Below are 72,089 nucleotides of genomic sequence, written 5' to 3'. Positions count from 1 at the left end.
TGATCTAAACAAGAAGAAACAAATGCAGAACATTTCCCAGTAGTCAGGCATCAGCACTCTTTGTGACAGGTCTTCATCCTTCGTGGCATCCTATCCTGTATTATGTCTTATTGACATCTGCTACAATTACTGGTTCGTTTGCCTTGCCACACCTTTCTCTTTCTCTGTATCGTCTTTCCTCTTCTGCATTTTTGTGCCATCCTTCCAAGTAAAATTCTACTGCCTGTTTCTTTGAATTAACTAACCCAGGGGGAGATGCCTTCATGTTGTTTTAATTACTGCAGTGCATTGTATGTGGGGCTGCTTTTGAAGATGCCCCAGAAACTTTAGGGTGGCTAGATAGGGACAAGGTTATTTTGCCAGTCCTTTCCGGATCCAGTACAAAGTGCTGGTCATGATCTTTCAAGCCTTACACAAATGGCTGCTGTTATGTGCTATTAGTTTTCTTCCAATTTATGGTGACCATAATATGCTTCCGCCCCCAAGTGCCTTTTGAGTGTTGTTCTCAGTATGAACTGAAATCATTTTCTAAATCCAGTTTTTAATCCAGTTTCTAAATTGTAAACTTTCCAGTTGTAAACTTTCCAATTGACTGGAGTTTTAATCTTTTCTGGTTTCTTTTAGCAATGCTGTATTTTTTTCGCAGTGCAAGATTTATTCTCTGCAGCGGAAATGTTTAAGCTCTTTCTTTCCACCTCTTTTTTTAAAGTAATGGGAATCTGCATGCTGTCTTTGCTGTTTATTATTCTATTGTCATGTGTCTCTTGTTGTAAGCCATCCAGAAAACATTGTCACCGGCTGTCATGTAAAGATTGTAAATAATATAAAGTAAAAATAAGCAGCACATCACCTGATTCCAAAAGCACAGTACACCTTTAAGGATACATTCATATTGTGATCTACTTACTATCCAAACATTGCAAGACACATTGTGAAAAAAAATGCTGTGTCTTTAATGAGATAATCATAAGGATATTTGTAAGGATTGCTCTAGCTACTGTAGTTTCTCACCACTGAGAGCCATGTCTTATGGGAAACAGATGAGACAGACACACCTTGAGCAGAAGCATATTCTATGAGAAGAAACAAGAAAGAGAAGCAAGTTGTAAATTACATGCTATATTAGTCCTTTACAAGCTCTCATCTTCTGCTTGCAATTAATTCATTAGCTGTAAAAGAACAGCAGTGCAACATATTAAGGCCCATATTGTAAAAACTCACAGTAAAAACAAAGATGCCAACCTATTTTTAGCATTTTAATGGCTGCAGATAAATGGTGTTCAAAGGTCTCATGTGCCCATTAGAATGGCATCTGCATTGACAGCTTGAATGATAATTTACACAATTAAAAAGAGGAAAAAAAGTTCATCAAGATTCAGAAATTTGTGCTTCAAACTGGAGGGAAAGAGCAGTAATGAGGAGCCAGAAAAATATCCCGACATAGAGATCTTTGGACACAAATGAGCAGAAACCTCACTGAAACCATGAGTGGAGTTATTCACAAAAAATAAGCACAGGTCCCAGATTTGCTGGCACCCCAAATACACCACAGTGTGGGCATGAGAAAAGGAGGGCAGTCCTTGTACAACTGGCAGTCCAGGATCCTGCATCGCAATGGCCCTAGCTGGGAATAACCCAGAACAATTCAGCGGGGCTGATTGGCTCCTGGAGGGTGGGCTTCCATGGAAGAGCCATGGAAGTTCACTCTCTGGTTCACTCCTGGAGCCCCACGCATGGCTTCCACCTTGGGATGCTGGTTATGACATTTGGCTTAAGGACATTCAGAGTTATCTTTGTGGTTGACTAGACTGCAGCTGCATTAGATTTGGTGGCAAGTCAGACATTCTTCACAACCCAAGCCTTGTGAAGCTGGGGGCTCTGGGCTGGATCTGTGGAAGAAGATTTCCCATAAGGATCTTGAGGGAAGGCTGCAAGGTTCCACCCTAACTGGAGGGTTGGCATATCACCTGTGCCCAGGTGGAGGGAAAGGCTAGGTAGCTTGTGCATGGCAGATGGATTTGGATATTACTGCAACTGTTAACCACCACCAGCAGTTGGAGTGAAAAACTAGGCAGCAATTGGGGTGCCCAGCCACTGGACATGAACCACACCACTATGCCAAATCAAAGCTGTTTCAACTTTTGGTGAGAAATGTGACCATCTCTGCACATTGAGTTCACTTTGTTTCTCCAAATCCTGCCCATTTTTACTTCTTGTTCATCAGAGTCTCACAACCTTTCTAATAAGGTTGTGAGGCTCTGTTTTTTCTTGCCATGCTGAAACTTTATATTTTAATGCATTTTTTTCTTGTGTATCCATTTATTTTCATCTTTCATCTAACCAGAATGTATGTGTTGATATTTCTGCATTCCATTTATTTGTAACCTCTGCATTCCACAGTTTCTCTCTGGGGATGATGTTTTTTTTCAATTGTGAGTACTTTAGACCCTCTGTATTTTAAATGTGTGCATTGTTTTATGTGTACCTCATTTCTTCAAAGTGCTCTCTGTAAGCCTTGTAAATATGCAAAATCCTGACGTGAGGCTTATTGCTTCTCCCAAGGAACCTCAAGAGGTGCAAGAGGTTACTCCATCAGGACTGTCAAGTCCACTGAAATCCTTCTCCATTCTTACCTATGGCCAGTTGTACTTGAGGAACTGTGTGAGCAATTTGAAATCGAATTATTTCTTTCTTTTCAATTTTCTTTCTTCTTCCTTTTTAGTGTGGAGAAAAAGTGTGGAAAGAGCTGCCCAGTCACAACCCTTACCGTGGAAAAAAACAAAAATGATCAGTCTGAATACTTTTTGGTTAAAAGGTACTTTTTAAAAATCCTTTAACTTACAGTTCAAGACATTGTCGTTTTTATGTACACAGCGTGGAGGTACCACCTGAAACAATAGTCTTCAAAGACCAGAAAGTGGAAGGGAGAGGAAAGGTGGCCAAAAAAAAATGAGGGAGGTGCTGACAGAAAGGGAGTTTCAAACTTTCTGAGGTATGGGTGTGTGTGAAATCTACTGTTGGTAGCAGATACAGAGCATGCTCTCCAGACACCCAGAGTGAAAGCAGAAGCACACAGGACTGTATTTTTCCAGCACTAATGGCCTCAGCCTTACACCCCAGTAAGCATACAGCTACGTTTAGAAAGTTACTTGGAGGAATAATGGATATATCCATGTGCCAAAGCCATTCAGTGCTCTACAGCTTCATCCTACTATTGTTCAATTAAGGAGGACCTCAGCATATCAATTATATTCATTCTTCTTAAAACAATCTCCTTGAGATCTGTATTGGGCAAACAATTAGTTGTAGTGCAACTTTATGAAAGGGGGTGAGGTCCTACTTTAAAAATACAATGCAATGCAATGCAGGACTGGAGGACAGTTTGTTTCAGCATATCATTTGAATTTACCAACAGTTAACATATTTTTACATATTTGAGCTGGAAAAAGCAAAAGATTGTTTTAAAATGAACATGAGAGACACTAGAATAGATAAAGCCATTCATCTGCACTTGGACTTTGATGGCTTAACAACTAAAACTCTTGGCTTGAATTCTTGTGTGTTCATCCAGGTTCCACCTCACTCCTACTCTTTTCTGAGAAACAGCTCTTCTTTAACACTTGTATGGTAATTGGAGGCAACATGGATATCTCCTTATTGGGAATAATGGTACTTATTGAATTGGTTCAGGATAACTAGAGGAGAATCTTGCTTCAGTTTGTGGGGATATTTAAATTTAGAAAATTTCTCAACATTGTGCATTCAGGACAGGATTGCGATTTTTGAGTGTGGGAGAAATCAAAAATTCAAAACTTTTCCACACCTTTTTGCTCTTTTCGTGCCACAATATCCAATCATCATCATCATCATCATCATCATCATCATCATCATCATCATCATCATCATCATCATCATCATCATCATCATCATCATTTTAGAAATGTAGAGCTAATTTTCAGACCTAGCAGGTTTGGCATGTCCAGCGGAGGCAATTGTAAGAAAAATATGAAAGGTGTGCCTTACAATCAAATAGTAAACATTTCAAAACCAGTGGGAAGCGAAGCCAGTCCCAAAACTCTGACCAGTTTTTAGCAGAATAAAATTCACAACATTATTCATGCTACAAAAAACCTCCAGACTGACAGCCAATCTTAAGTGTCTGCATGAAAAATAATTTGCCTGGGGGGTGTCTGTGCAACATCTTCACAATACCACTATCCTAGCTTGTTACTTGCCAAAGCACAGCAGTGAGGGTCCCTCAGCCTAAGCACTTCTCTGCTAGCACAGCAAGTCTCAGAATAGAATTGGAAATTATTCTGAGCACACAAGCTCTATCGATATTCTGCACTTACCAAGTTGTGGACATACCAGTCACTGAGAGTGTAGGTGAAAAATGAAAACAGGACTATGAGGAAGGCTATTTCAATGCCAACAGCTTCACATAAGTCAAGCTCCTTTATATGTTTTTGTTTAGGGGGGAAATGTTCTCTTTTAAAAAAGAAATGGTATAATGAACGTGAGAAGATGCCTAATGCATCCTTTTAATGTAAGAGTAAAGTCAGTGAAGAACTCTGTTCTTCTAGATTGTATGAAATGCTGACATAGGAGAATATTAATTATATTTGTATATGTTACTGATACCATGCTAAATGTAGGGATTTACACCAGGTTGCCAGGTGGTTACCCTTCTGAACAGCATATGTGTCCAGAGATAATTAGCTTATGCACTTGAGCTTTATTGTGTACTTCAGATGATACTAAGAAGTAATAAACCAAAAGAGGGTCTGCTGGGTACACTGTGAGAGCTGATCCCACAGGTTTTTCCACCTGTGACAGACCACCAAATGGCACTGCTCCCCTAACCTACAACAATGCATTTAGTTCATAGTTCAGCCACTCAATTTATTTTGGAACGTGAGGTAAGAAATGCCACGAGTACCTGTATCTAGTGGTAAAAGTACTCTAATTTATTATCATAGGCAGTAATAAAAAGAGGTCAATAAAGAGGGCATTTGTCTCTGTGAAAACAAAGGAAGAAACAATAATAACTGCACAGCAATAAATAGTAACAAAATTTATGGAGTATTATAAAAAATTGTATAAGATAGAATTAGTACCAGATAATATTTAGAAATTTCTAAATACATTACCAATTAGTTAAATTATAGGAAATCATGAAGAGCTACTTAATTATCCAGTAACAATAATGGATTTTACCAAACTCTGTAACCTGGCAGTGGAAGACAGGAGGGCCTAGCGTGCTCTGGTCCATGACTCAACGACTAAACAACAACAACAAAGCAATAACAGAAATAAAATCAGTTATTTAAAAAATGTAAATGGGTAAATCACCATATTGTGATGGGTTTACAGCAGAATTTCATAAAATTTGGGAGGATGGCATCATAGGGCATTTGTTAAAATTGTTTAATTCGATACTGGAAGGTGAAGAAATACCAAAATCATGGGGAACAGCTAGTATAATAACTGTATTAAAACCGGAAAAGGACTGAGTACTCCCCTCATCATTTAGACCAATAACATTACAAAAACAAGACCAAAAGATTTTTTTCTTCAATATTGGAACAGAGAATTAATAGTTTTATCATTAATAACATTCAAACAGATCAATATGGGTTTATGCCAGGAAGGCAGATGGCAAGATGCTATCCGCAGAGTTCTGAATGTCCTAAATATAGCAAATAAAGAAAAACAGAAATTAGCAATATTCTCACTAGACACGCTTAAGGTCTTTGACAGTGTAGGATGGTGTTATATGTTTGAAGTATATTATATTATATTATATTATATTATATTATATTATATTATATTTATTTATTTATTTATTTATTTATTTATTTATTTATTTATTTATTTATTTATTTATTTATTTGATTTATATTTATTGGTTTGATTTATCTGGCCTATAAGACCACTCTATTAGAAAAAATGAATATGGGCAAAAAAAATTATTAATGTCTTTAAAAAATCTATATATAGGGGTGGAGGCTACACCATGGAGGCTTACACCATGGAACCAATTAGAAAGAAGGAGCAAGTACAAAATCGCTATACTTGTGAGACATTGAAAATATGCCGTAAATACATGAGATTATTTGCTCCGCCTATATCCCCTCTATGCCCCATGCTGGATTATCTGAAATGTAAATCAAAAGAGTATGTACAATTCAAAAATTGGAAAAGAAATTGAATTTATAGAATAAGAGACCTATTTGACACAGGGAAACCAGTAACAATTAGACAGAGGACAAAACAAAGGAAATAACCACTAATTGGCTACAATTAATACAGGTAAGAAATCTGGCAACTCATTTATACACAATTCTGGAACTATGAGAACACTTGCAGAACTAGAACAATATAGTATAGAAAAAGATCAAAATAAAAGGAAGGGAATAACTTCGGTAATATATAAACTTTTGGTTGAAAAAGCATTTCCCAGGGGTGTGGGATCTAAAATAACATGGCAAACAAATTTGAATATCAATATAACAGAGAAAGAATGGATGGAGGATATGGCCTACATATCTATATAAATCAATATCAGTTAAAACAAAATAAATGGTTTTGAAGGTAGTCCATAGATGGTATTGGCACCCCACAAAATTACACAAAATTAATGGAGAAATCTCGGATAGATGCTGGAGAAACTGTGGAAGCAAAGGCGCACTAGAACACATGTGAATCTCTTGCCCCAAAGTATGTTAGAATATGAACTAGTAGATGTCTAAAGAAAGATAATGTGCTGATAGATTGTGTAAGTAATGTGATAGTATTGTACTACAATTCTAACTTGCATTGTCATACTATGGATGTTAATAAAATAATAACATTTTTTAAAAACACACTGTTAAGTAATCCACACCAGGTTCACTTACAATGGCTGGTCTCTAAACCCCATGTAATGTACCTGAGAAAATAGAATTTTCCCCCAGACAGCAGTTATTACTGTAGTCACCCGGCATTTAGAATGTATTTGAATTCCACGAACACATTCTCGATCAAACATGATGTTGATGCTAATTATCACAACATCCCTTCTTGCTACATTTCATTTGGAAATTAACCACTGTCTTTTACACATGAAGTAGAAAAAGCCATACCTCTGTAGCATAACCAAGCATTTGTAAGGTGATCTGCTAAAGCATCCTTGTTTCCTACAAACAACTATTCAGTGGCCACTGTTAAGGCCATCACTGGGATGGCACCTTTTGCATTTCCATTCTCTCACATTAGCAAATTTCTAAATATATTGAGGTTGTATTCTGCCCTTGTATTGAAGGAATGACACAAACTGCGACACACAACCAACATGGTACTTCTAACTGAAATCTGGCTAATTACATCACCCTGGTCCAGCAGAATCCTGCCAGGCACCTAGGATGTCACACACAGCACATCTTGGGAAAAATACGGAGTAGCCATTAATGTTTTACCACATTTTACCCCTAAAATCAATGTGCCCTACTCTACGCAGATGATGTGGTTACCATGTCACTATCAGAAACTCTACATGAATTTATGAGTTACTGCAGGAACAACATATTAACAATTAATTTCAAGAAAACCAAAATAATGGTTTTCTCTAGGCATACAGTGTGTTTAGTCGTTTAGTCGTGTCCGACTCTTCGTGACCCCATGGACCAGAGCACGCCAGGCCCTCCTGTCTTCTACTGCCTCCCGGAGTTGTGTCAGGTTCATGTTGGTTGCTTCGCAGACACTGTCCAGCCATCTCATCCTCGGTCGTCCCCTTCTCCTCTTGCCGTCACACCTTCCTAACATCAGGGTTTTTTCCAAGGACTCTTTTCTTCTCATGAGATGGCCAAAGTACTGGAGCCTCAGCTTCAGGATCTGTCCTTCCAGTGAGCCGTCAGGGTTGATTTCCTTTAGAACTGATAGGTTTGTTCTCCTTGCAGTCCAGGGGATTCTCAAGAGCCTCCTCCAGCACCACAATTCAAAGGCATCAATTCTTCGGCGGTCTGCTTTCTTTATGGTCCAGCTCTCACTTCCATACATCACGACAGGAAACACCATAGCTTTGACTATTCGGACTTTTGTTGGCAATGTGATGTCTCTGCTTTTTAAGATGCTGTCAAGATTTGTCATCGCTTTCCTCCCAAGAAGAAGGCGTCTTTTAATTTCAGGGCTGCTGTCTCCATCTGCAGTGATCATGGAGCCCAGGAAGATAAAATTTGACACTGCCTCCATATCTTCCCCTTCTATTTGCCAGGAGGTGATGGGACCAGTGGCCATGATCTTAGTTTTTTTGATGTTGAGTTTCAGACCGTTTTTTGCACTCTCCTCTTTCACTCTCATTACAAGGTTCTTTAATTCCTCCTCACTTTCTGCCATCAGAGTGGTATCATCTGCATATCGGAGGTTGTTGATATTTCTTCCGGCAATCTTAATTCCGGCTTGGGTTTCTTCCAGTCCAGCCTTCCGCATGATGTATTCTGCATATAAGTTAAATAAGCTGGGGGACAGTATACAGCCTTGCCGTACTCCTTTCCCAATTTTGAACCACTCAGTTGTTCCATGACCAGTTCTGACTGTTGCTTCCTGTCCCACATATAGGTTTCTTAGGAGATGGATAAGGTGGTGAGGCATAGTTTGCTGTGGTCCACACAGTCAAAGGCTTTGGCATAGTCAATGAAGCAGAAGTAGATATTTTTCTGGAACTCTCTGGCTTTCTCCATAATCCAGCGTAAGTTAGCAATTTGGTCTCGAGTTCCTCTGCCTCTTCGGAATCCAGCTTGTACTTCTGGGAGTTCTCGTTCCACATACTGCTGAAGCCTACCTTGGAGGATTTTGAGCATAACCTTGCTAGCGTGTGAAATGAGTGCAATTGTACGGTAGTTGGAGCATTCTTTGGCACTGCCTTTCTTTGGGATTGGGATGTAGACTGATCTTTTCCAATCCTCTGGCCACTGTTGAGTTTTCCAAACTTGCTGGCATATTGAATGTAGCACCTTAACAGCATCATCTTTCAAGATTTTAAGTAGTTCAACTGGAATGCCATCACCTCCACTAGCCTTGTTGTTAGCCAGGCTTTCTAAGGCCCACTTGACTTCGCTCTCCAGGATGTCTGGCTCAAGGTCAGCAACTACATTGTCTGGGTTGTCCGGGATATCCAAATCTTTCTGATATAATTCCTCTGTGTATTCTTGCCACCTCTTCTTGACGTCTTCTGCTTCTGCTAGGTCCCTCCCATTTTTGTCTTTTATCATGTTCATTTTTGCGCAAAATGTTCCTCTAGTATCTCCAATTTTCCTGAACAGATCTCTGGTCTTTCCTTTTCTGTTATCTTCCTCTATTTCTTTGCATTGTTCATTTAAGAAGGCCCTCTTGTCTCTCCTTGCTATTCTTTGGAAGTCTGCATTCAATTTTCTGTAACTTTCCCTATCTCCCTTGCATTTTGCTTCCCTTCTCCTCTCTGCTATTTCTAAGGCCTCGTTGGACAGCCACTTTGCTTTCTTGCATTTCCTTTTCTTTGGGATGATTTTCGTTGCTGCCTCCTGGACAATGTTACGAGCCTCTATCCAAAGTTCTTCAGGCACTCTGTCCACCAAATCTAGTTCCTTAAATTTGTTCTTTACTTCCACTGTGTACTCATAGGGGATTTGGTTTAGATTATACCTGAGTGGCCCAGTGGTTTTTCCTACTCTCTTCAGTCTAAGCTTTAATTTTGCTATGAGAAGCTGATGATCAGAACCGCAGTCAGCTCCAGGTCTTGTTTTTGCTGACTGTATAGAGCTTCTCCATCTTTGGCTGCAGAGAATATAATCAATCTGATTTCGATATTGCCCATCTGGTGATTTCCATGTATAGAGTCGCCTCTTGTGTTGTTGGAAAAGAGTGTTTGTGATGACCAGCTTATTCTCTTGACAAAACTCTATTAGCCTTTGTCCTGCTTCGTTCTGAACTCCAAGGCCAAACTTCCCTGTTGTTCCTTTTATCTCTTGGCTCCCTACTTTAGCATTCCAGTCCCCTAGAATGAGAAGAACATCTTTCTTTGGTGTCAGTTCTAGAAGGTGTTGTAAATCTTCATAGAATTGTTCAATTTCAGTCTCCTCAGCAATGCTGGTTGGTGCATAAACTTGGATTATTGTGATGTTGAATGGTCTGCCTTGGATTCGTATTGACATCATTCTATCATTTTTGAGATTGTATCCCATTACAGCTTTCCCCACTCTTTTGTTGACTATGAGGGCTACTCCATTCCTTCTACGGGATTCTTGCCCACAGTAGTAGATATGATAATCATCTGAGCTGAATTCGCCCATTCCTGTCCATTTTAGTTCACTGATGCCCAGGATGTCGATGTTTATTCTTGCCATCTCCTGTTTGACCACCTCCAGCTTCCCAAGGTTCATAGATCTTACATTCCAGGTTGCTATGCAGTATTTTTCTTTACAGCATTGGACTTTCCTTTCACTTCCAGGCACATCCACAGCTGAGCGTCCTTTCGGCTTTGGCCCAACCACTTCATTAGCTCTGGAGCTACTTGTACTTGTCCTCCACTCTTCCCCAGTAGCATGTTGGACGCCTTCCGACCTGAGGGGCCCATCTTCCAGCGTCATATCTTTTAGCCTTTTGTTTCTGATCATGGGGCGTTCTTGGCAAAGATACTGGAGTGGCTTGCCATTTCCTACTCCAGGTGGATTGCGTTTAGTCGGAACTCTCCACTATGTCCTGTCCGTCTTGGGTATCCCTGCACGGCATAGCCCATAGCTTCTCTGAGTTACTCAAGCCCCTTCGCCACGACAAGGCAGCAATCCATGAAGGAGAGGCATACAGTAGTAAAGTTAAAGAATGGGTTATTGAGGGCCAGTGTTTAGAGCAATTCAAAACATTTAAATACTTGGGAATTGTCTTCTCACGTACCCTCTCCTGGTCTCACCATAGACAAGCAGCAGTGCAGGTGGCTAAGAATACCAGCAAAGTTCTTATATGATACCTCTATGTCCAGGGTGGGCAGTTCATACCTGCTGCTCTGCAGATAGTTAAGTATAAAATTCTTGCACAGCTCCTGTATGGTATTGCAATTTGGATAAATGGTTTCAATCCCTCAGTTGAAAATGTTGTATCAAATTCGCTGCGACTCCTATTCGCTATGCCAAGATGTGTCTCTTCAGCTGCCTTGCATTTAGAGGCTGGCCTCCAATCAGTGAAATGTCAGGCTTGGCTGTTATGTATTCTGATTGAAGGTGGTATATGCTCCCACAACCAGTGGGTACTTAGACTATCTACAAAAAGATGTTTTTACCTGCTCATAGCATAAAGGATTTACAGACAAATTACATCTTTTAGGCTTGTCTATGGACTTCTTTCTGAGTCAGTCCTATGACAGTACCCAGTCAATACTTGTAAAGGTAAAGGTAAAGCTTCCCTTTGACAATTTTTGTCCAGTCGTGTTCGACTCTAAGGGGCGGTGCTCATCCCCGTTTCCAAGCCATAGAGCCAGCATTTTTATCCGAAGACAATCTTCCGTGGTCACATGGCCAGTGCGACTTAGACACAGAATGCTGTTACCTTCCCACCGAAGTGGTCCCTATTTATCTACTTGCATTTGCATGCTTTCGAACTGCTAGGTTGGCGGGAGCTGGGACAAGTGACGGGCGCTCACTCCGTCACGTGGATTCGATCTTACAACTGCTTGGTCTTCTGACCCTGCAGCACAGGCTTCTGCGGTTTAGCCCACAGCGCCACCACGTCCCTTGTACAACGCATTAAAGATACAGACCTCCAGTATTCACTAGCATGTGCATAGGACCTGCTCACCAATGTACTTTGGTTTACATTTTAACTTTCCCAAGTTAGTAAATTACCTATATCAAATAACAGCACCAAGGTATCGTTTTGTCTTCTCAAGGGCTAGGTTTAATTGTTTTCCCTCAGCCTTGTTAAAAGGGCACTTTAATATCTTTCCCTATGGAGAAAGGATATGCCCCTGTGAGGAAGAAACAGTTGAGTCCCTGGCACACACCATTCTAGAATGCAGCTTATATAGGTTTGAACATATCCGCTATCTCTACCCAATAATGTTTAAATGTAAGAGTATATCTCCCACAGACTACCTGAAGTTTCGGCTGTCGGGAGAGAACCAATTAATACAGTAACACAATCGGTGGCTAAGTTTTTATTCTCAGTTTTAAGAATTCATAAAATTTATATTAAGACAACCACCTGACACAAGTTTTATATGTACTAACATCTTACTTTGTATATCTTATATTATGTTTTTTATCTTTGAATTTTCAGATCTATGACCATATAATAAAACTTAACTTAACCAGCTGTTTTATCACATCAGAAAAGAAGTAGCATAACCGATTCTTCTTATGACACATGTGTTCTTTGTGTTCAGCAACAACTCAGTCCAGAATTGGGGTACTTAAAATGCTTGGGAGCTGCAACCAGTTGCTACTGCTTGGTGCATTTTACTTACCGGTAATTATAATAAATACAATGTTGTTTCTATTATAGTGAGGTTTTGGTTTTCAAATATAATATTATGTTTTCCTTAGCACGGGGTGAAACAGATTATAAACACCTATATGGTGTTTGGCATTGGATTGGAACTCAGGAAACCTGGTTTTAATCCGTCTTGGTCACGAAACTCACCTTGGCCCAACCACTCTGTCTGGAAGCCTGATCTACTTCATAAGGTTGATATAAGAATCAGGGTGGGGGGGGGGAGATCTGTTTACACCACCTTGAACTCACTGGAGGTAAGGTTTGATATGTGACAAACAACAGTAATAGAGATATGCCAGCATTCCTGCATACTAACACAAAGAGAGAGAAGCAAGCAGCCAGGAGCAGTCATTCGGTTTTTACTTCACAATGGTTTGGTGACTTCCTTGTCCATCTCTAATGTTAAAGACTGAGATCTGGCAGTGGAAGAAGAAGCAGGCAATCACCCTGGAAGCTCACAGAAAGCTGTTATTTATTTATTTTATTTATTTTTATTTATTAGAGAGGTCCCCCCAGATGCCTGTAGTAACTGAACAACAACCGGCAGATTCTACAGTCGCCTACGGAATTCTGGTTGTGTGGTGGTTCACCACTGGCACTTGTGGGAACTGGCGTCATGAAAAGGCCAGCATTAAGCAAAATGTCAAGATGAAAAACTATATTACTATACAATCAAATTAATAGTAATGTTTGCAACCTGGTGTTTCAGTTATTTTTGTTTCTCTTTTGATTTCATTTTTCTCCCCACTGTGCTTGCCTAATAAAACTTCCATTATGAACAAACAGCAATTGTAACATTCCTTGCTACATCAGTTATTATGACTTCATTGTAACTTATTGGAATTCAGTGAATCCCAGAAGACTCTGCTGATGCCTTGGAAGCAATTAATTTTTGATTGATCTAATTCACTCTAGTACTGCATGTAAAATATTTGAAGACATTTGAATAATTCTATTATGTGTAGGAGAACAGTGGAGACAAATCATTTGAAAATTAATTGTATAGGTTTTCCCCCTAGTAAATACACTTTATTCCTATTTTTGGTAACATAATGTAGTTGCTTTATGGAGCAAACCAATAAAATAAATGATCTTTAACTGGCTAGGAAAGAAAGAGATGGAAAGGCAGGGACAAGCAGAGTTAACTTTCAGCTCTGTGTGTTCATCCAGCAATAGTGGTAAACACCATGAAACATAAAAGCACCAAAGGAATGTGTAGCGCTTGTTTCAAATGGTTCACAAGACACAAAACTATCTCCTTTGTTAAGAAGCTCAAGGAAACACCCAGAACATTAATCCACTCACAAAATGGCCACAGGGAGAGCAATTTTGGCTAGAAGAATATGTAATAAGAGTGAGGAGAGAGACATATGGTGTAAATGAGCCAGAAAACCATACAGATGCATACAGAGAAGTAAATGTGGTGAAATACCTATCTATTCACACAATTATCTCACATATGCTGCTTTTAGCCCACTTGGAACCTCTTATGTTCACAAACAAATAAAATATATCGTAAAATAAGTTAGACTGTGACAGGCCCGTAGTCAGCAAGGGAAATGCATTGATGAGCTTGATGAATTATTTGAACTCAGGTCTTTCTGGTCCTAGTTTAGTATTTTAAGCACTCTACTACACTACTACTACCTTGGTGGGAAGGTAAACGGCATTCCGTGTCTAGTCATGCTGGCCACGTGACCATGGAGGATTGTCTGCGGACAAAACGCTAGCTCTATGGATTGGAAACGGAGATGAGCACCGCCTCCTAGAGTCGGACACAACTGGGCAAATTGTCAAGGGGAACCTTTACCTTATACCTTTACTACACCACTAACTATCTGGATACTGGCATGAGTTTTGTCTGCTGCAGGGCTGATACAGGAACGGAGGCGACAGCCAAACTCAAGGCAGGTGCCTTCTGAGGCAAAGCATCTGAAAATTCTGAGGGAAGCCAGTCATATTCTGATGAAAGTGGTTATATTTCCGAGTAGGGTTCACGTGGCCCTTGTATTTCTTCTGAAACCATGAGCTCAAAAGGTAGCAATAATTTGGAATTGTGATTCCATAGATGACCCTGCTGTGCTGGAGTACACCCTTGTGTGGCCATCCTTCACTATTATGCTACGTCGTCTTCTTCATAAAATGAGAAACCAAAACTTTCCAGTGTGGGTCATAGAAATGTGTAGAAGACGTATGACACCACATGCAGCTTAATGGTAGCAGACTTTGGATCCTCTGGGTTATATCTTGCCCCTGAAGAAAATTGAGGATGATCAAGTCCATAGGGGCGAGACAGTAACACTCTTTTCTTCCAACACCCCTAAAAGCTAGAGGCACTCCTGGATATACAATAACTGTTTGTAATCACTTACAAAAGTTCCTATAAAAATGTACTTCTTCTATCACAGGAGCACCTCACGTGACCTCAATAAACAATCCATCATCATCCGACATATTTGTTACAGTTTCCAGCTAATGTTATTCAGAGGTTATTGACTCTGAAGAGAAAGCCATGACTTGAATCAATACATATTTACACTGCTGCCAAAAACAGAATTGGAGGCAGAGAAGAGCCGTTCATCTTATAAGGGTGAACAGAAGTGTGAAGAATATGGAAGAAATTAGAAGAGATATATTTACTATTGGAAAAAAATAGAACATCCCAATACCTTAAAATAGTATGCATTATTCTACCAGGAGTTGAGCTAAGCCAATATTTAACAGCCTGAAAACACACACAAAAGAGATATAAAGAGAAGCAACAAAAATAAATTTGTTCTAAAAAGTGCTCTCAAAGTTCTCCACTGCATGATTTCCTGCAAATGGCTATTCACATATATATTTTAAATATTCTGTGAATATTTCAATATTTGATTTCAGATATATATATATTTGGTCTCATTATTTAATCCTTGTTGAATGTATTTGATAGTAACAGCAAAAAGATCTGTGTGCACTGTTAGTTCTCACAGAGGTTCCTCTGTGTAAATGAGTGGCCAGGTTTTTTACCTCAGCTAGTCCATCAAGTGATGAATGAGTTTGCATGAACTGATGTATAAACCCTGGACTGCATGTTTTGCTTAAACTGCTGGGTTCTCTCCCCCGCCTCTACAGAGAGCCATGCCAAACCAAGCCAGTACGATAAATTTTAAAAAGAGGTACCCAATATCAGCTCTGTCTGGGAGTCACTGTTTTACTTCAGAATTCCTCTGTTGCAGGGGATAAATGCTATATTCCGCTCAAAACAGATGTGGTGTCACAGCCTTTTCGCTTATTCGCTCTCCAAGCTAAATCCGTTGGAAGCAGTTAAGTGCTTTAATGACAAGGCAACATTACATTCAGCTGCTGCATTTTTTTCACACCTAATTCACAGCTGCTGGAAAACCTAAACAAAATAGATGAAAATCACCAGGCAAAGATTCTTAAGCTTCAAACTTCCAAACATGGTGACTAAACCAATTTGTTACTGGAAGAATGTGTTTGCTTACTGTCCTATGAGTTTACAGTACATCATTTTCTTTCTCCACCTATGTTTCAATCATAACACTCATGTTACCATGTCAAATAAAAATCACATGCTGGAATTCACACTAGAATTGCATAAACATTCAAAGAAAATTGAATAAGCATTCAAAGAAAATTGACACTCCTTCTCAGTATTTGAAAATAGATTCAAGGGAAAAGGGGCAGCTTACAAGAAATGAAAATGTGACGCGCAGGTCAGTCAGTTGCGGCAACAGAAGCAATGCAGGCTCTAAACCTGGAAATAAAGATATTGTTGAAATTGGATTTGCATAGAGTTCAGTCCATGTGGCAGTTTCTCCATGGGATCCTCCTATACAGGAGGGACCACATGGAGGAAAGCAGCCACCTTGCATGTGCAAACCAGCTACCAAGCAATGAAAAGTATGAGTAAACACCACATGTTTAAATATATTGGTCAAAATCCTATTGGGATTTTGGCAACCAGTGTAACTTTTATTTATACATTGATTTACAATGTTTACTTATATGCCTATGCATAATATTTCTTTATCACTTTTCTACCCATTAGTGCTCCCAAAACCCAATAGATAAAAATCTATTTAAAACTTTTTTTAAAAGCTACAGTATTTTAAGCATCAAAGACTATACTATCCCGCCAGCTAGTCTTGACTGCCCATGGGAACTCGACAAAGGCCAGCCTGTCTTCCTTTGATAGGAAGCTGGATAATCAAGTTGCTCTGACACTAAAAGCCCTTCAGTGATAATCTCTCTTGGGTGGAGGAGCAAGAAACAGAACTTCACTGAGGATCTTAAATTCTGTGCAGGTGCATATATGAAGAGGATATCCTGGCCTGAACTCACTTGGAGCTTTGTCAGAGGAAAAAACATCACCTTCAACGCAGGTTAGAAGCCATTTTTAAGCTGGTGCAGTTGGTTTAAGACCAGTATTATATATGGCCTTGAAAGCACATGCTAAACAACAGGGTAGAAGACTCAACAATACAGAATACAACCTGCCAACATCAACAACAAAAAACATTTCTGGTAATTAGATGACAGTAATAGAAAGGCAATTTATCCAAGACGCTGTTTACCTTTTAGGAATTGTGTGTGTGTGGGGGGTGTTATTGGCAAGGTCCACTACAACAGCCATTTTGTGAATGGAATATTGTGAAAGCACCCTCAACATTGCTCTCAAAAATGTAAAGAACTGGGGACACCCTCGGTGCCTATTCCGTTCAGCATAGTACATTTTTGTCTAAATAAGAGGAGGGGAAAGAATGACAAAGAAAAAAGCCTTTATTTCCTACAAAATGTAACTAAATGTTCTCACATTATATGTAATTAATATATTGTTTCTCACATTAATACTTACAGGCAGCTCTTAGTTCATTATTGTTGCTATGTAAGTGTTTCTCTTGTTAGTAATGAGCTCTCAAGCACATGCTCTGTTTGTGGGCTTTCTCAGCCTTGCTCAGGTTGAAAAAAATGCAGGCCTTCATTCCCCACAAATATTCTCCTAGTGAACAATTCCAACATGACGAAGAATTAAGCATTCACCCCATACAACTGACTAATTACACATATTTTTGAATATAGTTCCCAATTGCTATCAAATCTCAGTGCACAATCCCGGGAGTCATTCATCTTTATTTATTATCCCAGCCTGCCAGAATTTTTCACATGAAAATATTCAGGAGATCTTTTGCGAAGGGCACGTAACTGAAAAAAAGGAAAAAAGGGGGGGGGGGAAGCTTTTTTGTTGTTGTTGCCTAAATTTAGAACCATAACAAGGGCAAGGAGACCAGGACTTTGACTCAGAGCACTGAAATTTAGATAATGCAAATATTTACAGCTGAAAGGGTACACACCAGCCTGACCCAACTGTGTAGCCATCTCTAGATGCAAAATATGTAGGTTTGGCACAGAACTAATATGACTGGTGATGCATCAAAGTTTTCCCTCTGTCCTCTACTTGCATATACCATAATCACATGTCCCATATTTAGCCAATATGCAGCAAAACTCCAGGAACCAGAACTGCTTGTTACAGTTTTGCCCAAACCAGAGATACAGGTTACTAAAGACAGAAATAATAGAAGGACTAGAATGTAGCGTTACTGGAAACGAATCCCTATGAGAAGACTGAAAGAACTGGCCATGTTTAGCCTTGAGAAAAGAAAACTGAAGGGAGATATGATAGCACTTCTCATAAACTTGAAAGGTAGTCCTACAGAGAATGGGCAGGATGTGTTCTCGATCATCCCCAAGTGCAACCATTTGTCAGATCTGCTTTAATTTGGATTTCTGCACTGAGTAGGAGGTTGGATTGGCCTAACAGGCCCCTTCCAACTCAACTATTCCGTGATTCTGTGACCCTAATGTAGATTATCACTGATGGAAGTGAAATCATTGAGCCTAACCTTGGACATCCAAAACTGATTGCTCTTTCTTTTTAGTCCTAAGGCTTGAAGAGAGAACATACTCAAAGTATACTACTCAAAATGTGAAACTAGAGAGTAGTGATGGGAATATTTGTATTCATAAACAAATTCAGCAGCCGTGTGGGGAGATTCATCTTCCCACTCCCTGCCTGGTGGCCAACTGAGCAGGGAGGCAGTAAAGCTCCTGGTGGGAACAGCAGGACCTTTGTGGTGCCAGGACACATGAGTGGATGGGCCAGTCCTGGAGGCCAGACCCTCATTAGGTCCAGCAGGAATGGGTATATTTGTATTTGTTTACAAACATGAATATCCCCATCTCTACTAGAGAGCAAAGTTCTCCAGAGCAGATGCCCTCCCCAAGAAGAGGGGTGAAACCATATAGTTCACCACTGCCAGGCCTCTGCCCCTTGAACTGGCTGTCTCACTATTATTAATAATTGGTCCAACTCTGCTAGAATATGGCTGCTAGTCACTGCCACTTTGAACTCTGGTCCCTGTGTCTGTTCAGGACTACAGAGTTTTCCTCCTGACACGTTTGGAGGATACTTTGTCAGAGCATCTTTCCCTCAGCAGCCCACTCTGTGACCAGAAATTGTGCCTTTTCAGTTGTGGCTCCTTCCTTATGGAATGGTTCTCCCAGTAGAAGTTTGTCAGACCTCCTCTCTCCCATCCTTTAAGAGGTTGCTTAAGACTGTTATTTCAAGAAACATTTAAGGATATCCTTTCCTCAGTCAATTCTGATTTGTGTTTTTCAGTGTACGCCATCATTTGGGCTTCTATGCATTTGTAGGGGTGTTTCTTGCTTGGTTCATTGGATTTCTCAAGTGATGGAAGCTATTTTGTTGTAAACCACTTAGAATAGCGTTTTGCACTGTCAGCAGTATAAATCAATCAATCCACTGAGCTGCCGCAAACTCACAAGACTTCCAAATCTTATATAGATCTGAAGATGAGATTTTATGGGACCATGATAGTGAGTGAATTCATGCACTTATCAAAACCACTTGTTGTAAGTAGGAACAAGACTGCCCTGTCCTTTTCAGCCTTTAATAGTGTTCCTGGCAACTTTGTTCCATTGCTTCAGAGACTTTGCTATGAACCACCTTGAAAATCCTGGACTGCTGACAAAATCTTTAGCAGAAGTTCTGTTTTTGCAACTGTTTGCTTGGGTTGCATCAGCTTTCCAAAACAGCAGTTACCAGAATTTGAAAGGTCTGTAACTGGTGGATAAGGAAGATTGTTCCTGAATAGCCCTATAGCTATGCCAGCAAAGCCAGAGATTTCTATTTGCAGTACTCCAAGAGTTACTTTTGCCAAGGGCAAAAGTCAGTAGAATGTAAACATCTTCATGCATTAACCTGAAGAAAGACATAGAAACAATAGATAGTATCTAAGCCAATTTCTTTCATGTTTAGGATTATTAACATTCTAATGCATGCTTCTCAATGTGGCTATTAAACTAGTGCCTCGTTAATGAATCCATTTGGTCCATTATTACTACATTCCCCTGATATTCCATCACTTTTCAGCTGAAAACAAGAACAAAATAGTGGAACGGGTTGCCATTAAGCAATTGAACAATAAATGAGGATGCACATTAATATTACAATTTTCCCTTTCCCTTAATTTTCCTAAACATCATATTTCCTGCTATTCTCAATACTTTAATAGTAATCCCCATTCTTATTGCAACTATGAAATCCACATTTCTTTTCCTACATATGACACAGAAAGGGAAGCCTGAGGATCATCTATTTTAGACATGCTGAATCAAATTAGTTCTCTTTGTCTGTGAGAAATCCTTCCCTCTTCTATCTTTGGTGTATTAGCATCCTGAAGCTCACTTTCCAGTTCACTGCCATTCTAAAAACCCATTGATTCTGTCAACCTTCCTTTTCCTATAGCTGCCTCTCTCTTGGCTCTTTTTAAAAACCCACCCCTTCACCACTTGCTGTTTCCTTCAACTACCCAATAAAGTTAATGTTTTCCCCATTCAGTTCAGGCTTGAGACACTCTGCCTGCTCAAGCAATCAAAACTGCCCACAACCAGTACAAAGCCATTTCTTTTGGTTACCGCTGCATAGTTCCCTTCCTATCGGCCACAGTGGACAGGACTGTAATTCAAAAGATGTGACAAGTTGAGCTGTCCGCTTACTACAGCCCAATATTGTCTCTCAGCACCCAGTAATTCACTGAGCTGCATCACAGCCACTACAGACTATGAAGGTGGTTAACTCCAGAAAAGCAGCTGGACCCGACTTAATTCCTGGTCGGGTGGTAAAAGACTGTGCTGATCAGCTAGCCGGGATATGGACTATAATTTTTAATCGATCCCTGACACTATGCACAGTTCCCGTCTGTCTCAAGGCTTCCGTCATCGTTCCACTGCCTAAAAAGTTGCCTACAAACAGTCCGAATGACTACAGGCCGGTGGCACTAACTTCAATCTTAATGAAGTGCTTTGAGCAGTTAGTTCGGAAATATATTATCTCCTGCCTTCCTGATTCCTTTGATGGGCTTCAGTTTGCTTATAAAGAAAATAGATCAACCGAGGATGCGATCAATACTGTGCTTTATATGGCTTTATCCCACTTGGAAACACAAGGGAATTATGTAAGAATGCTGTTCGCGGACTTTAGCTCTGCTTTTAACACCATTATACCCCACAGATTAATAGACAAACTTAAAGATCTTGACTTTCCAGATTCTATCTGTCTGTGGATTTGGGATTTTTTAACAAATCGTCCACAAAGGGTTAAACTGAATGACTACATCTCTACTGACAAGATACTCAGCACTGGCACTCCACAAGGCTGTGTCCTTAGTCCACTACTGTTCTCCATTTATTCATCAGATTGCACCAATAACCATCCCAGTAATAGGATTATCAAATTTGCAGATGATACTACACTAGTAGGACTTATCTCTGGGGATGATGAGTCTGCGTATCGGGACGAGGTATTACAGCTATCCCGCTGGTGCAAAAAAAAATAATCTTTTATTTAACATCCAAAAAACCAAGGAATTCATAGTGGACTATAGGAAAAAAAGAGCAGACATTCAGCCACTGTATATAGATGGAGTTTGTGTGGAACAGGTGGTTGAATGTAAGTTTCTTGGGACTATCATAACAAATGACCTGACTTGGAGTGCAAACACCGCTGCGTTAATCAGGAAGGCACAACAACGGTTGTATTTTCTAAGGATTCTTAGAAAGCAACAATTGACTGAGAGTTTGTTAATCACCTTCTATCGGAGTTCGATTGAGAGTATATTATCCTACTGTCTCTGTGTATGGTTCACGAGCTGCACAGTGTCAGAGAAAAAGGCAATTCAAGGGGTGATCAAGACGGCCCAAAACATCATTGGCTGTTCACTCCCCTCTTTGGAAGAATTGTATAAGAACAGATGTAAGAGGAAGATATCTAACATACTGAAAGACTCCTCTCATCCGGGATATCAGCTCTTTAAACTATTACCATCAGGAAGGAGATTCAGGGTATTGAAAGCAAGGACAAGCAGATTCAAGAACAGTTTTTACCCAAGTGCAGTATTGAGTTTAAATGCGGGGCCATAAGTTTTTGGTGGACTTTTTAATTGCTGAGAGAAAACGGGGTATCTATATTTGGATGGTGAAAGTTGTGTATATTTTAACTTTTTTTTTGTAGTGTTGTCCAGTTTTACCTTGGGGAAGAGCACCTCATTTCGTTGCACCCACTTGTGAGCGCAATGACAAATAAATTTCTTATGTCTTATGTCTTATGTCTAATGTAACAGTGTAAGACCCTAGCAACCTAATATATCTGAATAGAGTCAGAGACTTTTATATAGCACAGAGGAAAAAGCCATACATTTCCTCATCACAGTAAAGCTAAAATCATAAATGTATTATATAGTGCAAAGAAAAAGTCTCCAAAACTTTTGGACTACAAGCCTCATCTGCCCAGTGAGTATAATGATAGGAGCTGTGGTGTTAAAAATTGCAAGGCATAGGCTGTCTATTTCTGTGACAGGGAATAAGCCCATTAAGCACCCTGAGTTTTACTAACTGTACACGTATACTGTTGTGATGCAAGTGGCAACGCAGAACATCCGCTTTTGTAATCTTACTAAAATCAATGGACTGATTCTCTGTCTAAAATAGCATTCCAACGTCATTAAAAATCTTAATTTTGTTTTGCCATTTCAAATAACAAGATATTGTTTAGTTGCAGAGATGAACGTTTTTAACATGACTAGTTTGCATATCCTGGTGCACCTCTTGATTCAGTTAGTTTTCAATGTGACAACTTTCACACACATGTAGCATATTTGATAATATCCTAGTGATATACAGTACAATTATGTGAAAACCTCAGAGCTTCTTACATACCTTTTTTTTAAACTGAGGAACCCTGTGTTCTGTTTTATGGACCACTTGCTTACATTCTATGTGCATGCAGGCATGCGTGTGTGGTATGCATGAAAAACCACTAGTAAAACTCATTAAAACCAAGGTAGCTTCAATGTACATATTCAAATTACATTTTTTTAAAAAGAACCTAGGTGAATGCTTAAGGAAGATATAAACAGATAGATCAGTGGGTTATAGCACCTGATTTGGCATTTGATTCCCAGGAAAAGATCTAGTTGGGAACAAGGGAACGGCAAACCACTTTATATCTACAAAACCCTAAGAAGGATTACTGTAGATCAGATTCAACTTGATGATAGCTTTTTTTCACATCATCATCATTATTATTATTATTATTATTATTATTATTATTATTATTATTATTATTATTATTATTATTATTATTATTATTAGTAGTAGTAGTAGTAGTAGTAGTAGTAGTAGTAGTAGTAGTAGTAGTCAGCAGCAGCAGCAGTAGTATTAGTATTATTATTAGTATTAGTATTATTAGCAGCAGTAGTAGTGGTGGTGGTGGTGGTGCATTAATTTTTATGAGCAAGACCACATGCATAATTTAATTTTAATTAAATAGATTTAAATGTCTGCTCATGAGAGTGGGTAACCCAAGGTTGAGAACCACTGCTCTGAGACAATATGGGATCACTATGAAGGCTTGCTTCTAAAATAATATGAACACAAGTGAATAGATGAATCAAGGACAGCATCTTTTACCACACTAGATCTTTGATGACTACTTAACAATGCAATCTGCATTTAATCAAAAGTGAGTTTTCACTAGCATTTTGATACCCATACACATCAATGTTAATAATCTAAATTAATGGCACCCTCCAACATGCAAATTTAAGGATTCTGTTTAATTCAGAAAATAAACTTACAATACAAACAGGAACATCAATAAAAAGGAATAAAATTAGTAACTACAAGGAAAAAGGAGGAAAAGCCATTTTTAACACATAGTAATACTTCTCCATACACGTCGTTGTTTAGTCGTTTAGTAGTGTCCAACTCTTCGTGACCCCATGGACCAGAGCAAGCCAGACCTTCCTGTCTTCCACTGCCTCCCAGAGTTGTGTCACATTCATTCTGGTAGCTTCGATGACACTGTCCAACCATCTCATCCTGTCGTCCCCTTCTCCTCTTGCCTTCACACTTTCCTAACATCAAGGTCTTTTCCAATGAGTCTTCTCTTCTCATGAGATGGCCAAAGTATTGCAGCCTCAGCTTCAGGATCTGTCCTTCCAGTGAGCACTCAGGGTTGATTTCCTTTAGAATTGATGTTTGTTCTCCTTACAGTCCAGGGGACTCTCAAGAGCCTCCTCCAGCACCACAATTCAAAAACATCAATTCTTCAGGAGTCAGCTTTCTTTATGGTCCAGCTCTCACTTCCATACATCACTACAGGGAAAACCATAGCTTTGACTATGCAGACTTTTGTTGGCAAGGTGATGTCTCTGCTTTTTAGGATGCTATCAAGGTTTGTCATCACTTTCTGCCATCAGAGTGGTATTATCTGCATATCGGAGGTTGTTGATATTTTTTCCGGCAAACTTAATTCCTGCTTGGGATTCCTCCAGTCCAGCCTTTCACATGATGTATTCTGCATATAAGTTGAATAAGCAGGGGGACAATATAGAGCCTTTTTGTACTCCTTTCCCAATTTTAAACCAAACAGTTGTTCCATATCCAGTTCTAACTGTTGCTTCCTGTCGCACGTATAGGTTTCTCAGGAGATAGATAAGGTGGTGAGGCACTCCCATTTCTTTAAGAACATGCCATAGTTTGCTGTGGTCCACACAGTCAAAGGCTTCTGCATAGTCAATGAAGCAGAAGTAGATGTTTTTCTGGAACTCTCTGGCTTTCTCTGTAATCCAGCGCATGTTTGCAATTTGGTCTCTAGTTCCTCTGCCCCTTCAGAATCCAGCTTGTACCTCTGGGAGTTCACGGTCCACATACTGCTGAAGCCTACCTTGTAGGATAACCTTGCTAACGTGTGAAATAAGTGCAATTGTACGGTAGTTGGAGCATTCTTTGGCACTGCCCTTCTTAGGGACTGGGATGTAGACTGATCTTTTCCAGTCCTCTGGCCACTGTTGAATTTTCCAAACTTGCTGGCATATTGAATGTAGCACCTTAACAGCGTCCATACACAGCTATCCACATTTAATTGTTTGAAGTATGCATATTTTGCTCAGTACAGATGATGTGACCCTAACCACATTTCCTAAGAAGTAAGTCCCAATGTGTTCAGTGGAGCTTACTCAATAATCAGCATGTTTGGAAATGTAATCTTAATGTTGTAAGAAACAGAGTTATTAAAAGAGCTAGGAAACAGTGTGGGGAACAATGCAGAGGACACCAGAGAATGTCTGACTTTTTACCCGAGAACCATGGCATAATGCATCGGTCAGAGAGTCAGCTATTCAGACACTCTCTTGCAGCTGTTACTCAACAAAACAAGTCAATAACTTACCTGGGCTCCTATAACTAGTTCCAGAAGTATTGACGTCCTTATAATCAGATGCAACCAGTGCACAGTAATAGCTGGATACACTACTGAAATGGATTGATTTTAATAAATATGTTTTAACCAAGGTTTTGTGGTCCAAACAAAACACTGCAAATTGGAAAAATGACATCTTTGTACAACATACAGTCAACATATTTACATCATCAAACAATGATATTCTTAATGCTTCTCATGTTTCAGTTTTACTGCAGACAAATCAGTATAGCAGAATCCAATGAAATCTACGGCTTCTCCAAGAGTCCGCGATTGTTCCTCCTTCCTGCTGCACCTATTCTCCCTTAACATTTACTCCAATGGGCTGGGCAAACCATCAGGAATAGTTGTTGTACCCCAGTGGTCTACATGGGAAGGGAGAGCAAGCTTCAGTTCCTAGCTGTAAATATTGTCTTTTAATGATGTGAACCACAACTCATTGTTTCAGCTTTAAACATTGAGTTTCAATGATGTAAGCCACCTTGGGTCCTTCATAAGGAGAAAGGTGGGATAAAAATATTTTAAATAATAATAATAATAATTCTCAAAGTTTTGGTTATCAAATATAACCAAAGCTGGGAGAATTATCAAAGATACCCTGGATCTTGACCTATGTCTAAATAAATGCTTATATTCCAAAACACTGTATTTTGGATTTTCTTTTTTCTGATTCTTTATTTCTTAATTAATCACTTATTTATACCCCATCTTTCTCCTTCAAAGGATCCAAGGCGGCTTATGGTATTAAAAAGAAACAATATTAAAAGCTTAAAAAACCCAATAAATTATTACACTATTTTAAAAGAATTAAATATATTAAAAATATTGGCTAAAAAGGACTAGAAACAGATTCAAAGCAACACATTTAAAAGCAGCTAGGTACAAAATGTCCCATTTTCTAAAATACTCCTTCTCGGACAGCTAGTAACTAAGAGAACACCTGGTTTGTTTGATTGGAAGTAAACTGGGAAGAGAAAAGCCTTTGCCTGCTTGTGGAAGGACAATAAAGATGGGGCCAGCCTAGCCTCCTGTGGGGGGGGGGTAGTTCCAGAGTCTGGGAGCAGCAACAGAGAAGGCCCTCTCCCGTGTCCCTATCAAATTCACCTGTGAGAAAGGCCTCTCCTGATGATCTTAACACCCAGGCAGTCTCATAATGGGAGATGCAGTCCTTGAGACAGCATGGACCCATGCCATTTAGGGCTTTATAAGTGAAAACTAGCAATTTGAATTGTGCCTGGAAACAGATTGGAAGTTGTAACAGGAGGGTTATGCAATCCTTTTTCGTTACTCTTCTTTCCCTGTATGGCTTTTACAACATTGTAATAAAAAAAGTCTTCAATTTAATACATAAAATATTATATGCAGTTTTAAATCCCTCATTGCATCTGTACTGTATATAAAAATGTTAATTTTAAATAAGGAGAATGTCTTCTTATATCTATTCTAGCTGTTTTATTAACTATTTAGACACGATACAGTACCCAGTTAGCCCTTTCTACCAACAAAACAGTTTCTAACAGGCGGCAATGGTCTCCCCACTCTCCACATCCCTCCAACAAGTCTGTTATGGAAGGTTGGGGGTGGCATCTGCAGAACAGACTGGAGTGGTACATGGGAGTTAAGGAGGACGGATTGAAATCCTCGCCTGCCACATTCTTGCAAGGACACGGAATGGCAAAATAATGCACCCCACCCTGCAATCTGATGAGATAGTTTTCTGCTTTATCACCAAGAGAAGAGAATGGGGACAAAAAAGGAGAAGGGATTTTTTTTTTTTGCACAAATTTTACACTCCTAAAATAATTTTATGTGCATAAAAAACATTTTTGGCTAATAATGTCTCAATACCAATAATACAACTTGCAAAAAATGTAATCAGTTGCACAGACTATTAAGGAGAAGCAGACATGAAGAAGGTATTTGTACCTCTTTTAACAGAGGAGAAAAAGGAGCATTATTGCCTGAAGAATGCCAAAGGAGTTGACAATTCCAGAATAAGGAATTTAGACAGCATTCTTTACACCCCTATGGTGGGGGCAGGAAGGAAAGAAGGAAGTGTACTGAAGGAAACAAAGTATGCTCAAGAAACTGTGGATCTTGAAAAACTGGGGGTGGATTATCTTTTTTTCCTTTTTAAAAGACGGTACTATAAATATTGTAGACTTCCCCATCATATACGTGCTGTGCGGCTACAAGAAATTTTAGACATGTTGGTCTGTTTGATTGGAAGTAAACTGGGAAGCAAACCATTAAAGAGCTGTCCATTTTCAGCAGCAATTAGAAGATGAGCACCTGCTGGCTCTAATATATCTTGCAGCACAAATGTGAAAGGAATGCACAGTGGCAAAAATCCTCTTGCGTGACGTACGTAGGCATAAGGAGAATGACAGCGCTTGCAGCAGCAGACCATTGGTGATTTTATTTCACTGACTGAATGAGGCATATATTGGGGTTCTTACAGTCCTATCCTGCACAGTGATTCTATATATAAATATAAATGTTCTATAGCAAACATATACATATAGGTAAAGAGATAAATAAACTGTATAATCATTTTAGTCCTTCTTTGGAATATTTTGATAATATGTGTGTTTTGACAAACTGGATCAATCTGGTTTCTGTGAAAAATATAGCTGCAAGAGTTGCTATGAAGCAGAGGACTCCCACAGTGATGTGAATTAACTTTGCCATCCATCCTTGGTCACAGCACAGGAACACCTACAAAGAAGGTAAGCCTCGGTTACTATTTGCTGTATTAAGGTTAATGCTGTAGTTCAGAATTAAAGGAGACTGGATGTTCCCCTTTGGTTATTCAAAGATTTCTATATAACACTCTTCACTACATCCTGGCAAAGCTTCCCAAGAGTCATATTGGTCAAAAGCACAACTTCACATAAAAACTAGTGTCAATCTCAAAAGTATCAGATTCCATAACAGAGGTGTGATTTGTTCAGCCTAACACCCTATACTGTACATCTGCATGGACAGAAAAGCTGGAAAAAGAAAACGGATGGATTGGGTGATTCATAGCAGTTTTTTTATTATTTATTCCTCAGTTTTGAAAGAAATGTATTGTATAGAAAAAAAAGAAATATTTATGAAACTAATTTTACACATGAATGTGTAACAATATTTCATAGCTATATGCAGATATATCTAGATATTTATTTGTAAATTTAATGTATGAGCAGTGTACAGCCAGCTAAGTTGCATTTTTCATGTATGCTAAACAAAACTACTTTGCAGGTTATTTAATAGGAAATGTATTGGCTTCCCCACTCTTATGATCAGTCTCTGATTCAACAAAAGTCTAATTTTAGACTTCAGTTCTGATAGAAAGCTAGGTTTATACTGAGGCAGTGCTACTCACCTCTGAAACACCAGTGATCACTCCACTGATGACACAAACAACCATCAGCAATGGTGAAATAAGGAGGCCTTTTAAAGGTCTGTAAGGGCTTCCCTTGAAATATCCGTGGATGTAGTGGATGCTGTGTGCTATTCGGATCCCCATGTTGAAGCAGTTGGCAAGGATAAAACCTATGCTCCCTTGCCAAGAGGTCAGGAAATAGGACATACACAAAAACACAAAGGACAAAGCAAGCATGACGAAGTTGTATCTGAAAATCAAATCAGAGTTTATACGCTTTCAATAGATTCACAATTTACTTTCTAGCGAGCAAGAGAAATAATATATGCAGCAAACCTGTATCTGGCTCACAAACATCTAAGTCTCAGTGGCTGAAAAGACTGACCTGCGAGCCAGTGAGTCCCTGAATCAAATCTTCCACAGGCATGGGAGCAGTCAAAGGACAACCGTCAAGGGACTGCCTCCTAAGTTCTCAAACTCAGGTCTCAGATTCCTTTCCTTAATATGGGAATGAACGGAAAGGATGAACTCCCGTGTAAGATGACTCATGTGCCTGCCTCTCATTTCCTCAGTTCTATGGTCCCTGGTGAAGGTGCTTGCTGAGTGGCCTTCTAAGTTTCCTGTATGAGGTCCTGGAAGGAGGTGGGCGCTCAAGGATACTCGGGGTGGTGGTGGTGGAGGAGACAGGATGGCTGGGAGATGTCAAAATCCTGCCCCTGTTGGCAGAGAGACCCCTGATGGCCCCTTTGAGCAATACAAGGGGACCCGTGGCCAGTGGCCAGTAAATCAAGGGAGCATGAGTCAAAAATGTTTGTGAACCACTGAGGTAAACCATAGAATTTGCTTCCTCAGAATACTCTGCCTCACAATCGTACTGTGTTAAAACATTCATAAGTCCAACAAAATCCACATGGAAATACTTTGAGATAACAACTAATTAAGCAAAAAGAGAATTAATTCAACATTATACCAATCCACTGTTTGAATGCTATCATGAACATCAAAAATGCTATCTTACACTAAAGGATGCCTTTATCAATGCTGTCATGTTGAATTAAACCTATCTTAGAAATCCACCCTCTTAAGGATGTCATACTTTGGCAAAACGGCAAATTTTAAATTGAATCATGACAATGCATCTCTCCTACTTACATTCTCAACTGCCCAGTGACAGCAGCCAGCAGAGAACACTGTTACTATGCAAAATATGTAATTCAGATCTCAAGACAGCACAGTTTATTATCTATTTTCAGCAGAGAAAGCTTTCTAGATAGTCAGGTTCAACAGAGATGAGCAATCTGCTTCAGCTACTGTAGCACCAAATGGGTTCACACATATTTACAAACATAGAAGAGGTACACTGAAGAAAAAGCTCTTTCTGCTTAAAGGCTTAGAGGAGGCTCTCACATCCCCAATCTGACCAGTACTGCAGAATATGCAGTTCTGTTACAGCAAGATTACAATAGAGTGGGATGAGCAGCAGCTGTCAGTGTGCTGGCTGTAAGATTAAGGGTCAAATCACAGATATGGCACAAGGGTACCAGCTATGCCTTATGAAGCAAGGCTGTGCTAGCTGTCCCAGCGTTGGTTTGCTGGTATTTCCAGCTTAGGATATACACCACCTTAATAAGGGTCAACATCCAACTGAATTGTTGCATTTAAACTAATAAAATAATTTATTCCTAGCCTGGCATACATGGAAGGAGGACTTGAATATTTAAGAAATCCTGTGTACTTCAAGGTCATTAATGACCAGGACACCCCTTGTCAAGGTGGTGAATAGATTTGGCTCCATCTGTGATGCTGTTGCTGTGAGTTCCACTTTTCCATAGAAGCCAAAAATAGTTGCTATGTTTTTCATAGCTTTTTATTAATCCCAGTATGGTGTCTTGTGAAAATGTCACACATTCTTGCTCTATTCTAATGGATATCTATCAGGACTTCACATTTCAACATTTCTCAAACTTCTCAGAATAATGAGACAAACTTGAGACATTTCATGGCTAGAAATATAATCACTACGATGAAGAATATTCTTACAGATTCCTCTCCTCATACAAGGCTGAAAATGAATGAAGAATTATCAAAGCAAAGCTGAAATACAGTTATCGCCTACTGTGATCATTTTAACCCACCTGTCTACTTCTTCTTTACACATGGAAGCAAATGTGAAACATTCTGTTACCCCATTAAGAGCAAGCAGCAAGACATATAAACTGTAGCAACGCAGGAGACTTGGACCTAAGAAAATATTGTGACAAGTCGAATAATAAAATGAAACCTCTCATCATTGCATTATTAATGCATATAAGAATGTTATTAATACATTTTAATACTGTGACACTCTATCCATTTACAGAGTGTGCTTTTAGCGAAAATATTCTTACTGCTACCTGAACTGTAAGATATATAGATTATTAACTACTAGATAAAGTACCCCCTCCCCGTATGAAAAGCAGAAGAACTGATTAGGTATATGATGTCTGTTAAGAATTCTAGTACTGCTGGAGTGGTGAAGAATGCCTGAGCATGGTTCACAATGAAACGTCCCAAATGGATTCACTGGTTAAAGGTGTGTTTAACAGTTACTGGCAATACCTGTTTCTCAGTCTTGGTAAATGCCAGATAATTCTTTGTGGTAGAAATAGGCAAACAGATCAGCATTGAGAACCGTCAAAGGCCTATCGTGAGCCAGATGGTTGCCACTAATCAGCATATCATTAGCAAAATTTATATATCTTTTTCACGAATGAGGCAGATGCCAGAATACAGCTGACTGGCACACTGCACTTATTCTGAAAATTAATTTCAAATGATAACACTGAGGCAACACTTAGCAAAACTTCAGGCATGTTTACTTGGAGGTATGGTTCATTTAATGGGATAGCATAACAGCCTTAATAAAATGGAGGTTGTTGCTTCTTATTTGTTTCCAATTTATCCTATTTTTACTGCTCATTTTTAATTTCACAGGGCTCAAATAGCATCCCAAAAAGCCTAAGGAGCAGCATATGAGAAAATTAGCAATACTCAGAGACGGTTCTTTATTCTTCCAAATAAAATGCATTTCTCAAAAATCATATTATCTTCTTTGTTAAACCGTTTTTAAATATTATAGTACTGCATTAATTAGTATCTTCAAGAGGTTTTAGTGCCAAGAAAAAATTAACTTCTGCTTCTATAAAAAGATGCATTATTTCTCTCAGTGGTACTCGAAAGCAAGATACAAAATACTGTAATGAAACCACTGCCACCCCTCCAAAACTCACACAATATAAAAATTTACTAAACAAGGAGAAATTATTTTTAAATTTAAATGTATAGAGCATGGTATCTGAATGGACCAGCTATTTTATGTTGATTTTTCTTCTGTTGATACAGTATTTTTCAAATATAAAAAATAAACTGAGGATGCTTTTACAAAACAATCTGAGATTTATGAAGCTATTTTTCAAAATAACAATTATTACCTGATCCTACACTGAGCATTGAACCTCCATAAAGATCTAGCACCAACTGGGAATATGCATAACCAAAAACTGTTATGGTTAGACCTATCAGAAGCACTAATTTCAAAAGAGATTCCAATACAGCTGCTGCCATGGAGATATCATCCTAAAAAATATAAAATAAAATAAACCAGAAGAGTATAGTCTAGATTATCAAAGCTATGTGCAGATTAATTAGATTTTACGACGTTCTAGTGTTACTTTGCTAGTTAAATTCAAATTATAACAATTACAATATCACCTACATTTATAATTCTTTGATCTGCTGAAATTTTTAGACATAAGTAAACTAAAATGAACAAATCCCTTCATGAATTAAAACATTAGGAAATGCATGAAACTCTGCTACAGCAAAGTAAACAAACTGGCAGACCCGACTTTAAATCAAAGGAGAAATTATATTGTTATACTTTCCAGTTTATCTCTCCATCAAATTAAAAATTCTGAAAATGCATTATTGTCATGTGTGATAAACAAGTAGATTCCTGGGAATAAAGTTTTATTTAACCAGAGTCTGAACTCAATGGCTGAAATCCTGTTAGCATACCAATGTCTGTGGAAGAGTGATGATATCACCAACAGGGGAAATTTTGGGTAATGAAAGATTTTCCCCTGCTCTCTCCCAGGGCTCTTCTGATTTACAAACAATCCCTTTCATTACATGGAAGCTGGGGAGTCACAGGAAATGAGGCATATGTTTTTCATTGCCAGAACTGCCACTGCTGGGGGAGGCTTCTGTTTACTAAAGGCTTCCTCCTGCTGCACTGCAGGTCCTGTGGCTTCCAGACAATGAAAGGGATTATTTATCAATCAGAAAAGTCATGGGACAGAACAGGGAAATCTTTCATTATCACAAATCACACACACACCGTTGATGACATCATCACCATCCATCAGCAAGCCTAGCTATGGCAACACCTAGCTATGGCAACAGGATTTCAGTCATTAGATTTCATCCTATATTCATTCTCCATTAAAGCTAGTACATTATTTGCTGCTATAATGCTATATATAGCCATGACTTAATTACTATACTAAAACTATGTACAATGTATATTATCTGGAGAAAGGCAGCCTACAAATGACACTAAAAAAATAAATATCATTAAGGCAACAATCTATCTCAAATACTTTTATTTATAATTTCAATGTAATTTTACTTCACTTGCACATTCTTAAGACTACACTACAAATATCAATTTGAAACCAGAGACTCCAGCATAGCATTAGCAGATTCACATACCGTTCATGTGTAAACCTTTTCTAAGATCAATTTTGCTTGAAACTTTTTAAGGGGGAAAAAATTCAAATTCATATGGCCCAAAAACAATGAAACAAGCAGTAATAACATCACTATCTCCTTGTCATACCTCATGATGCTTTTGCAAGCAATTCTGTTCTCTTTCCATTCCCCTAACTGTATTTCAAACCTGCTATATCCCTGCACGTATTTTAGCTGTGCAGACCATACTGGAATAATTCCTGTGAGAGGTATTTAAAAATTCAAAATCATAAAGTATTCCTTATTTTCCCCTTGAAACACAAAATTTGAAACTGATGCATAATCAGACTAAATTTACCTGTTTCTGCAACTTGATATTCTTCCCTCGTTCCAAAACCGTAGCAAAGTAGACATAAAAACTCTCTTCTATTGGCAGAAATATAAATCTAGCTGCCAGAGAGCCAAGGTTATTCACTATATCATACACACCTTTACAAATAAACAGAAAAATGTAATTACGAATTCTGATTACTGATTTAAAAAGTGAAAGAGACAGTAGTAAGAACGTGCGTTTCACAATGTTGTAAATTATGATAGTACTTATCTCTATGGAAACCACCATTGCAAACGGCAATTATGAGGCCTATAAATACATACACTCTGTAATGTTCACTATAAAGCAAACATTTTGTGCAACATTTACTAAACAAATAATTCAACAAAAATCCCACTATTTTACTCATTGTAATAATGATTAAAACTCTTCTCAAAGCAAGCTAAAAGCAAATGATAAACCATTTTAAGTTTCAAGCTGTTTTTTAAAAAAATCCTAATGTCAATTCAATATATGTTTTAAAAGATGGCTATTTTATACACTTTTTGGTATTCATTCATCTGCATACTCATCCAGTACAACAGGTCCACATTTTCTCTTAGTTAATACATACAAAATATTACTTCTGTGTTTAAAACTATGTTGCATGAGCCAAATATTAATCTAGCCATGACCTTCCACTGTAGGACAGTATCGTATAACAGAATCAATTCACTGCAAAATTTAAGCCTACAGATTACCAGCTTTCCATGTGAAAGGAAATAACTGCAATAGATATATTAAATACTACCTTATTTCCAATATAGGTGATTTATTTATTTATTTATTTATTTTATTACATTTATACCCCGACCCTCTAGACCATATCTACTCGGGGCGGCTTACAGCATAAAATGAGACAATAGATCCCTAGAAAACAAGACTCCTGAACCTATTTCACATGCAAAGCAATGGAAAGCAAATTACAGTGGCACTACACACAACTGGAGGCAGGCGGTGCCTCTCCCAATTTGAAGAGACACTTGTTCAGCAGGTCAAGGCAAAGAGGCAGTCCCCAAACCAGCAAAATCAGGGAGCTGGACAGGGGACAGATTGTATTTGTCTTCAGTGTGGAAGCGATTGTCACTCTTGAATTGACCTCCTCAGCCCCCTAGACCCTGTTCCACGTCCTCCGTACAGAGCACGTTACCATAGTCTCTCAAGACTGAAGGATTACTACTACAGTGGCACAACACTAACAGAAAATAAGTTATGTCTGAATGCATTTTGGACTATTTTTAACACGCATGCTCTGATAATGATCATCAGAACTAGCTCAACTAACATTATGAAACTAACTTATGAGAAAAACTCCTCAAAATCATCCTCATGATATGTATCACCAAAATCTATTTTTGCAAAATGGTATTTGTTTTACTTTCAACATTATTCAAACCACAAATCAATATTTTTCTGGGATGATGTAGATTTTATTTTAAAATGCAGCAATCTTCAGATTTCACAACAGTCATACAAAATTTGTAGTAATGTCTTACTTACCCTGGTCTCCAAAATTTAATACGTTCAGAAAAGTCATCACATATCTCTCACCTTTAAAAATTAATACTTTATGTTAGCATTTATTTCGGCCTCCTTCAATATTACAATTCTTAACATCGGAGCAGGTAGGATGGGTAGGTATTTTGTGGGAGAGGTAATCTGCCAAATAAGATCATTAAGGACTTTATTTATGATAACCAGATCCTTGAATTGAGTACGGAAAACAACAGGGAGTCAATGGTGTGCCAAGACTGGTGATATCTGCTTGCTTGTACAGTGGGGTCTTGACTTGAGAACTTAATCCGTATTGGAAGGTGGTTCTCAAGTCAAAAAGGTCTCAAGTCAAATCTGCATTTCCCATAGGAATGCATTGAAAACCATTTGATCCGTATCTGCTCTTTTCCGTCCATAGAAACTAATGGGAAGCTGCTATTCTGCCTTCGACCACTAGAGGGGGATATTTTGTTTCTTTTTTTCTTAGGTCAAGAAAGGTTCAGGGAAGGCAGGGAAAATAGAGTCCAGGCAGTACCAGGCGGTCTGAAGACTGTCTCCCAATCCACTCTCTAAACGCTGGGAGGAGTGAGGAAGCAGACAGGCACCCTTTTCACTGGCCAACAGTTAACTGAAAGTTCAAATTTTGCACTTTCCCTGACTCCCACGTGGTTTTTTTTCAGTTCTTAACTCAAATCTAAGTACGTAAGTCAAGTCAATATTTTCCTATGAGAGTGGTTCTTAAGTCAAAATGTTCTTAACTCAAGCCGTTCTTAAGTCAAGACCCCACTGTACCTGTGTTCAGTCTCTGCAATAGAAGAGGCAGTGCAAGGGGCTATATAAAGGAAAGAAGAAATCTATGAAGATCATTCTCCCGCCCATTTCCTTCAGGGAAGAGCCTCCATTGAAAGGTGGAGCCTCCATAGCAGATCTGACCTAAAGTAGCCACCACATGAATCCAAGTGGCCAATCTACAATTTCTGCCCCACACAAAGAAAATATGTGCTTTTCATCAAAACTAAATTTCGAGGAAACACCATAATTCTGTCAAGTGCATCCAAAACCAATAAATACTTCTAAAAAGTAAAAAAAAAAAGTGATAGATAAGGGCATTTCCATTGTTGTCATCACTGCTGCCGCTGTTTGTAGAGGACAGCACAGCCTGAGCCATAGGGAGTACGGCACTCACCTTCTGTGAGAACTTGTTTCAGGAATGACTGTTTAAAGAAACTCCAGGTCAGTCTCGCTTCTTTCCAGTTGATAAATTCCTAAAAGTTAAATAAACGTACAATTATTGGTGTGTATTTAAATAATTAACATCAAAATTCCAAATGCATTAGGACAATCTTACATACAGTGGTGCCCTGCTATACGTTTACCCTGCATGATGTCAAAATTGCTTAACGATGACATTTTTGCAATCGCTATTGCGATCGCAAAACGATGGTTCCTATGGGGGAAATCCGCATTACGTTGATTAGGAGCCTGCTTCGTGAACCGTTTGTTCACTATACGATGATTTTTCCAGTTCCTCAAAATGGCTTCCCTCCCTTCTCAAAATGGCTGCTTTCTGGAGGGAAGCTTCACATTACAGCGATTTTGAACAGTTGATCAGCGGTTCTCTATGGGCAATTTTCGCTGGACGATGAGGTATTTCCACCATTGGAATGCATTGGCCGGTGTTCAATGCATTCCAATGGGGTTTTTTTTCGCTTGACGATATCGCTTAACAGCAATTTTCCTGGAACGGATTATCGTCGTCAAGCGGGGCACCACTGTATTTTGTTTAATATGAGTTCATGTGTTGGTGTCTTTAAAGAGATATAGGATGCTATGTTTCTTATTATTTTACAACAGGTCTCATTCAGTTTAGCAAATTTCATATCATCAGACCTATCATTCCTGTTATTCATTTGATGCCATTTTGATATATTAAAGGCCTATCTGTTTTATTTTATTTCATCTGTTTTGTTTGCAACTGGGTTTACGCTGATATAGTAAATAGAATGTTTGTTTTATAATTACTTACAAAGGAAAGTAATCTGACTTGAAGCATGTTGTGTCTGAATAAAGTTATAAACCCACTGTATTCTTGAAGGCTTTCACGGCCGGGATCCGATGGTTGTTGAAGGTTTTTTGAGCTGTTTGGTAGTGTTCTGAAGGTTTTTCTTCCTAACGTTTCACCATTTTCTCTGACTGGCCTCTTCAGAGGGCAGGAGTTAGAACTCTGTGTTCTGGGATAGTTGAGTATTTGTAGCTGTGGGATCAGCTTTTTGTCCCTTTCAAGAGACTGGGTGATTATGCTGATCAGAGTGCTTGTTTTGTTTGTTTTTTCTTATGGGTGTATTGTTATGATAATCTCCCCCCCCTTATCACAACAATACACCCATAACAAAAAAACACCACCCTGATCAACATGTTTCACCCACTGAATAGAAACCAAGTCACATCATTTCATTCCTGTCAAAAAGATGGTCTGTGTCATGGGTTGATTTATGTGGATTAAATCATGTATTGAAGGTGGGATATGTAGTTGTGAACAATGTAAAATGGATTCTATATTGGTTCTCTGTATAAATGATTTTGCATGCTGGGAGTGTATTTCCAGAGGGCTGTGGAAATGTTTTTCCTTTAGGCCAGAACAAGCCATTACAAGATAAGAAGACCAGACACTTGTTGTGGCGTAGAAGGAGATGGACTGAGAAAAACAACACCTGTTTCTCATGAGAAGAGAAGGAGGGACTGTTTCCATAACCTTATGCCGTGATTGGATGACAGCTTGAGAGATGGAGGAGGGTGGTTCCAAAGAAGCTTGAAAAAGGAACTTTTACTATGTGCAGAGATTCCTTCTTTTGTTCTACAATTTTTGGTCTACTTTTTCCATCAGAGTTTTTCTGAACCTTTATTTCACCAATGGACTTCTATATTACGTAATATTTGATCTCTACCACAAAACTGTTTCTCTCTATAATAAACTATTTGAGATTTTATTTGGATATTTATTTTTCTACATCAAATACAAAAATTATAATTATGATCTTATATAATAAACATGTATACAGTGGTGCCCCGCATAGCGAGGTTAATCCGTTCTGGATTAACCCTCGCTATGCGAAATCGTTGCTAAACGGGTAGGGGAAATGTATTGAAACGCATTAAACTTAGTTTAATGCGTTCCAATACCTTTCTTACTTACCCGTTCAGCGAGGATTCCAATTGCCGGCAGCCATTTTCGCGCCTTCGCTAAGCGAGGGCAGGGCGCAAAAACGGCTGCCGGCAGCCATTTCCGGGCTTCCGGTGGCCATTTTGGAACCGCCGATCAGCTGTTCGGCGGCTCCAAAATGGCCGCCGCAATACCCGATCTTCGCAATGCGGGTTTTCCCCATTGCGACGATCGGGTATGTTTCCGTATAGCGATCCCGAAAAAGGGATCGCTATACGGAAACATCGCTATACGGTGCACTCGTTAAGCGAGGCACCACTGTATATCAATAGATTTTTTTCAGAATAAGAAATACAAATGCAAAAAAAAATGTGAACAAGAAAGACTTTGAAAAGGGGAGCAGCTACAGTTTCAATAGAAACGTTCAGCATCAACACAAATGTCCTCATTTCTCTTCACAAAAAGAAGTTATGAACATCTCAATAGGATAGATAAAATCAAAAAGCAAAGCGTGCTGCTTATATACCGCCCCATAGCGCTTCAAGCACTCTCTGGGCGGTTTACAAGTTAATTATGCAGGCTACACATTGCCCCCCCCCAGCAAGCTGGGCACTCATTTTACCGACCTTGGAAGGATAGAAGGCTGAATCAACCTCGAGCCGGCTACCTGGGATTGAACCCCAGGTCGTGAGCACAGTTTTGGCTGCAGTAAAGCGGTTTAACCACTGCGCCACAAGGCTCCTCATGAATACCCACTAAAAAGAAACACCTGGGACAATGTTGCTGGGCATGAATAGCAATTTCCTTGTGCTAAAAAAAAAAGTTTGCTTGGCCTTTAATGCAATTCTTCACTTACCTCATCTTGTCCAAAATTAGGTAAAATAGATATAATTCGATTGACTGGAAATGATTTTTTCGTTGCTTCAGGAGAACCCAAAAACTTCATGAAATATATGATGTAGCACAATATCAAAACGCTGGTATACAGGAGCTGAAACAACATTTTTTTTCATTACTTCCATAGCATCCAAATCATTGAAGCAGCATTTCTACTTGAACACCAACAAAGCACTAAGAAGATTCACACGTTGAGTAGCAACTCTCATGCTTTGGGGCCTCACAACATCCATGCTATGCCCTATTTGCAAGGATCAGCAGCTCATGTGTTTCTATGGATTACCTTGTATTTTAGCAGGAAATTTCAGTTGTGATTCTAATAGTGCTCTGTATGTGACTGTAACTGTGTCTTAAAGTAAAATGTTACCACTCTAAGCTCTTAAGAGCAAGGGACACAAATTCCTATTAATAACAATGAGGAAGATGAAAGGCTGACCAGACTTCAACCTTGCAGGATGTATTTTGTTTGTTTTTTTTTAACTAGCACCCCAAGATACACAAAGAAAGTCTGGGGCAAATGAATTAAAGTTATAAGCCTGTCTACCATCAGAACTGAGATCAAAGTCTTTTCACAAACAAAATATTTCTTCAGATGTTTAAATAGCTAAAATGTTATTTACTAGTATCACAAATATGTGTCAGTGCACAATTTAGTACGTATGATAATAATCATTTCAATCATTACTCTTTCATTTCCTTCTTTCTATTTTAATCTTTATGGTTAATGCAAATTCATGCATCTCTTCTGCTTACTTAATGATTTACAAAAGTCCTCAAAATGAGAAACTAGCTTCATAAAAGGAATTCTTAGGGCTATCATGAGTTTAATTACAAATGCCTTCCCTGTGTCTCCAGGCAGAGGGGAGTTTTCTCTCTCAAGAGAAAGGTTCATTAACAGGACAGTTCCATGCAGGAGTAAATCCTGCTGAGCTGAAAAGGTTTTGCTGGTATTTTATGTTTGCATACGACTGCATTTTCTATATCTCTTAACTGACATATGACAAATGTAAATGAGTAAGTTAAGAACATGTGCAATTTTATAATATCATATATGAGAGCACAAGCAGGAGTAAAAATTAACACATGATGTATAGCCCCTCAGGAATTTAAACAAAAGTAATTTTGTATGTGTTACAACCTGAAGAAAAGGCTTTTAAACTATGAACAAGTCAAGACCTATTACTTTTAAGTTAAGAACAAGTCAAGTACGTCAAGCAATATTTTATTATTTATTTATAAATAATTTTATTATTTGTTTAACCAAATAATATATCTAGAGAAATATAATTTATCCTACATTCTTTAAACTGGAAAGCCCACAAATGCATGTATTGTATTATAGAAAAATAACTTTGGGTCTAAGGCTTTAAAAAGAAGGTTATATTGGGCTAGCACTGAGACATCAGCTATGCTGTGTACTCTACAACACACTGCCCCTTGAATTTATCTATTAGTTTCAAATGGACATGAGCAATGCTCAGTGAATATAGCAAAGCAACAGCCATTTGTTCACTAATACAGTGGTGCCCCGCATAGAGAGGTTAATCCGTTCCGGATTAACCCTCGCTATGCGAAATCGTCGCTAAACGGGTAGGGGAAATGTATTGAAACGCATTAAACTTAGTTTAATGCGTTCCAATACCTTTCTTACTTACCCGTTCAGCGAGGATTCCAATTGCCGGCAGCCATTTTCGCGTCTTCGCTAAGCGAGGGCAGGGCGCGAAAACGGCTGCCGGCAGCCATTTCCGGGCTTCCGGCGGCCATTTTGGAACCGCCGATCAGCTGTTCGGCGGCTCCAAAATGGCCGCCGCAATACCCGATCTTCGCAATGCGGGTTTTCCCCATTGCAACGATCGGGTATGTTTCCGTATAGCGATCCCGAAAAAGGGATCGCTATACGGAAACATCGCTATACGGTGCACTCGTTAAGCGAGGCACCACTGTATTCTTATGACACGTCAAATAAACAATAAGACAGGTATGAAATTGTACCTGGGCCAAAGAGAAGATGTAAAGCCCCCAGTGAGGATACAGAACCACTAGAATAACTGTCAAAAAGCATTTGCAAATGATTGAGAGACTTTCAGCAATTACCTGCAAAGAATATGCAAAAAAAATCATGAGAAGCATTCCAACCATATTTCCAACTGGTTGTACATGCTGACTTAATTTGTACATGCTGACTTAAAAAAATAATGTGGTTACCAAATCCAGCATTAACAGAATGCTTAAGTATTTTTCACTCAGTCCAGCATCTGTGCCAACTTACAGAAGAGAAAAAATACTTCTACAATGAAAACATTTTACATTTATTCTAATTTACATTCTTAAAGCAATAGGAACCGAACTCAAGCTAAGTTAATCACACTTTAGCTTCAGTGATTTCAGTCAGTCACTATTTACTTCAAGCCCTTTCATTTCAACTGAACTCACTGTCTGCTCAATCCCAGTTCTGGTCCACCGGTGTTAGGTCCCTCACCAGCCTCGAAACACAGATGGGAGGATCCATGAAAAGAGTTGCAGGAGGTGGGGAGAACAAATCCTCATTTTGTTCCTTACCACTTGAGAAAAGAGGTGGGAACTACTTATGTCAAGTTTTGACACAGCAGGGATTCTTGGCCTACTCACAGCCACATCCATCAAATGGGAGGAGGAGAGGAATCAACACAGGTACACTCCTCACATACACACACAAGCACATCAGTCTCATTCTGGGCTTCTTCCACATGCAGCTGGTATAGCCTTCCATTAGATTTGGTTGCTAGAACCTTTCACAAATTAATATTTAGTTATGTTGGTGGAACAAAAGTTGTGCAACTTTTAAAAGCTACTTGGATAGCAGGTATTGTCATGTAAAAGACTGCACGCTTACTCTGGATTCAACCTAATAGATTTAGGTAAGTCTCTAAATCACAACAGCTGAAATCCTGTTGCTTAAAGTACGGTAGTAAGTCGCTTTAGGAGATCTCGGGCTGTAATGTTTCCTTCCCTGGTCAGGTGCAAGGTTTTTCCTCCCTCCCTCCTCTTCCTACAGTGGAGCGGGATGTCTGTTATTCCAGCAAGAATGTTTCTAATATATGGGTAATTACGGGCAAGGGGAGATATGGCATTGGTGCAGTAGCGATCAAACCTAGAAGAACAGTGGACAGATGTTTGAAGGCTGTCCCCTGTTCTAGCTCTGCTGGCACCTGCTCGAACCTAGGTAACCAGCCTAGCCAGCCTCTCTCTCTGTCCCTGGTGTTGATAAATGCCAGGTCTGCCCACAACAAAACCGAACTCATCCAGGACTTGATCCTGGAGGAAAGGGCAGACCTGGCCTGTATAACTGAGACGTGGGTGGGTGCTGATGGAGGAGCTACTCTTTCCCTCATATGCCCACCTGGGTATGCCATCCAACACCAGGGCAGACCGTGCTGGGGGGGGGAGTGGCCATTGTTTGTAAGAACACCTTTGAGGCTACTAGGTTCTCTGAGGTGACGAGCCCAGGTCTAGAGGCTGTCCACGTGTCATTTGGGGCCAGGGGTGGCTTTGGGATTGTGCTGGCTTACCACACTTCCCATGATCCAGCACTGTCCCTGCCGGAGCTGGCAGATTTAGTCTCCGCGACGTTGTTGAGGTCCCCCAGACTATTGGTTCTTGGGGACTTCAACATTCACACGGAGGCTGAGGTTTCCGGCCCAGCTCATGAGTTCCTGGAAACCATGACTTCCTTGGACTTGACCCAGAAATTCAACGGTTCTACCCACATGGGCAGCCATATGCTGGATCTGGTCTTTGCTGCCAAGCAGAGGGAGTGTGCTCCGATGGTGGCCAACTTGATATCGGCCCCTTTGTCATGGTCCGATCACCACCTAATTAAATGCAGCCTCTCAGTGGCACTTCCCTCCTGCAGGGAGCTTGGACCCATTAAGATGTTTCGCCCCCGCAGGTTACTGGATCCTGACAGATTCCAAGGTACCATGTGGGGGATTACGGCTGACTTGGTTGGCGCTCCTGTCAATGCTCTGGTGGATGGCTGGTATTCCGCCGCCACCAGGGCAGTTGAAATGATCCCACCTAAACACCCTCTCTGCTGCCGAGCCCGACCAGCTCCCTGGTTTAACCGGCAGCTGAAGGCCATGAAGCATAATCAGAGAAGGCTAGAGAGCATCTGGAGTAGGGCCCCTACAGAAACTAATTTAACAAACGACAGGATAGGGTCTGATCTTTACCTAGCTAGGGTAAAGGTTGCTAGAAGAGCATTCTTCGCTAACCAGATAAGTGAAGCTCACAACCAGCAGGCAGAACTTTTCCATATAGTAAGCGATCTATCCAGAGTTGGCCACAGTGATAGACCTCCCTCTAGTATCTCGTGACCAATTTGCGGCATTAAAAAAATCTAAAGTGGAGGCCATCCGCCGGGACCTTGATCCCTTTTTACAGACAGTAGATCAAGCTGAGATGTCCAGTGCATCATCTTGCCCGGTGAGGTTAGCTTGCTTTCAACCTGTGACATCCAATTAGGTGGACATGGTGCTTGTGTGCTGTCATGCCACCACCTCCTCTTTAGACCCTTGTACGGCCTGGCTCATCAAGGCAGCCAAGCCGGTAACAACAGAAGGGGCCACCGCAATAATTAATGGGTCTCTTCAGGAGGGCATAGTTCCCTCTACCTTCAAGGAGGCACTCATTAGGCCCATTAGAAAGAAACCTAATTTGGCGGTGGACAAAATTGGGAGTTATAGGCCTGTAGCCAATGTTTCTTTCATGAGTAAAGTGGTCGAGAGGGTGGTGACCGATCAGCTCCAGGTCCTCCTGGAGGCAACTGATGCCATTGATCCGTTCCAGGTGGGCTTCAGGCCGTGGCATGGTATGGACACAGCATTGGTCACCCTGCAGGATGACCTCCTGCGTTGAGGCTGAGAGGGCCAATATGTCCTTGTTGGTCCTCCTCGATATCTCAGCAGCCTTTGATACCGTCGGCCACGGTATCCTTTTGTGGGGAGGCTCTCCGAGTTGGGAATCGGTAGTCTCACTTTGGCGTGGCTCCATTCCTTCTTGGAGGACCGTCCCCAGAGAGTGCAGCTTGGCAAGATTATCAGTATGCTGATGACACCCACCTCTACCTCTCCTTTTTTCCTACTGCAGTGGATGTTGTTCCAACCCTTGAATGCTGCTTGGGACCGTTCTGGAGTGGATGAGGGCAAATGGACTGAGGTTCAATCCAGACAAGATGGAAATCTTGCGCGTGGGCTGCCCCAGCGAAAGTGGGTTGGGAAACTCCCCCTCCTTTGGGGGGAGTGACTCTTCCCACGAAAAGTGAGGTTCACAGCTTGGGCATCTGCGTGGACCCGGATCTCACCATGGAAACCCAGGTAGCATCTGTGGTTTAGGCAGCCCATTTGCATCTTTGGAAGATTGCCCAGTTGTGTCCCTATCTAGACATGGGGGCACTCACAATGTTGATTCATGTCCTCGTAATCTCAAGAATAGACTACTAGTACAGTGCTCTCTACATGATGCAGATTTCAACTGGCCCAGAATTTGGCGGCCAGATTAATAACTGGGGTGAAGAAATTCCAGCACATCTTCCCCACTTTGACCTCCCTTCATTGGTTACCAGTTCGTTTCCGCATCAACTTCAAGGTTGATGATAACATTCAAAACACTAAACGGTTTAGGACCTAGGTAACTATCAGAACACCTGCTCCCTGCCAGATCTGTCCATAATACTCGTTCTTCACAGGAATGACAGTTGAGGGCCTTGACCCCAAAGGAAGCCAAAGAGAAAGAACAAGAAATCAGGCCTTCTCAGTGGTTGCCCCCCACCTATGGAACAACCTGCCTATTGAGATCCGCCTGGCACCCTTGCTGGATGGGTTCAAAAGAGCACTGAAGACCCAGGCTTTCCTGGAGCACTAGGATCTTTTTGCCATCATCTCCATCACCCTTTTTACTGCCTTTATTGCCATCTCTTTTAATTTCCCTAATTATGTATTAATTTATTTTTACTGTGTTTATAATATTATTCCTTACATTGTTGTTAGCTGCCCAGAGTGGCCTGGTTGCCAGATGGTGTGGGATATAAACTCGAATAATAAATAAATCAAAATTAGAGCAGTCCCATTGAATCAGTTAATTCCTCGATAATTTCCATTTATGCCTACTCTTGTTTTGACTTACTATACTAAAGCAATAGGATTTCAGCCAATGCTGGAAAAGACACTGATATATGGCAAATAAGAACGCAGCTGTTGTCAAACAACATTGTTTAATTTTAATGTGAAAACAGGCTTTTGGAAAGGAGCATTTGTTCTTTTAATTACTTCTCTGTTTTATTTTGTACATATTCTCTTTACATTAATTAAGAAATGAATGAGAACAACCTTCTTCATACAATATACTAACCTTTAGCTTTACAAACAAGTGTACTTGTGCTAAAACCCAGAAGGGTTCACCTAGGAGTTCAATCACAGCAGAAAGACCAAAGGCAACTACTCCAAAGTTGTAGTGAGGAATGGAATTTTTATCAGGAACTTCAAGTACATCTAGCCAGACCCAGCCCAAGAATATAGACCAACATACACCCAGGGGGACACTATAAAAGAAGAGAAGATACAACCTTTAGACAATTTCACATTTTGTTCCTTTTCTTGTAATTTTTCAAAAAAAAGGGGGGGGGGAGTTGCTAAATAAATCTAGCCAGCCAGTTAAGTAAATGAATAAATAAATGCTTTTTTAGTTCCACCACCAGTCTTACATTCTCTATATACATACTTGGATACTTAAGAAATCTATGCCTTTCCAACTGCTATATTTATCCCCCACCTCATTTTAAGACTGCTTTTTGCACAGTAGCTCAGGAACAACATCAATGCCCAGTTGTACTGCAATAAGATATTGTATGCATTAGATTCTCAAGAAACTGAGTTAAATCTCTAAAAATGCAGCACTGAAGATGAGCTCAAATATTCCTTTTGCATTTAGATAAGTGTAATTAGTTGTTTGAGAGTTCCATACCCCATCTTCACCAACCTATACACCAAGATTCCTGCTCTTTGGCTCAATCACAACTTGAAAGGACATGCTGTTGTATATTTTAAAAGTACAGCCAATCCTCAAGCGTTTAGTGGCAGAGTTTAAATCCTGTGAGGCTACCTGTTTGAGATTTTTATAAAATGCAACAGGCTGATTGCCAGCAGTCAGCCCTGGCACCACATCCCTTTAAAAGGTATATCAGTAACCCAATGCAGCTAACACAATGCTCCTACCTTATAAGGCAGACACCTGCTGCAGAACAAAAACTTTCTAGAGCAGAGAGAAGAGGAAGAACAAAGGAACCACTGTAGCAAAGGGAGAGAAGGCCTAGCAACTACATCCTCTTCACAGGACTGGCTCTTTGAAAAAAAGATGGGTGTAACAAAGTTCTGGATAGCTCAATGATTTAGGTATCTGGTTGTGGAGCTAAAGGTTGGAAGTTCGATTCCCACTGTGCCTCTCTGACAAGGGCTGGACTTGATGATCCATAGGTTCCCTTTGAACTGGGCAGTTCTAAGATGATGATGGGCTGACTAGTGGTAATTCTTGCCAGAATAACTAAAAAAGGAGGATAGCATTTCATTCTTAACTCTATACTGTAGTTTGATGAATTTATTTTTATTTTATTTTATTTTATTTATATCCCGCCTATCTAGTCACGATGGACTACTCTAGGCGGCCAACAACAAAGATAAAATACAAATGAAGAAATATTTTTAACGCTACATACTACTAGAGTGTGTAAACTTACGTCAGCCACAAAAGATTGAATGTTTTGGTCCAGTTTCTCCTTGTACTTCCACTCAGGCAGGCTCTACGAAATGCCTCTCTGGCTAAGAAAACAATGGTCGAATAAAGCAGCATCAGCCTACAGATAAGATATATACATATAAATTACTTTCAAAGGAAGAAAGAACAATTTGAACACAAGGTGTTACTCATGAGGCAACACTTTAACAACTTCCAACAATATGTAGCAGAGAGGGCTGAAGGAACAACAATGCTGTGGCTATATAATCACTTCATCATGGAGAATGCTATGAGCTATGGCCGCATCAAACATTACATTATGTGCTATATAATATTTGTTATGTTCCATCAAGCCAGAACTGACCCAGAACTTACATACAGTGACCCTAACAAGGCTTTCAAGGTAAGTGAAGTACTTAAAAGAGTGGTTTTACCACTTCAACGTCCTTAGTCAATTTCCATGGCCGAGGAGGGATTCAAACCCAGGCTTCCTGATCCCCAGTCTGTCGCTCTATCCACTGTACTAGACCGGCTATCTCATATAACACTATATTGTCATAAAAAAATTTTTTTTGCAAGACTCCATGCTTTAGGCTATATGAAGGACCATTCCTCTCCATAACAGTCCCTCCCCCAGGCTTTAAGATCTTCAAGGAAGGACTTCTTTCCATCCTATGGCCCTCACAGGTACAGGTGTGGAAATGGGTGAAGGCCTTCTTGGTAGCTGATTCCAGGCTATGGAACTTCCTTCCAAGGGAGACCAGGCTCGGCCCCCTCCTGTCTGTCCTTCTTCCGGCACACAAAGACCTTGCTATGCAGGTAGGCTTTTAATACATACACTGCTGTTGAGGAAGAGATTTTAAGGGTTGGATTGTTCTTCTGCCTTTTTAAAATGTGTTTTTAACTAACTGTATCAGGGCTTTTGAATAATTAACATATTTTTATAATGCAATTTTTAAATATCTGTAATGGTTTCACCATTTGTGTTTTTACTTCCTTCATAGTCCCCCCTATGGGGAAAAGGCAAGGTAGAAATACAGAGAGCACGAGAGAAAAAGGAGTGAGGGGAGAAAGATTGCAAAAAAATTAAATCAACTTCACGAAACATAATTAAAGTGTAGGCAATCTAACTGAAAAAGATACTCTAAGCCAGTGGTTCTTAACCTTGGGTTACTCAGGTGTTTTTGAACTGCAACTCCCAGAAACCCCAGCCAGCACAACTGGTGGTGAAGGCTTCTGGGAGTTGCAGTCCAAAAACACCTGAGTAACCCAAGGTTAAGAACCACTGCTCTAAGCGGCTAACAATAAAAGTGAAAAGCCAGCTACAGTCAGCTGGGATGAAGGAGCTAAGTGCCAGCGTGGGCAGGCCCCCTCAAGAACAGCAGAAGTACTGTAATGGGTCAGGAAAACACCTGAGGCAGGGCCGAGTTGAGGCCTTGGGCCCTCCTCCAGGGAAACATCTGTAGCCTTTGGAGAAGTAGAAATAGAGGAGAGAGAACTGGGGTAGTGGTGGCTTCGGAACTGGACATCTGGGAGTTCCCACCTCCTTGGACTGAGAAGGAGAGGAGTCTGCCAAAGGAGACACTGGAAGAAGCGTCCAAGAGTCTAGTATCCTCAGAGGACTGTCTGTTTGGCTGAAGGCCAGTATCTAGACAAGGGGAGGCAGGCTGGAGGCTGAGGGAAGGAAACTACCAAGGACAGCTGGTACCACACAGCCTCCCCTGCTTGCAGGTTTCAAGCTGAGGTTGCTTTGGTCACCACACAGGGGAGCTGGGCGGGGATGGCATAGCAAGGACTGTTTACCAGCTGGGACTTTTCATATCAGCTGTGATGGGCTGCCGTAGGAGAGTTGTAACTCCGGAGGAACTGAGGGGCAGGGACTGGATATTCTCTCAGCCCTAAAAGGACTAAAATCACAGAGAACCTGTACAGAGTCCCATCCTCACTGTATAAAGCTTAAATGGAGTAAATTAGACAATAAATTTTACAAGCCAGAATCCTGTGAACAAAAAGCATGCAAGCACACAGCAGTTCTTCCCCTCGGGTGTCATATACCCCATTCTGCAACCAGTGCGTGACTGCTTGTGCAAAACAGAGCCTGCCTGTGTGGGAACGACTGCACAATACTCTTTCTTCTACTGCATTTAATGAACAGGATTCTGGCCATAACTGTGGCTTTTCTCAGGTATGATCCAGTCTCAGTGTACTCTCAGTGGACTTGGCTACATACTGTATTCAGTAGATTACTTATTTCATTCATTTAAAATATTTTTACCCCACCTTTCTCCATAGAAGGACCCAAAGGTGGCTCCTTTCAGTTGTTTCTTTTACAAGTAATCTTATTCTGAAGCAACCATAACTGGAAAAAAATTGCATAGATGTATCTATAGTTCACTTCAAAGAAGCTATCTCTAGAAATGCATCAAGTTATGGCATGTATCTGCAAAAAAGGTAGTGCTACAGGGCCAAGAATTATCTTCATCATTTCAGGGTTCCTGCTTAGTTAAGAGAAGATAGGAAGAACTGCACAAAAACTTGTGCACTGGCAAAACATAGGCCAGGATTCTACTGGTGTTTGCTTCACGTGCTGCAGCTAATTGATGAGGCAAAAGTGCATGACTCAGACAAGTAATGCCAATCATCCAAGCCTTATGCAAATTTTCTGCAAACCTTATGTGAACATCAATAGGATTCCTGTCACAGATTACAACATGCAATAACATTTTCCTCTCCAAAATTATTCTAACATGCAATAACATTTTCCTCTCCAAAATAATGAAAATGCAGTGTCCCAAATGCGAAGAACAACAGAATACGTATCTATCAGAATCAGCAACACTGCATGTTCAATAGCTATGTTCCTGATTCAGTTTTAATTTTTATTCCACCCATCTAGTACCTAGGCCACTACTCTTGGCAGATTACAATATCATAATGAAACTGCAGTAATAATATAATAAAACATCATGAAAGGAAAACCCAATCTCTAAATATAACTAATAAAAAACATACCTATATTTTGAAAATACAAAACTACAATAGATGGTGGCAAAACAGAGATATTTATTCCAGAATTCATGTAGTATACATAGGTGATCATAAGCAAATAGTTTCTGAAAGATATTCAGTTGCTACTATATTTTTAAATCATCCAGGGGAAATTTATTTGTTCCAGTAGCTTAACCAAAAGCTCAAATTTGCATTTAGACAACATTGTGGATATTAATCCAACTAAAGAGTACAAAATGGTTCCTTGCAGCATCATGTGAAGAAGCAGAAAGTGGAGTAATTTAGTTTTCCGTTGCCCTGGCTTACAAAGAAATAATACTGAACATACACACTGAGAAAGAACTCTCATAATGTGGAAACCATCAGCTGTACTACAAAAGAAAATGGTTCTCATTTATTACCTTACATTCACAAGGCCAATAATTTCCTTTGATACATATCGCAGAGTAAAAGCATTTAACCCGAAGGTAATTAGTCGAAATAGTATCTGTAACAACAAAAGTGAAAAAGGAAAGAAATCAAGAACATTAAAACTGTAAGCAAAGTCAGATCTTGAGGCCTATTCAGTTCAAAAGCACTCATATCTGAGAGTGAACCTGTTTAGTTCAGTAGATCTGAAAAGATACATATTGGATTATATCGCTAATTGCTAACAATATAAATTGGAATCCACAAAACTCCTCAAAACAAAATGTGTACACTCACATGGAGAAGGCACACTGAACAAAATGCACCCTATATCCAAATAATATATCCAGCTGGGACTGATAATCCAGCTGCAAAAGACTAAGGCAAGCTATTATTCTCTCTAGTTCTCAGATTTAACTGCCAGTACAAGAATATTCTGCAAGCAGACATTACACAGCCATTGTTCCCATTTGCAAAGTAACATAACAAAAGAAATCTGGCTGATGGTTTCAAACGTATTATAACTAATATTATCACATGCTAACTTTCATTATAGAACCAATGATCATTATAGTAAGATCACAGGCATTTATTTCAAGAAGAAACCTACACCATAATACAGCAAGTTCTGAGTCTCCTGAAAACAGTTGGGGTTGGAGGAGATGATCTTATTTTATCTTAGATGCATTATGTATGGACAGAAAAATGAAGCATCATCACATAATTATAGCTCATCTCTGCTAATACCTGACTTATTTACCACAAATCTAGCTGGCAAATGATGCCCTCTTTTTGATGTCAGGGCTTTACATAATCTGCAGATGGGTAAAACATAATTCCCAATAGTTACAGTTAATTTCTACACTGGATTAGTGCCTCTTCCAGATACCTCAAGGTAAACTAGACTCCTTTATAGAAATCAAGAACCCTATTTAATTGTTTGTCAAAAAAGAATATCTACAACCTGTAAAACACAAGCATTTCATTTTCAACAATAAAATAAACTGTCCTGTCTATCCAGGGACAGTCAGAACTTTATCCTGTCAGTAGGCGCTATGACAGAATTGCCCTCTCCACAGGGGCCTCCATGCCGAAACTAACCAACTGTCATGGCAACTGGTCATTAAAAGAAAACCCTAGATTACAGAGACTGAAATACAGTAGTAAGCCACAACCAGAATGAGTCCACTGAATCAGTGAAGTTTACAGAGGTGTTGACTCACCCAATCCCCAATGATTCAATGGGCTAGCTCTAGTTGCAACTCACTACTGGATTTAAGCCATCATATAAAAGAAACTCCTTCCTAAACTAAAAAGAAAAATGTGAAACCTGAAAAAGGTATACAGCACAATGAAATGAGTGTATAAGAAACAACGTAAATAATCCAGGTGTAAATTAGCACATTAGTAGTCAATTTTGCTTTGTTTTTGAAGCACATGCAGTAATAGCATGAACATTTTCTACAGCTGAATCTACTATTAGACTCCATTTTTACTCATTTAGATCAACCTGTTGTTATATACCATCAAGTCGGAACACCCACCCCCCTCAGTGAGCTACCATGGCTCAGTGGAGATTCGAACCCAGACTTCATAAGTCCTAGTCCCTCACTCTATCCACTCCACTCCACAAGGAATCCCTAGTGTACATGAAAAGCACCTTGTCATGTTATTGCTACTTTACACCTGGGGGCCGGCAGCGAAGAAACAACACCCAAATTGTGTGAGCAGAAAATAGTATGCAGTGCAACACAGCTTCACAAAGAGCTTTCGGGGTTACTTCCACCACCTTTCTTTACGGACCACAAACACAGGCGCGAGTGTGCCTCTGGCACGCCAAAGCGTGCGGACGCCTCGACACGTGTAAACCTTTCCCATGAGGGAGGGGGTGTTCCACAGCGCCCTTTAGCTCGCATTGGGACGTCTAGACTTGTTTGCACACTTATGCCTTCTCCCCGTCCTTCTGCCTGGGGCAAAAAAAAAAGGAGGGAGGCGCTTCCCGCGCCTTTTATCGCCTGTGCTGCGCGGGCCGCCCAAGCCCTCTCGGGGCGAGGAGAAGCGCTTGTTGCCCCTTCCTCCGCAGGCGGATGGCGGCGGCGGCGGCGGCAGCAGCAGAAGCTCCTCCTTCTGTGACAACCGGCTTTCCTGGGAAGGACCTCCCTCTCTACAAGGACAGGCTGGCGCAGGGAAGGGAAAAGAAGGCGCCGCCGCCGCCGCCGCCGCCGCCGCCGCCGCCCCTCTCCCGGCTCAGTCCCTTCCCTTCTCCCGCTGGCGGGCTATACCTGCAAGAGGGCGCTGGAGGAAGCCAGCCGGGTGGTCTCCCGGAGCACGTCCCGGGAGCCCATCTTGGCCGCAGCCCCCGAGGTCTCGGCCATCGAGTCCAGACGAGGAAGGCACGCCCAGCCCAGCCCCACCGGCGGCTGCCCTCGTCCTCACGCACCCAACCCACTTAGCCTCACTCCCCCCCCCCGTTGCTCAGCCTCGCTGCCTCGGCGAGAGCAGAAAATGGCTCCTCCCCGTCGCCATCCGATCTCGTCACCCGGGGAAGGGAGGGAGGCAACGAAGGTGGCGGGCGCCCTCAGCTCCGGAGCCGGGTGGACCTCTGCCCTGCAAGGAAGGAAGGAAGGAAGGAAGGGAACCTAAATTTTCGGGCTTCGTTCGCTCTCACGTGCAAAATGAAAGAAAGGCCTCCTAGGCGGACGTGGCGGGAGAAGGGAGCGTACGGAGGCACCTGACAAGCTATACATTTGCGCGGGTACACATTTGTACACGCCCTTCTGCCCGCGCTTTCCCCGCGCGCGTTTGCAGGGCGCGTCGCCGTGGATTTCTTCGCCCCGCTGCTCTCTCTGCAGCCGCTCGTTTCGGTTTGTTACAGATGGCCTATTGAAATGCGCAAGTCCAGGTCCAGAGAGATGTAAGAACAGGCGTGTGGGTCTGTCCATGTCCCCAGTTAAGCTTCGGGAGGCGACAGATCATGTTTCTCTGGCAGGCGGACCTTTTGTGAAGGCGGTACAAGTGCCCGTGTGTCCCGAAGGTGTGTCCGGCCCTGGCAAAAAGCTACTGGGCAGCGCGGGCTGAAGAGCCGGGGAGGGCAGCGGCTGCTGTCCAGCACGGCAGGACCTTTGCTGGAGCGGGTCTGAATTGGGGGACGACCCCAGTTGCTGCTCCAAAAGCTTACCAGCGGAGGCTGTTCGCCTTTCTCGGCCTAGAGGCAGGAGTGGGCCTGTTCCCTGTGTGTAGCCATGGAAGAACACTGAAGAGCAGATGGAGGTTTATTACGCTTAACTTTGGAAAGTCGCTTTAAAAAAACAACCCAATATATGCCAACCTTTCACAGTGAACTGCTGCAAGCTACAGCTTTTTCACTCCATCTTTGAACAAGCAGCAGCATTGATAAACAGCTTCAGGGTATTTGGGGGACTTTTGGTTTCCTAATGCATTCTTTTTCAGCATGCTGATGGGTAGTTTATGTTTTGGGGCTCAGTGGCATGCTTCACCTAATAGGTGTTGCCACCTGTGCAAGGGTATGTCACCTTCATGATCCCTGTTCACACTGCTGGTCGATCTGATTTCCCTCATTCTGCTCTCAGCGTCTTGCCTTCATCACACCACAGTGAAATCTTATTTCCTGTCTGGTTTGAGTACACTTATACATCTCCCGTAAAAGTCTACTCTTACTCTCTTTTCTTCGCATTGACTGCATGTGCTGTTGTGATGCTATGTTGACAACGGACATGAAAACCACAGCAGATCTTAGGCGGATGGCCAGGTTCTGACCTCTTGATATGTTTGATTCACCCTATGAGGACATGACAACATGATATAAAAGGACTATAGCATTATCATGAATCATCATGACCTACTGCCCCCATTTGCAAGCATTGACATAAATTCAATTCTTAAAAAAAAAAAACCTCAAGTTTATGAATTTGGGATATGTGCTTTTCTGTCCACAATTCAAAATGTCAGAAAATGTCCCAGTATTGCTGCACAATATCGTGTCCACGTTGCCAACACAAAAATGGATGTTAAAATCTACATAACAAAGGGCAGCCTGAATGTTGACAACAACAATGTCATCATCAGTCAAGATAGTGTTCAGGATATCCTCTTGTGCTCACTACCATTCACAAAGAAATACCAAGTAGGTGAAAATCCCAGCACTTGCTTTCATCAGTTAACTACTTCTCATCCAAAGCAAAAAAATTTGCAAGCAGATACAGAATCTCCTTGCAAGCATAAATCCCACCATGGCCAAGAAGGAGTTAAAAACATTCCTGAGTCAGTTAATTGGGTCCTGGTTGCCCCAGACCAGGAGCTGATTTCACCTTGGAAAACATACATGAGACAATTTGGTCTCAGAAATCCTGAGAGCATGTTTACTGAAAGCACTTAAGACTTTCATTAGAAAAGCAGAGAACAACTGCACTGTGCTTTCGTAATGAATATGTGTTACAAGATTGTGTGCCAATTTCCTGAAGGTACATGGTAAAATGCCCATTTTTTTTCAAAGACCGCCACTCCATTACCTTTTTTAAAGCAGGTCTTTAAAAAAAAAAAAACTTTTGATAATAGCTGTGACCTCTGGTTTCCTCTCAGTTTTCCCTGATGAAATTGCAATACATTGAAGCTCTTGCTGGCAAGCTTGTACCAGGCATGGTCAGTGTGATGAGAAATCACTGTTTCTCCCTTTCAAAAGCCTTTTTTTTCTTTTTAGCCTCCCCAAATTTGGCAAGAGCAAACAGTCTGCTGCAACTGTGACAAATTTGGTGTAAATCCAAAGCCCAATTGAAAGGTTACAATTTTTCATTTTGGCTGCCCCATTTTTTTTTTAATCACATTATAGAATGTTGATTTGCTCTGCTGTATAATATAATGATATCGTATTCTTGTGTGGCAATAATGTGTCATACTCAAAACACACACAGGCTTGGGGAGGTTCTGGATTTTGTAGGCCTGACTTTGCCTACAAATTCTATTAACACATCCACAGGGAAGTAGCATAGGGTCCAATAATGCAAAGTCCTATACTCTGGGTGAGAAATTGCGGTTAGGACAGAATATGGAGAAACAAAAGTTTCCCATTGGCAAAGGGGTCAGACATGGGTATATTTTATCTCCCTGTCTGGTCAATCTATATTCCTTCAGTTATACAAAATATTTATTTACTTACTTATTTATTTTTATTTATTTGATTTATATGCAGCCCATTAGAATATATCTACTGTAGGCAGAATCTAATAAAAACCTGTATTAGATTCAGATAAAGGAGGAGTGCAAAGCAAGTCAAAGAATGGGCATCAGGGGAGAGTAAGACTAGTGTGGAAGACCAAGAGTTGTGGTAGGAACTACAAGGGATAGATATTAGCATAAAGGAGGAAAGGAGAATGATAACAATCAGAGCCTGCTTTCCCTCAGTCATCTTTAACTACACTATATTTGGCAGGAACCACTTTATTAAACAAAACATCACTTGCTTGTCCTGCAGTATAATCTCCATAATTTGAGTGTAGACAGCCAGGGTGCCATCTACAGTATATAAGCAAAACTACCACCAACCTACCTGCACACCTCAGACATCATACATCTGTAATCTTTACTGTAAATTTGGAATGAATGTTCGCGAGACATCCACGCATTTTAGAATATTCTCTGCTCTGTTATCTACAACTGCAGTATACCTCCGTATCTTATCTTGGATACAGCAAACTTCTATTTGGAGTAAATTAAGAAGATGGATGCTGAAATGTCTTCCCAAATGTTTGAAATAATTCTGTTTTGTTAGTCACTCTATGTATAAAAACCACTAGGATTTGAATATTTCTGCAACTCCCCCAAAACAGACTGGTCTGTGGTCCAAGCAGGGGGAGCTGCCTCACTCCAAAATATTAGTGTATAACAGCTCTGTTCTAATGAACTGCCTATGCGCCCAAAGTACTTTTGGGTTGGGGAATCTGATGGGGTGGAGGGAGTTTAAATAGTTATGGGCAGGGGATGGCACTGTATTCCAAAGAAGCAATTTTATGGGTTGTTATTTTTATTTTAAATGATATACACTAATAAGTTCTGGAAACATTCACTGTGCATTCTAATTCCAAAGAAAAGAGTTGCCAGAGAATACAGTAACTATTTTAGTTAGGCATCCTTCCGTCTCAAGAGACTATGGTAACGTGCTCGGTATGGAGGACTTGGAACAGCGCCTAGTGTGGCTGAGGAGGCCAATTCGAGAGTGACAATCCCTTCCACACTGAAGACAAATCCAATCTGTAACTATAGGACCACTGCATTAACCTGCCAGTAGAGATGCCAGAACCTCCACTCACCAGCCAGCACATGTTGCTGTTCTCTTTCTCTTTGGGCATCTGATCAGTCCTGGCAGGTGTGCATGCTTCTCTCCTGCTCTTCCAAAAGCTGCCCACTCAAAGGCAGCACTGCCAGAATCCCTGCCTCGCCTCCTTGTCTGAGTGAGTGGCTGCCACAGGAAGTGGAGAAAGGAAGCATGCATTCCTAATGGGACTGGTTTGAATCCTGAAGAGGAGGAGGAGAACTGCACACACTGGATGGCAAGTGGATGATCCAGCTGGAGGGGGGGGAGGGAACATGTGGCACCTGTAATGCTGGTCCAACAAACCAGCATGAACCTCTGAACTGAGATTCATGTCCATCTCTATTTGCTGTGCAAACAAAGTCATGTTTAGGGTTTTGCAATAATGACTTTTACTATATGTGGAACAAGAAATGGCAGAAGTTCTGCGTGGATTCAGAGAAGGAAAACACACTATACATCGATGATATAACAAATATATATTGGCTATTGTAGAGTGAAGAGAATCTCAAAAGGTCAGTCTGTGCTTTATATACAGTAGCAAAGTCTTTGATTATGGATCATGGGAAGCTATGTATTGTTCTAAAAGAAATGTGTGTGGAACAAAATTTGATTGTCCTATACTCTGGGTGAGAAATTGCTGTTAGGACAGAATATGGAGAAACAAAAGTTTTCCATTGGCAAAGGGGTCAGACATGGGTATATTTTATCTCCCTGTCTGGTCAATCTATATTCATTCAGTTAAACAAAATATTTTATTTATTTACTTATTTATTTATTTGATTTATATACCGCCCATTAGAATGTGTCTACTGTAAGCAGAATCTAATAAAAACCTGTACAGTATTAGATTCAGATAAAGGAGGAGTGAAAATTGGTGGAAGAAGCATTTGATAATTTAAGGTACTGTATTAATAGGAGAAAATAGTAATGCCTTGAAAGGACTCTGATGAAGTTAAAAGAAAGTGCAAAAGGAGGACTACAGTTGAATATTAAGAAAACAAAAATCTATGAAAAACACGTGTCCATAATGAAAGCAAAATTTGAAAGATTTTCTACATCTTGGTTCAGTCATTCCAAATGGATACTGCAACCAAGAAATCAGAAGACTGAGATTTGGAAATGCAGATTTGAAGGAACTAGGAAAAATTCTTAATGCTAAGGATGTGGCAGTGGAGACAAAGGCCAAGATAATCCATACTGTGACAGTCCTGGTTGCTATGTAGGGATTTGAAAGCTGGATGATGAAGAAAGCTTAAAGGACGAAAAATTAATTCATTCTGAATGTGGTGTTGAAGGAGAGCTTTATGGGCTGCCAGAAAGATAAATGCATGGATGCTACATTAAATCAAGTCTGAACACTTTCTTGAAGCAAAAAAATATTTAATTCAGCCTGTCACACTTTGGGCACATCATGGGAGGATGAGACTCATCAGAAAAAACAATAATGTGAGGAAGTGTGTAAGGCAGCAGAAACAGAGAAAAACAATATGAGATGGATTGATTCAATATAAGAAACCATAGCCTTGATTTTGCAAAACCTGAGCAAAGATGTTATTGATAAGGACCTTTTAGTGTTCACTAATCCATTGGGTTGCCATGAGTCAGAAATGACTTCACAGCACCAAACAATGACAAAAATATCTGAGATTGACTGACTAACCTAGAAAGCGAGCTATGTACGTAACTGCTGTGAAAAGGAAAATACAATGTTGGATATATTTAACAAATGAAATTGCTAACATGGTACTGTCTTTATATAAATCTATGAAATAGCCATACTTAGAAAGTTTTGTGAGTTGCATTTGTAAAAAAAATGTTATAGAGCAGGAAAGAGTGAAGAAATTTATTATTTAAATAATAATAATAATAAAGTCATATACTGTAATGCATTTCCTATAGAGAGAGCGTTATCAGAATACAGCAGTCAGCCTTCTTGTGTGACTAATTGTTGGTATTCATGCAGCAGCAGCACTGTGTATGAGAACTTACTCAGAAGCCTGTTACCTCTGGTTAAAAGCAGATACAAAGACCCACATTCCCTGGTTATCTGAAATGATTTTGAATGCACGTAAACCAACTTTCCCATAGAAATGTTTTTGGGGTTCAGGGGGGACTGGTGGACCTTGCCATTTTATATATGCATACATTGTCTAATATAGTTCAATATAGTTCCTTTTTCTTACATTGTGATTGGGTTAAAGGAATCACAGATATTCTTATATGTTACAGTGGTGCCTCGCAAGACAAATGCCTCACAGAATGAAAAAACTGCAGGATGAATGTTTTTTTCGATCGCTATGGTGCCTTGCAAGATGGCTTCTTCTATGGCCGTGCTTCGCAAGACGATTTCCCCCCCGAGACCGATGCCTTGCAAGACGAAAAAAATTATTCGTCTTGCGAGGTTCCCCTAGGAATGCATTGCAATGCATTCCTAGGGGAAGCCGCTTTTCGCAAGACAATTTTTTCGCAAGACAGCGCTTCTCAGAATGAATTACATTCGTCTTGCAAGGCACCACTATATTTGTGGCATTTAGCTATTGGTCATGATCATGTTAACATATGAGACTGGCCATGGATCACAACCTTCAGATATGTTCCCCCCCCTTTTTTTTTTTAACTGATGAACCAAGTACTTTAAAGGGAAACCAGATAGGTTTGCTATTACACGTCTGGCTGCCATACTGGAGATATCAGCCTGCTACTTGTGGTTAAAAGACATATTTTTCTTATTATCCCCAAAAACATCCTTTACAGTTTCAGATCAAGTATGGATTTTCCTTGCCATAAAACAAACAAATACCAAAGCCTCAGTATGAAGTGACAATTTGTAACCAGAATGAGGGAGTGCCTTACGCAAATATTTGGTATGAGGTGCTCCCCATCTCCGTTCAAAAGCCACCCGTGTCAAGATTCTGTGTTCCCTTTTTTTCTTATTCGGCTTTACATCCTGACTTGTTTCATAACAGTGAAAGAAGGGTTCCTTTTCATATTCAGGTGTTACATCCATAGTGGCACCTTCATTTAAGCCAATCTTTTTTTCTTTCCTTATTCCTTCCACTGCCTGATTGCAGCCTCCCCAAATGGTTGTTGTCTCCAATCCTTTTTTCAATCTATTGCTCTCCAACTCTGCCAGATATTTACCTGGTACTGAAATTTTATCTTTCTCTGTCCAAGATTACATTCTGGTTAGCTACAGGTACTGATCACGTTAACATAATCAGGACCCATAATCTGAGGATGTTTATTGCCACTCCATTATTCATGGCCTTTTTATGACCCCCCCCCCCCAAACTTAACTTCACCTCCGGGATACTGTGCTGGTGTCCAGATTCAGCACAAGGCTAGCACTCCTCTCTTGCAGATTCCAGGCAGTGATGCTATCATGGCAGCTTGCCATGATGGTAGTGGCTCACAGTGGCCTCCCCTTGCAGTTAGTGGACATGTCATTCACCATAGTGTTGAAGAACACATTCCAGAAACAGGTGGAGTCAAAGCAAAGCGGGTGAGGCCTGATGTGGTTCTTACCAATAGGTACATTTTCCTATCCAGCGCACAAAACACAGCTGGGCTCTAAGAAACAAACCTTCATACAGCAGTGTTCAAGCACGCAAAGTGCAGCCCAGTTCCTTGTCAGAGCTTTCTTGCTAGCAAACCCCTGTTCAGTTATGTGTATTGTATGTAAAGGTATAAAGTAGCTTCTAGCTTCCAATTAATGGTCAGAGATAACAGCAAAAAGCTGGGAGAGTACCCTGCGGAGACCACAGGTGGTCCATGAGGCAAACTTCTTCTTGCTGTTTAGTTATTAAGTTCCAACTCTTTGTGACCCCATGGACCAGAGCACGCCAGGCCCTCCTGTCTTCCTCAGTGACACTGTCCAGCCATCTTGCCCTCTGTCATCCCCTTCTCCTCTTGCCCTCACACTTTCCCAACATCAGGATCTTTTCCAGGGAGTCTTCTCTTCTCATGAGATGGCCAAAGTATTAGAGCCTCAGCTTCAGGATCTCTCCTTCCAGTGAGCAAACTTACCTGTCTCTGAATTAAGATTTTTTTTTCTCGTATTGCAAGCTATAATTTTTGTGCCTATTTATAATTTTTGAACTTTTCCTCATTCAGTACAGTATTTCTCTTTCTGCAGATAGGTCACCCAAGACAACCTGCCCTGTGTTGAGGCAGAGTGATGAATATGATGACTTCTCTTTTAAAAAAACTACAAAAACCAGAATCACATTTTTAATCATGAGTACTAACAGTCAGAAACTAATTTTTAAAAAACAGTAGGAGTTCTTGCTATAGAGAATTGTTAGCATACATGGTTTGTGTGCACATAAACATTTCAAAAATGGGTCCTGAAGAAAATGTAGCTAGGAGCAGAAGAGAATGCATGTTTATCTTTTTGAAAGTGCTAAAGGGACTGCCTGTGCCCAGCAACATGTACTTATGTGTTGCATCCACTAGATGGCAAACCTCCCTCAAGACAAAGAGTAGGAAGCCTTTTGCTGCTCAAGACACAAGGTAACAATTATTTCAAGTAACAATGATTCGAATTGTCTTTGTTTCTGGGATTCCCACTGTGATGAAATCCTAACAGTTATGGAGGCCTTAGTCACTTAAAAAACAAAAAACCCTCTGAACTCAGTGGGACCACCTGTTATCCTCCCACATACACATTTAAAAAAACATTTTAATTAGTGTCATACTGGATATGAACATCAACCTAAGTGCAATGGTTGCAACAATTAATTGCCGTTAGTTAATGATTTGCCATTTGTATTTCTTATCACATATCAGGATAAATAAGTAAAAAGATACTAACCAGTGTGTTTTTTTTAAAATAAAAGAGTAATGTGTTGTGCGTACAGGTTAAATGAGTCTAAAGAAGCAGTAATATTTATGGGGGAGGGGAATGACCAGCATTGGGTGGCAGGAAGATGTAATATATCGGTTTGTGGAGATTAACACTGTCAGTAGACAAAAAGACTAAACTTTCTTTCGTGCAGCTATTCCATCTTTTCCTCCTTAGCAGATTTTCTGAGGTAAGAAAAAAAAGATGGAGGAAGCAGGGAAGAAACATGCAAAGGTCACATAAGGAAGATGATGGACTCTGGGAGCTTCATAATTCTGTGAAACATGATTGCAAAATAAGACACACTTCTGGAAGGACCCTTCCCTCTACACCTTCCAGTCATTCTTCCAGTCTTATAGGTGTCCACTTGCTGCCTGGCATCTAATGTTCACTAATGTGCACGTCTAGCCTGCCTCAATGAATAGGCTGGAACTTCACGGTGTTACTGGCTTCTGGTGAACAAAACAAGATGACACAAAATGTGTCTATATTCCAGTTCAACAACTGGCACTCTCTTTTTCCCCTTGAATACATTGTCAAGTAGTGTTGTAGCAGGAGACTAGCACCAGATCAGTCTTCATAGTCCTAAAGTGGGGGTGGGTGGCATGTGGTGGTCCAGATGCTTTTGGACTGTAACTCCTATCCAAACAAGCCTACATAGCTCAAGGGTGTGAAATGTTCAGTATCCAGTCCAGTATCTGGAAGGATGCAAGTCGCCTAACCAAACTCTAAAGGGGTGGGTGGGGGGGAGCCTGTTTTGACTTGCAGAAGCAAAATCCATATTATAAATAAGTCCTGAGTTAATCAGAAGCCTTTCCTGCTCCATTATTTCAGGGATTTGTGAGAATGTAATTGCTACTCTCTTCTTTTTCTACAAATTGTTATGATCTTACATACAGTACTTTTTGCTACTTTCACAATCACCTACAGGAAACGGATGTTTGAGTATTTAAACAATTCCAATAACAAGGCACATGAAAGGGCTGTGCAATGCTTTTTGTTTTTATTTCAAATGGCTGAAGTAAAGTTGAAGGCCTACTTGATGCTATCATTCCCCAAAAGGAAACGGGTGTCAAGTTACTAAAACATTATCACAGTTAATTTTCTAGGTCAAAAGCTTTCAGAAAGTGATTGTTTTGAAAGCATTAAGAAACCAATTAGACCTTTAGCAGAGATGCTGGAACGGACCCTTTCAAATCAGTGGAATTTAATATAGTAATTAGCAACTGAATTCCTAATGATTTCATTGGGAATTACGTATGGTCCCTCTACATTTGAAGAGTCAACATTTTAAACCTGTATAAAAATATCCAGAGTCTGAGTCTAAGTCAAAATCAATACAAGTTTTTTAAAAAATTAATACTTGTATACTTGTAATATACTTCATCACATGCTACAAATAAAAATTGATATCATTTCTACTAAAATAGGGCTACATTTTAAAAAACCCATATGTCAATTTTAATACATATTTATTGCTGCTTAGGAATACTGTTAAACATGACATTTGAATGGGATGGGGACTGATGCTGGAAATGCAGTTTTGAATCAAGTAGCAGGGAAGAAGTGCAATTGCTGAAGCTTTTCTTTTTTGATTTCCCCCTCAAAAATCACTTGTTTTGCCTCATTGGTGAAGGAACACTTAAGTGTTGGACACTGTCTCTCATCCCAAGGTGGCCATCTGTGCAAAAGACTGTTGAAGACAGAGAGGTCTAAAGAAGTTCAGCTTTATCTCTTCTGATCTCAGCAGAAACAGGGTGCATTATCTATATGAATTATCTTTGCCATATTACTGTATCACTTACTACCCAACTAAGGGTACAACTACATAGCAGGAGAAATGGGAACAGGTCTGCTGTGAAGTTGCACCAAGAAAGTTGGGTTTCTCCAGATTAATTTGCTTCTGCCATGCCCATAGAGGTCAGCAGAGAAGGGAGAAAATAAATTTTGTTTGCAACTTGTTAGTGATTTGAATCTTCTTCTCCCCACACCAGATACCTGGGTCTATTTGTTTCTCTTCCCTTCCCTTCCCTTCCGTTTCTTTTTTCTTTTAAAGTCTTGCTGTCCTTGCCCTAAAAAAGTTAGGTGACCAAAGAAAGTACGGAAGAAAGAAGTGAAAGAGAGGGAGAGAGGAGGATATTTTCACTTCAGTCTTGTTCCAGCTTTTTAAGTTAGCTCTGCTGTGGTCTAGCTGTGCAGATTTGCAGTAGACACAGTTAGAGCGGAATGCCTTAAAACTTTCTCCCCTTTATTCCCCCTTTGTTTGGCCAGTTGGCAACCTTTAAAAGAAAGAAAAGGTGGGAGGAAGGAAACACAGAGGTAAGCAGACCCAGGCATCATACTTTTCAGTCCTGGCCTTCTTTCTCTTTCTAGACTGAAACTTTTTACAGTCATAGCACCTTCCTGAGATTTTTCCCCCCTCACCCACTGGGCTTAACAAAACAAACTACTGATATGAGATGAATTGACTTAATGTAGGAAGTAACTACCTTTTATCTTCAGAATTTGCACACAATTATTAATGACAGGGACCTTTTGGAAATCATTCATTCATAAGAAGGCTGGAACTTAACAAACCCATAACAAATATATCTGAATGTATGTGTCACCTAGCAACAATATTTTAATATCTCTTAAATAAACATAATTAGGCATATCTGTCCCTGTCACCCTCAAGAGCTGTCAACAATCCTTAATGACCTGATTGATGATCACAACATTGATCTTTACACTTTTACACTTCATGCATCCACTTTTCCTATGATTGTTTAAATGTTTGTTTACTGCAGGTACACGTGGTGCCACTAAAGAACTGGGTTACAGTAAAGCTTATGCTAAAGACTGGGGTGGGGGTGGGGGCAACCTTGTGCAACTTTAAGATGCCCATGGGGCTCTTAGACATCAGAAATCAGCTGTCTCTCTATATGAGCACCGTATAATCATTATGCATGTAAGCAAGTGCCAAAGTCATGGTAGAATTTAGAAAACTGCTTTTTTTTAAAGTTATTTCATTACAGTTATAATATCAAGAACCCCCAAGTATTTAGTAGCCATGTAACCATTCAAAAAGTGATATTCCTACTTTTCCAAAAGAGCAAAGTAATTGTTTTCAGTTACATAAATCTGAATTCAGTGGAACAGCACAGCACAAGCCAGAGGTGGAACCATGTTTTAAGCTGCTTCTGCCATTTAGTGAGGCTACAAAACAGAGGCGGGGGACATCCAGAGGTCTGTGGGATACACGTCCCAATCCCTAGACTTTGGACGGCCACCCTGCACCCTCAAGACTTCCACAGCCCCCCAAAAATCTTCTTTCAAAAATGGGGCGTGTTGGTTTTTTTAAACTAAAAAACCTTTGGGCAGTCCCAGTGGTGCTGGCTGTCCCTCGGGACACATCAAAATGACCCCACCCGTGGCATAATTTTGTTCACAAACATTTTACAAGTGAGGTTCTGGTGGCCCTAGGGGACTTAGGAGGCACTGGCATCTCTGTGATGCACATAAATATAATTTAATGCATTTAACGCACTGCTATAAACATCCACAGCTTTCCTATGAGGCGTTCCGATTCTGGATATCTGCAGGGCTGCCTCTTGGTCAACTCCATCAACCTTCGCATCCCACTATCATCTGGACATTCGTGCCAAGGATGATGCTGGTTTTGGACGTGCAGTTCTATCCTATGTTTTGCTGTGACTTTCTTCCACCTTTCAGGTAAGCTTGTTACTCACTCATTAGTGTGCAATCACAGAGACCACAAAGAAGAAAAAGAGGTTACTTACCTGTAACTCTGGTTCTTCAACTGGTAATCTGTGAATTCACACTTCCCGCCCATCCTCCCCTCTGTCCATCACGTCTGTCTCACTCTTTGAGCAGCAGTGGCCTTGGGGAACTGAGGCAATCACTATGACAGGCGGACCATGTGTACTAAGGGGGTGATCCTAACGAACGTTTCAGCTCTAGAATATGCTAGAGACCTCTGCACAGGTGCAGACTTAACCCATTAGTGTGAATTCACAGATGACCACTCAAAGAACCAGAGTTACAGGTAAGTAACCTCTCTGTTTGTCCTATGTAAAGTTACCATTGTAACACAGCTTGGAAAATTTACTTTCTGGATTACGACTTTCAAAATCCTTCATCACCACTCATTGGGGGGGGGGGAGTGTTCTGAGAGGTTCAGTCCAGAACAGTATATTTTCTGAACGCTGGTTGTACTTTAAGTATTACGAAAACTCCTGTTTTGTAGTCAGTTATGTTTAGGCAGCAACTGTAGGTGTTGCAGTTGCTCCCACTGCTTCCAACAGTCTGGGCATACCCAGTGTGCTGTAGTGAATGGAGTGATGGACTAGGACTCAGAAGACCTGGATTTAAATTCCTGTTCAGCCATGAAATTCACTTGGGGGCGTGGCACTGAGAAAACTGCTCCTTAAATATCTCACATTCCTTGAAAATCAATTAAGGTTGCTACATATGAGATCAGACTTGGCAGCACATAACCCCGTAACTGAACAGCAGACATTTTCTATCCTGTCACAAACTGCTTTTTAAAGTCCTCTGAGTTTCAAATGTGGTTCGCTGTAACGACTCCTCGGAGACGACCTTTAAGCTCCAGGGAATGTATGGAATGAATGACACAGTTAGTTGGATCCTGGCCATGACGTTTGATAATGCAGAAGAGCAATTTCACCAAGAGTCTGGAAAACCAAGGGAAACAGACACAGGACCTTCATAGTTGTGCTTCTGTATGTCACGATGCCTGTAAGTGTCCCTTCGTTATTTTAAATAAAAGCGTCATAATTATATTTGCTTACTTAAAAATACAAGGTTTTTAATAATGAAATGATATTTATCACATCACAGCAGGTCCACAATACTCAGGAGATGTTCAAAATGTTGGGATGCGATAAATAGTGGTCCAGTGTAGAACAGTGAAACAATTTTACACTGAAATAAAAGGTAAGGTAAAGGGGGGGGGGACATTATATTCTACTATGCAGATTTTTTTAAAATGAGGTACACAGCAGGAAACTGCTATTGATTCAATCTGCTCACTTCTGTTTTTAAAATCTGCTACATTGAACTGTGTCTTGTAAACTACTTGTGTGTACAAGCCAGATCTCTCTCCCTCTGTGTGTGTGTGTGTGTGTGTGTGAGAGAGAGAGAGAGAGAGAGAGAGAGATCAGGTGGCACTTAACAGAGGAAGATATACAGTGGATTTTCTTGTCAACAGCATAACCTTAAAAGAAGTAGTGCAGCGTGCCTATTAAAAAGAAGTAGTGCAGCGTGCCTATTATATCTATTGTATATAGGTTCTTTATTATATTTTTGCTGGTCATGGTCCATTTCCATAGAATGATATCAATAAGAAAAATTAGTTTAGGGGATACTTTGCAGATCTCTTGCGAACCTTTGAAGCAAACCTTATGTTTGAATGAAGAGATTTCCACTTTCATATTTTGCGGTACAGACATCTATACGTCAGTCATTCCTATGCTGCAGAGATACTTTAGGCCCTTTACTGCCTGCAGTGCATTCTTCCCCATGTCTACGTTTTCATGACTGGAGTGAAACAGTCCCTTTCCATTCTAGGGCAAACAGGGGCCGCAGCACTTGGTCGAGAAGCTGCAACAGAGTGGTAGAGCACATGTTTTGCATGCAGAAGGCATGCACAGCATCTCCAGATGGTGGTGGGAAACTGATGGTGTAGGGAGCTGCTGGCAGTCTGTGTTGACAACACGGTGGCTAGAGCTGGTGCCGGCCTGTCTCAACAACACGAGTCTAGGTAGGCCATTCTCCATTCTTCTTTCTTTTTTTAAAAAAATATTCTTACCCAGACTTTCTCCTTAAAAAGACCCAAGGTGGCCTTTTAAAATGGACATCATAGAAGGCTGCATCTGAAGTCTTGCAGAGGGGGTTGTTTGAAAATGAGTAACGTGAGCAAGAAGAAACAAAGGTATGGTACCTTTGCATGCGGGCTATATGCATTCTAGCTTTCCCTTCATATGCTACAAGGGTGGCAGAACAGTAATCTGAAAGCCATTCTTATCTTCAGATCTCCATGGTTTGAATAAAAGATCCAGGGTTGAGTGACTGACCTTTGACAATACATGCTAACTTCTGCCTTCTGCGCTAGCAAAGCCATCTAGTTTTTAAGGGGAAAATCCTTTCTTCGGCATTCAGTAATGTCTTTTCTTCCACAGGGAATTATTTCTTGCCTTTTGGGCCACCCAATACCTACGTCCCAAAGGAAGAGACGCTGCTGACTGTCATTCTGGATTTGGTCATTTTCTGCCCAAGGAGAGATGGGGAAGAGATTCAATGTCCATGGACATCGTAGGGCATTGTTGATGAAACACGCTGAGAATGGTTGCCTGAGAAAAAGGAGGAAAGTACTGTTTTGGTATCTGCTCTTCCCATGCCATTAAAAGGCTAAAATCCTCGCTGAGCCAAGTTATGAGCAATATGTTTTCAGGAACCAGCTCTAAATTGTGTCAAAATAAAGGAAGGATAGGTGAAGGTTATGCACTATAAGTGTATGGAAATATGAAGGACTGAAAGCCTTTCACTGTCTTGCATCATGACGCTTGAGATTAATGGTTAAAATAATATCAGATTTGTATATGTTTTTTAAAATGCCCTTTGGAATTTCACTTAAATAACACCATGGTTACTGTTAGCATTTCCCTCTGTTAACTTTCTTATTTAATTATAGAAATTTAGATCTAAACAGCTACTGGATTTATTTACTCATTAGATTCATATTTATCTTTTCCTCCAAGAAGCTAAATGTGGTGTGTATGGTCTCCTGCCACCATTTTAGGCTTGCATCAACCCTGTGACATATTTTCTGTTGAAATTGGGCAACTGATCCAAAATTGTCCACTGAGTTTCATAGCTTAGGAGGGATTCAAACACAGGCTTCCCTGGTCCAATTTGGGTGTTCCCACTCCCACAGAATTCTATTTAAAAACAACAACTGAACCACCATCACACAAACACTGCAATATCACAAACTGCTTAGGAAAATCCCATAAATTTCACATGACGCATAAGGAGTTGCTATTTGGACCAATTATTGCATGAGCAGAACAATGTATATTTTTAGATCCAGGCCTTCATTGTTCAATTATACAACAATCTCTACATTGTTTTAATGTGTTTTAATGTTTGTAAGCCGCCCCGAGTAGACGTTGTCTAGAGGGGCGGGGTAGAAATTGAATAAATAAATAAATAAAATAAATAAATAAATCTCAGCATGTATGGCTGCTGTACAAAGTTCTACAACCAAGTAAAGAAATTCATCCACTACACCCATTGTTTTCCCCTGACATACCACATCCCACCCTTTCGGGGTTTCTCAGGCTGAGAAAACGCAGAAGTGGTTTACCACTCCCTTCTTCTGGGGGTGTCCTGGAACTGTGCAGCTTGCCCCACGGCCACACAGGCTGGCTCTACTTCACGGGAGATGCAGTGGGGAATTTAACTCCCAACCTCTTACCTAACTCACTAAGCTATCCAGCAAACCTTAGTATTCCTGCACATATACGCATACATAAACAACATGATATCATATCCACCTACATAGCTTCCTTACTCCTTCAAGTGTGTTCAAGATCCCAGCAAAGATATGGGAGGAGGGGAAAGATATTGAACATCAATAGGCAATCAAATGTGATTATTTATTTCACAAGTGGACATCTGAAGGCAACAAGTATATCTCGTGCTAAACTGAAATTTGAATCAATATTCCAGTTCAGTGCACAGGAGCCTTTGCAGGCCAAAATGGAGAGGATAACAGGCCAAAATTCTGTTTGTTTTTTCTTATGTGCACAATGGATCATTGCATGCATGCAACATTCTCTCTAAGTTGTGTGGGTGAAAATTAGAGGGAACATTGCATGCAAGATTATCTTTTCACACTCATTCTACAACAATGTTGGCTATCCCCTTGCGCATGTATAAGCCTCATTGTTTTAATGCAGTTGTGGATCGCACTAGACATGGAGCAGTTATGCTCTGCAACTGCTAATAAGGTTCTAGTCATTGGTTGTCCAGATATGTGATTCCAACAAAAAAAATTGTGTTTGAGAAATCAGCCTTGCAAACAAAGCCCACAGGTATGAAAAACTCATAATGTCACAACCAGATGTCTTTCACCATTTAAGGTATCCCCTCTCCTAGTTTCGTACTGTCTGTAATATAGCTTAACCATAAACAGGTATAAAATACAGCTTCTTTCTAGCTTCCCTAGGAAAGTGGAGAAAGATCTTTTCTTTATTTTTATGGATATAGCCCCAAATGTTTTATGTATGGGACATCTGAGTTTCAAGTCTAAATGAGGGAGAAAGAAGTAGAAAAACCCAGCAGAAAGCATGAGGTGTATTAAAGAGCTGAAGTCTTTAAAATCACCCGTACAAAAATAAAGTTAATGCTTCAGATTTATCACGGGTTTTTAAGCCATTCTCAGAGCAATACCCTGATTAGAAGGTTTTCTAATTAAATATGTCCCCATTAACTGACTGGACTAATGCACCATTGTGTTCATTGCTTTGTACTATGAAAGGAGAAAGGCCGTTCTGTGTCTGTAATCCAGTAATGCACTTAGATTTACAGGGTACAGAAGTGTAAGATGAATGGATTAAAGAGGTGAAAAGCACAATTATGTGGTACTTGCTATTTTTTTTCACTTGATAACATTCCTTTAATAGGCAAATCACAAAAGGAATTTACTTTAGTATCATCCATTTGTTATGCCAAACAGGTTTTTTAAACCCTTCAATATCTTTGCTGATACCTTTATGTGTGTTAGCCACAAAATAAAATAAAATGCAATTTTCAAATAAGATTTAAATATGATTTTAATCAGGACTTTTTTTTGTCCCTTCTCACTTTCCCAGTGCTCAATTTGGGTGGATGTCCCCTGGTCCTGGTATAGCGTGCGAGGGGAAAAAGCTTCCTTCTCTCCTCTTGATCCATCCCCTGCATGATTTTATACATCCATTTTAGTTGCTCTCTTCTGCACCTTTTCCAGTTCCACTATGTCTTACTTGAGGTGCGGTGAACAGAATTGTACGCAATACTCCGGGTGCGGCCTTAGCAGTGTTTATCATAACAGTTGCAATTCAAAGACATTTCCCTTACAGGACAAGGACCGAATGAATCCAGATTGACAACCAAATGAATCCAGATTGACAACTTTATGTAGCTGTGTGGGTCCTCTCTCTCTCTCTCTCTCTCTCTTAAGAAAAATAAGTCATAGATGCAGGGACTCCCAAATCAGATTGGGAAGGAGCTCTTGGGAAGGGTAACATTAACCCATTAACTCTACCACAGACACAGTACAAACTAGAAGCCCCCAAATGTCATTGGTTTTTTTAAAAATCTAGCTACAAATGTGAATATGTCACATTTCTTTTGGCCTTGTGACAGAGTCCCGAGAAAGGATTTAAAATAAATGACAATTCTGAAAGACAGTGTTAGGTTTTGATGACTTGCACAGTGTGTCCACACTGGTATATAGTTATGATATGTAGTTTCTTGATAGCACTGTTTGGCATGGGGGGGGGGGAAATACCTCGTCCAAACGTGTTTCTACTTAAAATGATTCACCCTTCCCCTTTAAGAAATGGCCTGTTTGTTTCTGGCAAGGGACTAGGGCCTGCAATCTTTTGAGGACAATTCATTGAGATGCAAAATAGCTCTTTGTTCAACCTTCACAGGTACCAAGAGTTAAAATAGGGAAGGAAGATAAGGACCAGCAGGATCACACCAAATTGGAGAGTGTGGGCATATCTACACATTTCAACTGAGTAATGCATCTCTGGGCTTTGGTTTTCTGTGGTACATTTCTCCCTTATTTAGCTCTGCTGCTTCAGATACTGAGGTGCACATGCATTATGTGATATAGAGATATATACCGTAAGTCATAGTGAGATTTTGTATACATTAAAATAATTGGCTGTTGTCAAGTCTGTTTTGACCTCTGGTGACCCTTCTCAAGGTTTTCTAGATATAATCAGAAGTGGTTTATCAGTGTGGCATTCTATATATTAGTTATACTTAAATCACTCTTTCCTTTGGAAGCTCAGAGAAGCTTACATGAAACAATCTTACATTTTCCTGTACTGGATAGTGGGTGTGGATGTAAGTGTATTTATATTATAATTTGATTGTTGCAACGTTATGTTTGTGATGCTAGATGTATTTATCTTGAAATAATACTTGTTCAACCCAGCTGAATGTAGTCTGAGTAAACAGTTATAGTTTGGGTGTGTAAATATGTACCTAACAAGTTTGAGCAGAGTCTTGCAGATAAAAGTTTCATTTTGCTTCTTTCTTCACTTTGAACACAATGAGCTGGA

General features: G+C 40.2%; 1 protein-coding gene and 1 long non-coding RNA gene across 3 annotated transcripts in view; one reads left to right on the top strand and one right to left on the bottom strand.

Moving 5' to 3' along the window:
- Positions 1-6,845, top strand: part of LOC144586723 (uncharacterized) — a 10,769-nt gene extending 3,924 nt beyond the window's left edge. The window contains exon 2 of the long non-coding RNA XR_013541727.1: positions 2,723-6,845. This is a non-coding gene — a long non-coding RNA (uncharacterized LOC144586723). The remainder of the gene's footprint in view (positions 1-2,722) is intronic.
- A 20,893-nt stretch (positions 6,846-27,738) lies between these two features.
- Positions 27,739-53,238, bottom strand: RFT1 (RFT1 glycolipid translocator homolog). Of its 2 annotated transcripts, XM_020796698.3 has the most exons (13): positions 52,837-53,238; positions 50,548-50,633; positions 47,139-47,255; positions 45,758-45,947; positions 41,363-41,464; positions 39,330-39,464; positions 36,500-36,578; positions 35,320-35,370; positions 33,805-33,935; positions 32,186-32,330; positions 30,851-30,956; positions 28,716-28,965; positions 27,739-28,063 (listed from the first exon to the last, which is right to left on the bottom strand). In XM_020796698.3, exons 1-13 carry the CDS (start codon positions 52,927-52,929, stop codon positions 27,896-27,898), a joined length of 1,653 nt encoding a protein of 550 aa, XP_020652357.2. In that variant the 5' UTR covers positions 52,930-53,238; the 3' UTR covers positions 27,739-27,895. The 2 variants fall into 2 exon arrangements, with proteins under 2 accessions (XP_020652357.2, XP_072845854.1); XM_072989753.2 differs by lacking the exon at positions 41,363-41,464.
- Positions 53,239-72,089: the final 18,851 nt, after the last annotated feature.

The sequence above is a fragment of the Pogona vitticeps genome, chromosome 2, assembly GCF_051106095.1.
Source record: "Pogona vitticeps strain Pit_001003342236 chromosome 2, PviZW2.1, whole genome shotgun sequence".
Taxonomy (NCBI): Eukaryota; Metazoa; Chordata; class Lepidosauria; order Squamata; family Agamidae; genus Pogona; species Pogona vitticeps.
The sequence above is the reverse complement of the archived record's forward strand: the minus strand, read 5'-3'. Positions and strand labels throughout refer to the sequence as shown.

Bases quoted from the DNA above. Each gene is read 5' to 3' on its own strand.
- RFT1 (XM_020796698.3), bottom strand. From the start codon at position 52,929: ATGGCCGAGACCTCGGGGGCTGCGGCCAAGATGGGCTCCCGGGACGTG. The intron at 50,634-52,836 runs GTATAGCCCGCC...TTGTTGTTACAG, and splicing joins CCTCCAGCGCCCTCTTGCAG to ATACTATTTCGACTAATTAC. The intron at 32,331-33,804 runs GTAAATTTAGTC...TATATTTTTTAG, and splicing joins ATATCAAGTTGCAGAAACAG to GATGATATCTCCATGGCAGC.